The sequence below is a fragment of the Thermobia domestica genome, chromosome 13 (genome assembly GCF_964235325.1).
Source record: "Thermobia domestica chromosome 13, izTheDome1.hap1.1, whole genome shotgun sequence".
Classification (NCBI taxonomy): domain Eukaryota; kingdom Metazoa; phylum Arthropoda; class Insecta; order Zygentoma; family Lepismatidae; genus Thermobia; species Thermobia domestica.
In genome coordinates this window covers 133,816,417-133,883,647 of record NC_137466.1, presented here as the reverse complement: position 1 = coordinate 133,883,647, position 67,231 = coordinate 133,816,417, and the positions used below count along the sequence as shown (strand labels likewise).

The window sequence follows — 67,231 nt, the reverse complement described above, 5'->3', positions numbered from 1 at the left end:
TGCCTGATTACACTGGAAAGCGAACGCCATTAGAAATGCTAAGCAGTAATATGGAATACTTTTAGTGTTGTTCACAAGAGGGGACGCTGCTCGCGTCTCGTCTCGTCTCGATAGCAAGACTACAAGAGATTTTTTATAACAAGCTTAGCTCGGCTCGGCTTAACTGAGCCCATGGCTCGAGCCGGCTCGCTTAGGGTGAACCATCGGCTCGAGCTGGCTTGGTTGGGATGAGCCATCTGCTCGGTTCGACTGAACTGAGCGAATGGCTCTACCCGACTCGGTTGGGTGAGCTGTTAGCTCAGCTCACTTCTCGGTTTGGGTCGATAGTGAATGAGCTGTGAGCCGATCTGCTCGAGTCGTTGACAGTTCTAAACCCGGGCCAAGCAGTTTTGAAGATATCTGACCAGTGCCCTATAACTTTTAAAAATGTTTGGCTCGAGCCCGAATACTTATCCTAGACCCTCAACCCAAATTCAGAAGCTCGTGAACATGTCCTTGACTTCTAGACTTCACTGCTACCGAGGTTGGCAATCAACTAGTTTTTTAGTATTCATATATAAACCGCCTATCTTTCATGTTTATATACAGTGTTGTGGTTGTTATAATAATAATAATAATAAAAATAAGAAGAAGAAGAAGTTGTATTAGTAGTAGTAGCATTGATAATAATTATATTGTCTATGTAAGATACTTGAAGTGAGTACTCGAAACTATACACTAGATTTGGCTCGACTCGTCTCGAAACTCAATCTGAATTCGAGCCAAGTTGGAGGAAATTTTTCAATCCGAGTTCTCGGATCGAGCTCAAAGATGTCTCTGTTTCTAGTCGAATTGAGTCTCAAAGAAAACTTAACGCGTTACTTTCGAAGTAAAGTAACAGTTATTTCTACTTTTTTTGAGGCAAGTAACGCGTTACATTTTAGGAGAAAGTAAAGTAACTTGTAACGCGTTACATTTTTACAAGTAACTTACCCAACACTGCTCAGTTCCTAACTTGTCTGGCCACTATTCGTCTTAATTGCAGTACGAAGATTGTCATTTTGTACATATGTTGGTCTTCTGGCACGTGGTGCGTTTTCCAATGTTTCGTCACCGTCTTTAAACTTAAAACGCCGGTGCACTGTCCGCGTAGTGACGACACCCTGACCAAAGGCCTGTCAAAGTGACAGAATTTTCTTGGTTACCTTTATAATAATAAAGTTTCAAGAACTTCGCAGAATAACTTTCAAATAGATTGCTGAAAGTCGAATAAATATGACGCTTACTATATGCTGGCTTTTAGCGTCCATATACAAATATATATTTGAGGTTGATTTTGTTAGACATATCCCTATTAAAATCACTCGCATGTTATGACCTGGGGGACGAATCTTCACATTTTTGCTATCATGGCTTCTAAATGGTTAAACCATTTTCCATTCGAAAGTTTGTGTACTTATCGGTTATACCTATAGTTCCGGAAAGTCGGAAACATAATAAAAGGAAAGTTTACCATATTATTTTGGTTATTTATTTTTATGCTTTGATTACGGAAATCAAGCATCACACAAGAGATAGTCTATATCAGCCTTTCCCAACCGGTGTGCCGCGAATGGTCCGCTGGTGTGCCGCGGGGAAATCGAAACAAATTATTAATTCTATAGAAACCAAATTGTAAGACATAGGGGAAAGTGTATATTTGTATTTCACATTACTATGAACCTCTACTCTACTATAAATCTACAATTTTAAGTTTCATACTGTGTTACTTTTCTGTGCATTTTTTAATGTTGAAAAACGTATTTATCATTATCATAACCATTATTGCTTCTTTATTGTTGCAGACTATTTCGTAACTTGAAATTTTAACATATCATTCAATAAATTCAACAAAGCAAACATGCATACAAGTTACCTACATTTGTATTTTAAAGTTATAGGAGATTTGTTTATTTGTTCGTTATGTAGTGATCTTCCTTTTTAGTGAAAGGTTAGATACAGTTTTGGAAAGAGAAAGTAAATTTTAAAAAACTCCAGTCCTGTATTTCATTGCAATTGTTTTCTATTTTAAAATTAAAATGAAAAATAAGCATAATGATTTACCACGGGAGAAAACCAGTGATCGAGCTTTCTTCTCTGTAAGAAGGAGATCAGTAATCACAGAAAAATACCACGATATTTTATATTTACAAATAATAATAGTAATATTATATATATAGCACTACAAAGAGTATATGCGTTGTCGCCATTATTATTTAACTTCGTTCTGGAATACGCTATGAGGAAAATCAAAGATAGCAACCAGGGCCTAGAGTTGAACGGCATTCACCAGGTTATGGCATATGCTGATGACGTAAATTTAATAGGTGATGATAGGAGAACAATAGAAAGAAATGCAGAGATCTTATTAAACGCTTGCAGGGACATGGGTTTAGAAGTAAATGCAGAGAAAACTAAATACATGGAAGTGCGTCGGGACCGGAATACAGCAAATTATAAATGCGTTAAAATATTAAATAATACTTTTGATAAAGTGGATACTTTCAAATACCTAGGATCAATATTAACAGAGGAAAATCATATTCACGAAGAAATTAAATGTCGCCTAAAAGCAGGGAATTCGTGTTACTATTCGGTTCAAAATCTCTTGTCGTCGCGAATTCTGTCGAGAAATTTGAAGCTTAAAATATATAAAACGATAATCATGCCTGTTGTTTTGTATGGCTGCGAAACATGGTCACTTACTCTGAGGGAGGAACATAGACTGAAAGTATTTGAGAACAAGATCCTGAGACGAATATTCGGACCCAAGAGGAACGGGAATGGGGAATGGCGGAAACTTCATAACAAGGAACTACATAATTTATATGGTTTACCCAACATTGTTAGGGTCGTGAAGTCTAGGAGACTTAGGTGGGCGGGTCATGTAGCTAGAATGGAAGAAAGTAGAAACGCTTTCAAAGGCTTGAGAGGAAGACCAATCGGAAAACGACCATTAGGAAGACCTAGGCGCAGATGGGAGGACAATATTAAGATGGATCTCGCAGAGATTGGAATACAAAGTAGAAACTGGATGCAGTTAGCTAAGGATAGAAGTCAGTGGAGAGCTTTTGTGAACGCGGCATTGAACCTCCGGGTTCCATAGGCCATAGAGTTAGTTAGTTAATATTATATATATATATATATATATATATATATATATATATATATATATATATATATATATATATATATATATATATATATATAATATGGGTGTGCCGCGAGAATTCAAGTTACACATGTAGTGTGCCGCAAGTTGAAAAAGGTTAGGAAACGCTGGTCTATATCATTAGTAACTTTTTCTACTTGATATTTATCATAATGAAGACTGTGATACATGCGAAATGCACAAAGAGTAGTCTACCCTTATAATTACAAATGGAAGGGGTAGATTGGGACAGAGCAGTGGGGGCGCATTGGTCTGTACCAATCCACCTCACATGCATGTGTACTAATGTGCCCCAACCGAACTTCAGGATCATTAATTCTTACTGAAAAATTACTCCACGCAGAGCAATTAAACATAAATGAAATTATTTGTAAAGAATTACACTTTCATGCAACATACATAAGTTTTCAAAAATTCAGTGATTATTACAAATATAAGCTTACAAAGACATAAGTGAAAGCTTACTTTTGCTCTAAGAAATCAAGTTTTTTTTTTTTTTTTTTCTGCACAGAGGAAAGAACGCTGCGTCCATCCATCAACTGTGCCTCACAATGTTCGTTTGTCACCAATGTTGCCAACATCAAACTGTTGTCCATTTACCTCTTCACAGTGGAAAAATATCTACCCTGTACATATGTGCCCCGTGTACCAATGTCCCCCTCTCCCCTATAATTTAACATTTTTCACAAGAAGATCAGGACTCTGGAATGCCACAGGATCCCTATTTCAAGCTTCAATAAATATTTCTGTTTGCATGATAATACAAATTTAGATTTTATCGTCAAAATTACATCTTAAACGATAATGGCACTTCTAACTTACTTTAGAGTAAAATATTAAAATGTTTGGCCTATGAAGAACCATGAAATTAAAAACGAAAGAACACTGACTGGATTCGAATTGTGGTCCTCCAGATTCATAGTCGGTTATCTCAACCATTAGATAACGGTACCTTTAATACATTGTCATTGATGTCGAATGTTGTATCTTCTATCTTCTATGATATTTTTCTGTTTCATATACCGTATTCTTTCGTATTTCCGAAGCCTTTGTTGTCGTCACTTATCTACACTATGGGTTACTTGTATTTACAAGTTCTCCCACTTACCTAATGTATTCCATACTTTCATTTTAGCCTCTCTCTCCACAAAATATAGCTTTGACTAATTTAATTCTCATATTCACCTCACTCTACTAATTACTGTTTATTTTCTATGTTGAAACAGGAAATCGTTAATTTGAACCACTTCCGGTTCGAATTGAGGGTTAGAGAGTAGTAGGTAGCACTTATTCTTGGGACGCTCAATTGATTGCAAAAGCTTCTCAATATTTCTTACAGTTTTTTGTTCTATGGAAATCAGTATTGAAACCGGAAGTACCAGTAAATTTCAACCACTTCTGGTTTTTGGTAGAGAGTTGTAAGTTGTAATGATACGCTCTCTTGACGCCCTGAATCGATTGCAGAAAACAGCTTGTCGCTATCTACTTCCAGTTTTGTTCTATAATGATAAATATTGAAACTGGAAGTGATTATTTTAACCCTTCAAGTTTATATACAGGTTAACGAAGATGGTACTTGTTCTTGGGACACTGAATCCATTGCAAAAAATCAGCTTCTTGATATTTCTTACTGTTTTTTTCTCTTTGGAAATCAGTATTGAAATTGAATGTAATAGTAAATTTGAACTATTTCCGGTTTTTGTGGAGTTTTCAGATATCCATGGTATGTTGCCTTGATATGTTGAATCGATTGAAAAAAAAAAAAAAAAAGAGTTTGTCTCTATTTATCACCGTTTCTGTTCTATGGCGGTCAAGGATGAAACCGAAAATGGTTGATTTTTACCATTTCGTTTTTGAATAAATGGTTTGAAGCTATTCTTGAAACGTTGAATCGATTGAAAAGAAAGAAAAAAAAACACTTCTCTATATCTCTCACCGTTTTTGCTCTGATATCTGTCGACTGACAGACAGATAGACAAAGCCGTTCTCTAAGACTTCCGATATTTATGCATAGCACAGTTTTGGTCTAATAATTGGAAGAATGGGATAGGAGAACCCCGAGAAAATCCATGGACACCATGTTGTCCGCTACAAATTTGCATGACCTGGGACCCAACCAGGAACCCCACGCTCGAGAGTCATTGTTCCCTCTCTTATGAAAGAAAGAGTTCATAATACAAATTTATAAAATATTCCGGAGGCGGGTTAATATATGAGCTTGAAGTAGTGCAGACTTTAAAGAAGTTGTTCTTTTTAATTTACAGCTAAAATCCGTTGATTCACAAAGGAAGAACAATATCTAAAGAATTTATTTACTTGCAGGTCAAGTTTAAGCACATCACTCATACTAATTGTTTTGTATTATAATTTTTACACTAATTTTCCTGTTATTATCCCCGAAAAGATTTGCGCTGGGAGATATTACAACATCCCACTTACCGCAGATAAAGTTCAACGGAGCCACCAGAAGCACTTATTGAAAAATTAAAAATTCTTTCAAGATTCATGATTCCACGGCTTGTGTGCAAAAAACAGCATCCAGAAACATACCATAAAAACGACAGTACAAAAAACACAAACCAACCTGTTTTGGAGGACAGATGATGCACCTAGGTAAATCCGGGACGTTAAAAGCTTTAGTCAATAGCAAATATAAACAATAGTATTTTAAGTAAATACATATTATAAATACTCAGTTATTTGGTGCGTATAAAAGGTTCACATAGAACCTCCATAAATGTCCAACAAGGACTCAAAAAGACATTACACGAACGTAATTTGGATCCTTAAAGTGTTTTTAAAAGTTACGAGTAGACGTTCCTAGTGGATTCTAATGAACATTCACATCTGGAGCCCAATTACATTCCTTCTAGATTGAGGGTAGGAAAGTATTTTTGCAATATCTTCCAGGAGCGAAAGACGTTCTAAAATCAAACTGGAATAAATAATCGAATCAGCATCAGTGCTGGGAAGGAACACCCTAAGGTCACTGTTTTTACCTCTTGACTTTTTATATTATAACTTTATTCCCTTACAGTGCATACTAACATCAGGATTAATTAGATGTAGGCAAGTAATATAATAATAATAATAATAATAATAATAATAATAATAATAATAATAATAATAATAATAATAATAATAATAATAATAATAATACATTTCAACATTATACAAATTACTGCCCTTTTCCCCTTTGGTACCGAACTTTTCGAAAATGCTTTACTACAGATTAACTTATTTTTACTTAAGAGTTTATAGATAGAAATTTTACATCCCCAACATAAGCGAATTTTTACATTTACATCCTGAATAACTGATCGGAAATTTTAATATTACGAAAATTGATCCCTTTTTCTTCATAGAAGAGAATTTTCGAAGACGTTGAAATACGTGCATAGGTACTTTTTGTGAAGAGTGTGTATGTCGACTTCCATCTTCCTAACTTCAGAAATTCATGAAATATCCTATTCTTGAAAAAAAATCTTAGAATTACACATATCCGAATCCAGACATATCACACGAATCCAGAAACCCTTTCTTATGCCTTAATTTCCTGACAAAATGACCACGTTTTACCTATGGTAGTATGAATGGTCGTTGATGAGCTTACACTCGCGATATGTTAGGTTTAAGTTTATATAGTATTTGAGAAATAACAAAAAGTACTTCCAGAAATTTTTGATGTAAAAAATTTATTAAACCTTTTTAAAAAAAAAATCTTACAGGCGATAAAAATGTGTGGACCACAGAAAGTCTGTTATGTATTCTCTACGAATAGGAAATCATTAATAAGTGATTATACATACGCATTCTTAAAATACTAATACATTTATTAGTCTTGTGATATGTGTGTACAAAAAGCTCAGAATGAATGTTTTTTTATGATACAAATTAAATATACAATTTTTAAGAATTAGAATTTATTTTTTTATTATTTTTTTACTGTTGATGAGAAACGGCACATTAGTTAAATGCAGTTTGAGAGAGAAATCTTACGCTGCTTGGAAGTTTACCCAACGCCTCACTTGGAACGTCTTGCGAAGTGTTGACAGCAATATACGCAATCTTGTTACCGTTGGTAGCAGAACCAATGCTGGATATGTAGACATTGTGTTTGCACAGTTCAGCTGAAGAAAGAGAAAATTAATTAGATATCAATCAATCAATCAAAACTAATTAGATTAGATCAAATATTACATACATAAAAAAATTATGAAACTATTATTGTTATTTATTTAGATAGGAATACACAAATAGCAATGTAGTTTCTGATTTCATCTTTATTTTTGTATGAAATGTTCCTTATGTTTGTACTTAAATGTTTGTCTTATTTTGGAGAGTAACTATATAAAAGTAATAAAATGTCTGAAATACAAAAGCATCTTGTAAAGAACACAGGATTGCCATCGTCTTATGACATTCAACCTAAATATTTATTTATCAAATGTATCTCACCCTCAGACTCCGCTAAGGGTAACCAAATCGCAAATCAAAAAAGTTTTTCCTGAACTTCCTTCCCAATTTCACCGAATTTTGCACTTTCCAATCAAGCATAGGTTCCACTAGCTGCCACTTTCTATCTCTAATTTAGCATTACTTCAAACTTATTGTAGATTATTACTTTTAAAAAGAACTATGCCAAAGCATAAGAATCAAATAATGTAGTAGAATCATGTACAGTAAGGTTCTACAGTAACTTATAGGGAAGGATCAAACCAATAAAACAAATTTTCAAATAGAAACAGACACGTTACTCAAGGCTTCTTTACTTTCAAAGTCCATTTTGTGTTAGTCACATTTTACTTGTGATTTTTGATTTGAACTACAATTAAAGCACCGAGAACTACTGCATCTGCACAACATGCAAAATTCAGACTTTCCTCGCAGACGAACTTTTCATGTATATATACATACATGGGCATAAACTGCTATAATTTGGGTGTTAATCAACGAGATCTTTTTAGAACAAATATTTTGTTTACCATCAAATTTACACTCTAAAATATACATTTCAACCCAGGGCAAGATTAACTCATCTGGAGACCCGGGGCTAGAAAAAATATGTGTACCCTGCTGACTTCGCCTAATATATTTTAGTGGAGGTACAGTAGGCAAGTTGAGGGAATATGTTTCATATTTCATATCATTTCTTTTGATGATGATTGTATCTTGTATGATTATTATTTTTAGACAGAAAGTTGAGATTTTCAAAATCAGAGTGGAGGCCCTCATCCAGTGGAGCCCCCCCCCATCTAGAGGCCCGGGGCTGCATCCGCCCTAAGCCCCTCCCTTAATCCGCCCTGTTTCAACCTAAAGAATTCAAAATATCTGTAATTCAATATGGGATTCCTGTTTGAAGAATGTGAGTTTAGCTTCACATTTGTAACTTCTTCGTTTATTCTAACTACGTATGTCTATTGTACTTACCCACAACGGATGCAAGATCTCCTTGGATACTGGAACTTTCAAATAACAATACATTTCCATAGAGTGGAAGACCACTTTCGAATACCGTGTTGTTAAGGGCGATCAGGTACGGAACGGAACTTCTAACAGTTCCTACAAGATATGGAATTAGAGCAATCAGATAATGTATAATAGTTTAAAAACTGGAATCAGCGTTAATCTAGATATTGTTCTTAGTTTTATTTTCAAACAAATAAATTTCTGTAATGTGGTTATATAGGCTTTATTTAATATATATATATATATATATATATATATATATATATATATATATATATATATATATATATATATATTTAGTTATACCAGAAATCAAATTATCAACCATTTTGATATCAACATAAACTTGGTTCTTGAGTTATAGGACACAGAAAGTATCGCTAAATTACTCTTGTTGAACTAGTACAGAAAAGAAGCTCTTGTTGGATCATATTTTACTATTTATTTGGATCTAGAATAATAGTATGAATTTAAATTTATTAATGTCTTTGGTTTTAAGTTTTTCTGTTTATTTATAATTTAAGAAAAACACAGTTTGTATTGGTGCCATCATGTTTGTTAATTTCTAAGTTATTTTAACTAATTTTAATGCTTTCCAAATGTAATTATCGCACATTTTCCGAATTAACATATCTGTTCTCATTGGGGTATCCTATTGTACTGTACTTCAGCAAAATCAATGAAAACTCCTTCAAATATTTAGCTACCCCCTTCTTTCACTTCGTCTGTCCTATTCTTCAATATTTCCATCTTATTAGATTTTGCCATACTAGCAACATCAAACTACAATTTAACTAAGAAAACTTCTTCCTAAAAGATACTGCTGTTTCAGTATAAGTTACCAGCGTAATTTGTGTTATTATTCCATCTTTATTGTAGGTAACTCAACTATCTGTACCTAGCATTTCATAGCATTCTGAATTCTAATCTGGTCTCTTGATTAAAACCACCGATTACAAAGAAATTAAGTTACTTACCCAAAATTACATGAGATTCTGCATTTCTTGTAATAGTAACACGGACAGCTTTTGGCTCCTTCACCGCAGCGGGCACTTGTACTCCGTAATTTGAACTAATTTCGATGCCAGCTTCTCTCGCCAAGGCTGGGGCGTTAATCATGTTGATTCCATTCTGTTTTCCAGCTGCCAATTCACCCACTAACACTGCCGTACTGAGGAAACTCAAACTCTCCATTCCATCACCTACAGCAATAAAAATCAATCATCATTACTTGTGGACATCAATTTTTCCACATCATTATAGCTTTTAGAAAGAGAAAAGTTCGTCATATAGTGTGAGGATTACACATCAGTATGCTTGTGCAGCAGTTCTCTTGTGGTTGTGACTAAAGAAATCATTCCCAAAATTTATCTGTTTACGAAGTTTTTAATGTTAGAATTTTTCAACAGTGACCAACATGACAGGTTAGGTCAGTGGCGAATCTAGCCCGAGACTGGGGGCCCTAGGCCGTCAGTTTTTTGAGTGACAAAAATAATTTAAGCTATTATTTATATATTTTTGAAAGTTTATAGTAAACTCATAATATACCTATCATAGTCTGAGTTCTGGCTATCCCTAGCTTTTATCTTCTAGAACCGCCACTGGGCTAGGTCTAAACTAGAGAAACTAGATTTAGAAAATAATAGAAAAAAAAACGTGACATTCCAGGAACTGGCATAAATCCACCTAAGTATAGTGTAATGATTTATTTTTAAAAATGGAAGATGAAAATATTAGAATATTCAGTATTTGTAAGAGCTTTGGCCACTAGAGTTTGTAATTCTCTTATAGCGCCAGCGGTAGCAAAATTTGGAATTAAAGTTTTTGTAATCCGGTTTGAGTGATTCCTGCTTTAGTTGCTAACTAATATTGAACCGATCGAAATCCAAAATATAAATTTTGATTAAGCGTAAAATGGAGTATTGTATACCGCTATTGTGCGTATAGTTTGGGATGCCAATTTGTTATGGTCGTGATAGTTATTACAGTAAAAGCTCTTTATTCGCGGGGTATACTGTATGTTCCATAAATATGCCGCGAATACAGAAACCGTGAATACAAAATGATAAATTTATATGGGATTATAGGGGATACGTTCCTAGGTGACAAAATAAAAAAAAAACAAATACATATATATAAAAAATCAATTTACTGTAATTGAAGTTTTTGACCATATTGATTAATTATTATCTTCAGGGTTAGGCAATGGTTTGAAGAATTTTGTAATTTTTTCTTGCTTGGCAGTTTTTAAAAGCTCCTTCAATTCAGACTGATATTCAGCAGTGGCATTAGCAATTTGCCTCTTAAAAGTAAGACTTCGTTCCATAGACGGATCAATTTTCATAAAGAAATCACAAAGCTCATTTGCCATTCTTAAACCTTCACTAAGATTTTTCAAATTAAATGTCACGTTTCCAGTGCTTGTTGAAGCCTCTTCTTCAATGGGCTGTGAATTTAACATTTCTTCCAAGTCGGTTTTAGTCAAATCTTCATCTTGCGATTCAAGCAACTCCTGAATGTCACTTGATTCTATCTGTTCGAACCCATCTCGTCCTATTCCATTCGCAATTTCGGCTATGTTTGCAGTCAAAGTTTGAATTTGCACATATTCTTCGTCATTTTCCGCAGTCAGAGCAGGCCACAGTTTTTCCAGCATGACTTCAATGTTTGTGGCTTCAGTTCTTCCAATGATTCTTTTATGTTTACGATGCATTTTGCTATGTCAAATTTCTTCCAGCATTCCATAATATTTATATAAGGATTACATTCCATATTATCCAATACGATTTTGAAGGTTCGTCTAATGTCATAGAGCTTAAAGGCCTGGATTATTCCTTGGTCCATAGGTTGAAGCAAAGCCGTCGTGTTGGGAGGTAAAAATGTCACTTTTATATTTGGATGCATAGTTTCAAGTTCGCGAAGATGATCTGGTGCATTGTCCAAAACTAGAACAGCTTTAAAGTCTAAATTCTGTTTTTTAAAATAAGTTTCAATTTCAGAAACAAAACAATTCTGGAACCAGTCACAAAAAATAGCGCTTGTAACCCACGCTAATAGCACGCCAAAACACTGGCAGGTCGTCCTTATTTTGATTTTTTAAAGCCCGAGGATTTATCGATCTGTAAAGCATCAGTGGTTTAATGACACAATCTCCAGATGCATTAGAACATAGCAGCAGTGTAACGCTATCCTTTGCTGCCTTAAATCCAGGAGCAGACTTTTCGCTTTTAGAAATGAATGTTTTGTTTGGCATTCTCTTCCAAAACAGCGCAGTTTCGTCTGCATTAAATACTTGCTCAGCTTTGTATCCTTCATCAGCTACTAAGTTTGCAAATTTACATTTTATTAGTCCATTTGACGGCGTTTACAAAGGATATTGGGTTGGATACCTATTGGAATCCTTTTAATTATTATGTATGTACGTACTGATTAGATCCGCGAATAAAGACATCTTTAGCCGCGAATATAGGAAATGGGTCGCATTTTTTTAATCCGCGAATAGTGAAAACGCGAATAAGGAGCTTTTACTGTATCTGGCGAGTTGAATGCTATAAAAATTGTTATGAGTAGAATTATTACTTTTCTGTTTCAAGGAGAAAAAATATATTTGAACGATAGTTTTAGCTTGCTCAGTTGGTTATATGGAGAACATATTGAACGCAAAAATGTAATTTAATGTAAAGTTTAAATACTTATGATACCATTACAAGGAAAAGTTTAATTATAGTTTATACTGTAGTTTCTTTATGCTCTTGTTTGCTTGGTCCTATACTCAATGAATTTTGAAAGTTATAAGTATTCAACGAATAATTGTTAGCCTATTATTTGACTTTGAAATCTGTTATAAAGGGATTTTTCTTTGTAGTTAATATTTTCGTTTATCCTAATTTTGACTTAGTTGGTAATTTTATTATAATACTAGCTGAATATACCTATTCTTCGCATGGGGGCTGTATTTGGATGTCAACGCCTATAGGAGTATCATAATTAATTTCAGTGACAGCAAAAAAGCATGGATTTGACACTAATATCGGACATTTTGGACTATTTTTACATGTCTCGGTACCCACCCCCCTTCCGCTGATCCCGGTCCGCATACAATGGTGGCTGAATTTGAAAGTCATCGCTAATGGAAGTGTCATTATTGATCTCAGCACCGCGAAAACTATGGAGTTGACACTAATATCGGTTATTTTGGATTACTTTTATATGTGTCGGTATCCCCCACATCGGTGAATCCCGACCCGCAGCCGAATAACGTGAATTTGGAAGTTAATGCGATCAGAGTTTCACCATTAATCTCAGCGACCGCGAAAACTATGAATTCGAGACTAATATCAGGCATTTTCTACTACTTTTACCTGTCCAGGTAAACGTCCCCTGAGGACCCCCTGGATCGAATTTTGAAAAAAAAAAACGCTTCGCCTTAGTCTTGGGCCTGGACCAAGGTATCCGTGACCAAAATTTGGTAACTCTCGGTCAACTTGTATGGTCCCCAGGCCGGTTCCGGTAAACGCCCCCCGCCCGAGACCCCCCTGGTTCGAAATTTGATAAAAGCGCTTTGTCTTGATCTGGGGCATGGACCAAGGTACCCGTGACCAAATTTTGGTAACTCTCGGTCCACTCGTCTGGTCCCCAGGCCGCACACAGGCAGACAGACAAACACACAAAGAAACTCTTTTTTTATTATTTATATTAGATTTAATATATATAAGAAAACGAACTGCCGCTTTGATTCTGCGAGAGGAATTATACCATTTATATGAGTCATTACCAGTACTTACCCAAAGTTGAAACTTCAATCCGTACTCCTGGCAGTGATGGTGGTATAAAATTCGAGGCTACTGTTCCCAAACACTGTGCTAGTTTAATCCAAGGAATGTTTTCATTTTTCAGAGCGCTGCCTAAGATAGGAGCATTAACAACCCCAGGAACACTCTTTCCCTGCAAACATACATAAGAACATGAAAGCAAAATTATAACATGAACTCATTATGCCAGTAATTTATAAGATAAAAGGTATTTTTATTCGTGATAATACAACTATCTGGGCATGAGCATAAAATAAGCAGTGCCTAAAGCGAAAGAGCATTGTAGTTCAACACTGAACACACTCACCGAGCAGCTTGACAAAATGTAATATCTTGACAAAACACAATTAATCTGTGAAGTTTGTCATCAGTAATACATATAGGCTAATGTTACATAGTTTCAATATCAGATTTTCATTGATTCAGTATAAATTAGCTGCTTTTTTATGTATGCATTTCATGGTAAGGACAAGGGATAGTTGCACTCGAGTGAACAAATTCAACTCTGACGCGGGTATCGTGCTATTACTTCAATAACCCTCGGAGCACGCGACCAACGTATACATAAAAATTAGTTTTAAATATGAAATATATAGAAGTAAAACATGTAGTGTTGGAAACTTCTTTATACCTTTAGTTTATAGCTACCATAAAGATTTATTGTCTGTACATTCTAAAACTTATAGAGATGTTCTCGGGATATCAGCCAGGTGAAATCCGATGATAGAGCCGACGTTTCAAGAACTGACATTATGCTTGTCTTTAGAGTGATTATACTGAGACAAGTTCGTGGTACTATATATAGGAGAAGTAAGGGGGATGTGTTAAGAATCCGTGTCTCTGATTGGATGGTCTATAGCTTGACGCTGATTAAGCGTATTCATATACGCTTTCTTTATAACTAGTGTTCATGTCTGGCTGAGTTGAAATCCTGTATCCCTGTTGATATTGTTGTGTTTTTGTAGTATGGCAAGAGATTCTTTATCTTATTCCAGTGGTTTGAGCTTTTTAAGATAATTTTAGTGTCTGAAAATAAAATTCTATGTACTTCCATGGACGAGAACGATCAGTTCTTGAAACGTCGGCTCTATCGTCGGATTTCACCTGGCTGATATCCCGAGAACATCTCTATAATATTCGCCACCAGGAAAGCTTAAATTCTTATTCTAAGAGTTATTTCTTTCTGCCACAAAATGCCGCAAGCTTCTGTTTAAAGTACTGTATGATGTAACAGTACCATAATACGAATTCTAGTTTCTACTGAATTAATATTATTTTGATACGTTAATGCAGATATTTAATATTTAATTAAGTATGAACGAAATTAGAACAAAACAGAAACGATTACTACAATTTCTACAATTTCAAAGAGTACAAAATCTTACAACCTTAACAACTACTGGCACATGATTCAAATGCTGGCCACTCAGAGGAGAGCGAGCTGGTTTTCTGTTTCTGAAAGACTTTCATGGAACATGTGATATGTTGGTGATTGGAAATCAAGATTACTTAGAACAAATACTAGGAAGAAACAATTCATGAGATTTACCGTATATGGAGTATGTTGTTATTCCACAAGTTAGTCAGCTTAGAAAGGTTTTATTGTATTAAATAAAATATATTCAATTTTTCTAGATAAAGAGAAAACAGAGAAACATGAAATCAAAACATTACAATCTCCATTCATTTCAATTAAAAATTAAACTGCTTTCTCACGCAAGTATGTGGACAAAAATTCCACTGACACACATATACGAGAATCAAGTTAATAAATTTAGCTTTAATCAACCATACTTGTTACAAATATACCATTCTGTGTATATATACTTACCTGTGTTAAATCAATAAATTGTTCAGAGATTTCCACGGCTACTCTCTTTTGAGCTTCCTTGGTGCTGGCACCCAAGTGTGGTGTGCATACTACTGCTGGATGTTGCAGTAATTCTGTATAGTACTGACTTTTCGGTGGTTCTTCTACAAATACGTCCAATCCAGCACCGCCGCACTGTCCAGATTGCAAGGCTCTAAGCAAGGCTAATTCATCAATAATACCGCCACGTGCTACGTTAACAACCTTCACTCCCTTCTTGCATTTTGCGAAGACAGCATCGTTAATGAGATCTGAAAATTGATAGAAGAGGAAACATTTAGTGTATTTTCTGTTTATATTAAGGGTAAAGGGTGAATGTTACCAATTAGACTAATGTTTATCAATTGTATCTCACGATTTCAAAATTGAACAATATATTTTGGGTACGATTTCGGATAATTAATCTCTTGCGTTCCAGGTGTCATTTTTCTATGAGCGTACTGTAATACCAGGTTTTCATTTAGTGTTGAAAGACTGTCTTGACCGTTATATAAGACTGTGCATGCGCGAGGAGAGCATTCACATTACTGATTAAAATAAAAAGAAAAAAAAAAAATATTTGTATTGCGAAACATTTGGACTGAAAAAGGGAAATTTTGATGTTCTGAAGGGATTTATTCTGCTTCAGGTTTTCAATACTAACCGGAGATCAAAGAAAAACATTTTGATACCAAATAGTAACCGATGGCCACTGGCCAACTGGCCACCGTTCCCCAGATATTGGCCAAAAAAGTTCGAATTTCGGGAGATTTAAGGAGCCACATTTCGGGAACCGAAGTCATAGAGAGATGATATTTTGTGAATTTTTCAATTTTGAGCCCTCCATTTTGAGTATGTCTTCGTAAAACAACATATTGTAGAACGTTTTAACAGAACTCTTAAACAAAACATGTGGGAAAACTTTAGTACTCAAGGAAATTATAAGTGGATAGATATATTACAAGAATTGTTTAATCAGTATAATAATAAAGTATATAGAACAATTGGTGTAAAACCTGTAGAAGTTAATAAGAAAAATTAATACTTTTTAAGTTCGTTCTGGCAACACTCTTGGAGATTATCAACTGGTTATATTTGGATTTACGGACTAGTCGGAGCAAGTTATTTATTTTTATGTAAGACCATAATCATTGAAGTTATATGAGATACTTATTACCACGAGTCTTTCGCTAGATACTTTATCAAATTTTTTAAATAATCGAATTTCGTTGAGTTGTAAGAATCTATAATTGTTTTAATTGAATTAGCTTCCAGTTATTTGTTGCCAATAGGTTTTGAAGAGAGCAAGGTCCATATCCCAAATGTCTGTAAATTTTATCTAATATGTATTTTCTTCCTTTTTTCAGTTTTCTCACAGGCAAAAATTACACGATCTATTAAGCCAATGTCCTTTTTGCACTAACATAAACTTGTTTCAGTTTCATTTATTTGATATAGTTTATATGGTGTCAATGCAGTATTGAAAAGTAAGCGATAAAGCAAAATTGTTTTATATATAGTCCATGTATGTATGATGTTCCATGGTTTAGATTTGTTTATACCCATGATATTCCAGTATTATGCTCCTGGACCTAGTCTATTTGCTTATCTCTAATCATACATTAATTTTGACTGTTTTGACTTAACTACTATTTTAAAATTTTATGACTAGTCTTGATTAAAGCTGGTTGTCCATCATCACGTGCATTTTTCGCAGCAAAATCAGATTCGTCATGAAATTTTATAGGTGAATGCGATTTGGTACGTAAAAATTGTATGGTGTACTCTTTTTCACGTAATTGTTTGTATAGAATTTTCATATTAAGTAGGAGCTAGGTAGTTTTAATTGTCCAATTGGTCTTTTGTAAAGTATGAGTACTACAAGGGCATCAGAATATATACATGAATTGTACAAATGTGGATTTTTAATGAGTAATAGAGCTTGTCGGTTTGCAAAAGCTTCTCCTTTGAATATTGTAATAAAAATTAGAAAGTTTAATATTTTTTTGTAATATTTAGATTAGGAATTAGTATTGCTGCACCAACATATTTTGTGCATATTTAGATGCATCCGTGAATATTAATGTACAATTACTAGTAAGTTGATCTAAGTTTAAATTTCAAATATTTTTATTGATATTTTGTAATGTGTCTAGATGAAAAATATTTCGGAATAAAATATCCAGCGAATCCAATGTTTATCACTATAACAACGCTGTGCAATGTCTTCATTCTTAAACTGTTATATAACTAAAAAATAGTTGGACGTCGTATTACAAACTCTTATTCACTGTTGTTGCTGAAGTATATGCTTTTATTTCAATTTTCTTCAAAGAATTACTCACTCTAATTGGACTCTTCGTTATTAAGAACTTACATAAACAGCTAATTATTTGTGTCTATGTAATGTACCGTCTTATATTTTTTTATATTTACTGCTTATTCCCATTCCCCGTCTCCAACAACAAATTAGTACTTACTTCTAGTTTGAGGAATTAAAGGTGTGTGAACAGTCATGTAATCTGCTTGAGGCCATATTTCTTCCAACTCCAGCTTCTCAACATTGAATTCTCTAGCTGCTTCCGCGGATACAATGGGATCGAATCCAATTGTCTGAAAAGTAATGAAATGATTTAGCAAGGACATACAAATGAAAAGTAGAAGTGATTCTTAGAAAATTTAATAAAACTTGATTATATGTCTTCAAGCATTATAATCGAATCTCAACGAAAGCTAGTTTTTAATCGTGTATAGGTCTCATTTTAAATAAATTATTAAAGTTCTATCTTTAATTATAATTCATAAAAGTGCATTTCTTTTGCATGTTCAGCGAGCTAGAATGGCTGAAAAATAGTGTCAGCTAGAATGACAGTGTTTTTTTCAAATCTATTCTTAGCTGACCATAACAATGAGTTCAGTGTAACTATGCTCACAATATATTTGTCTGAAAAATAGTGTCAGCTAGAATGACAGTGTTTTTTTCAAATCTATTCTTTGCTGACCGTAACAATGAGTTCAGTGTAACTATATTCGCAATATATTCTTCCACCGATTTTGCCAGTGAAATTCAAGTGATTGATTGGCTGATTTGGAGTTTATCTCATTGTGCACTGAGACTATATAAGACGTGAACCTACAGTTTAACGTGATTCGACTGCTGAACTCTAGAGCTAACCTACATTGATATTCAGAACGTGGACATCCTTGTCCATTTTGGACCCAATTTGTAATCTCTATACACGCAGTAGGGAAACTGGGTTTCTGCCTTTAGTTGTTCAGTCCTTAACTGGGCTCGACAGCTTAAACGATTGCTAGTATCTGAACGTGGGGTGGGTTTCTCCAGATTGCTTGGTTTTTATACATCTTCAACCTTCTCTCACTAACGATATTAGTCATTGCTTCTTCATCTTTATTTGCGTTAATCTCAGTCTCCCTAAAGGACATGAGACGTTAAACTCAAAGATTTCATTTAATTTTCCTTCTAGAATAATCACGTGGGGACTTGGGAGCTAGATTGAGATCTGTACCTAAAACCAGGTACTGCGAGATTTGCAAGGCAATTCTCAAGCACATTTTTCTGTTTCTGTGTTTCTGTTTAACGTGAGTTCGGAACCATAATCTTTCTAATGCATGTACTCCAACCATATAGCCAAACAGACTTTGAAATTTTAAATGAATTAAATCAAATTTTTGTCACTTGGTTGGTTGGGTTGTCGGTTGCAGTACAAAAAGTAAAATAGAATGTAGTGCATAACAAAGACGCCTTGTGTAGTTCCTAATTTACAGTTCGTCTCGTATAATCTCTATGCTGAAAATGAACGTCAACCTTTAATCAATCAATAAAACAAATTAATTTTAAGATCCAAATATTCAGCATACTTTTTACAAAAAAATGATGTTTCTAATAATGAGGGAGCTAGTTTGGAAATGAAAAGAAACTATACTTTTATATTGTACACTGAAAATGCACTGCCATTGTCAACCAATTGAACAGAGAAGTCAATGTAGATTTATCTAGCGGGAGTTAATCTTCAAATTCGACTCGATTTGTACTTATGGAAGGGAAGAAAAAGATAGAGGTGAAAGAGACTACAAATAATGGTCGAATATTCAAACGGGATAATTATTACATCAAGAGGATAGCGAGGATCGTAGTAGAATATGAAAGCTTCTCTGCACCAATTAACCTGCCAGAACACTTACGATAAGACATTAGTAATGATGATATATTGTATGATAACTATTTGTAATTAGATATTAATAATGAATGTTTTACCCTCATTCCAAATGCTTGCATACGAATGGCTACTTCTCGTCCAATCCGTCCTAGACCAATAATAGCAAGAGTCTTCCCGTACAGCTCAGTTCCCATAAAGTTCTTTCGTTCCCAGGCACCAGTTTTCAATGAAGCAGCAGCTGCAGGGACATTTCTGGACAAAAGATGATAGAGCAACTGTATTAGAATTTTTCAAGAATGTTAAAGTTCTTAGGTTAATGTCAATAGGTTTATTTCAATGTTATTTACGTACTCATAGAAGAATAAAAAATGTTCAATGGACTTAGGATGCGCCAATGTATTCGTAAGAAAAAAACATAAGCTACTAGGTTAAGTAAATGACGTACTTCTTCAGAAAATAACAAAGAAATAAACACAATTGCATACAAATTTTGAAATTTGTACCAACAAATAATATAGACAACTTATTTGATTTGTTTCATTCTTAACATGAAATAACATTTCTTAAGAATAAATTAGAAATGAATTACTTTGTTTAAACAGTTATCATTAGTTACTTCTTTTAAATGGGAGAATTAATCAAATTACTGAGTGACTGTACTCCTACATCTCTTACCATTTAGTGGTTTTACTTCACTGTTATTACTGTGACAAGTTTGCACATTACCAGTCTTTTGTTCTTGAATTATATAAGTAGTGTATTATATAAGTGAAGCGAAGATATCGCTCCCTAAACTCAGTTATTTGCTATTTGAATATTATCCATAACTGACTATCCGAAAATTTTCTCCATACTCCTAGAACTAGCCTTGTTTTGGAGAGTTAATATTAGCTATTTATTAATACGATAATAAACATACTTTAACACAGGGCACAAAATTTCCTGTCCCCATTGGCGACTAGAAATTTAGAGCTGGCGACCAGTGTTTAGTAGGAATGGTTTCTATGTAAACTCACAGGGCTGCGCAGTTTCTGTTTCGGACGAAAATAATTGTCACTGAGTGAAAAAAAAAAAAAAAAACTGGAAAAGTTTTCACAACGGACATGGAAGTCTTCACTTGAGGACTTTGATCCGAAATCTGCAATTGACAACTGGTACTTCAGTGCAGAGAAAGAGCGTTACACAAACGTGAAGTCTTAAGGTGATATTTTTTGACATGTATATGAATTGTCCAATTCAAAATTTATTATTCTGAATCTAATTGTCTGGTTTTGAAATGTTATGCCCTGATGTAATCTCTCTTTGTCAAAACAAAGGCCGTGAGGGGGGGCTCTCATATTTTTTACGTGAGAGATATTAGCGACCATCATTTTTGGATTGATGACTGCGTCTGATTTTGAAATTTTACGCCCTCTTTTAACACAAGACAACATTCGGCCGAATTTGACTCAGTCCTTGGTAACATTTTTGTTTTACATTACTTTCAAACAATACTTGGTGAATTTGTCATAGGCTGCCTTTAAAGTCAGCATATTCATATTGTAACAGTACGTCTAATGATAACAGTTCTTTCCCATTTTCGATTTTTCTTCTCAGTATCACACTCATAACTTCTTTATAATAGGTACCTTACATTTTATTAACATTAATACACTCTTCTATTTGCAATGAATACATGCATTTTATTTTTTTACATTTGATATCTTGTTATATATTAATTTGATAAGAAAACAATGAAAGATCAAAGTAATGACCTTAGGTGGGTGGCATTTTAGGTCTCAATCTTTCGGATGACTGTCCGAGGCTTGAAATAAATTAAGCAATCAATGGTTGAATGGTTATAAGCATTTATATAGTTATATGTAGTAAGTTTTTTTTCACAACTTAACGTCCTCTCAAAGAGGAGGATAAATGCTGAATGTGAAAGATTATGAAAGAAATAATGGAATGAGAATGTCGGATGAAATTGGATAATCCCGAGGAAACCCAAGCTTATATGGCCTGAAATCGAACCAAGGTTTCCTCGCACCATAAGTGAGCGTTCTACTATTGAGCCACCTTCCTCCATTGTATGGTAGTTACAATATGAAAAATAGAACATATTTTTAATATGAGAAAATAAACGAAACCTTAAAAACGAAAACAATAGAGAGTAAAGTATGGACCAACATTGATTAAAGTAATCTAAACGTTGGTAATTATTGATCTGATTGTAACAGTAGTTAAATTCATTCATTCACATGTGAATCTTATACATACCTAGCCAGATTTGCAATGAGACTGCAAGTCAGTTCACAAGCACTGACTGAGTTGCCTCCGGGTGCGCTGAAAGAATAAACAATAATGTTTTTATATGATTGCAAACACTTATATTTCAGCTATAGTAAATTAATAATTTTACAACTTTGCTTTTATTAAATGAAACTATACTTTAAAAAGATTTCTACGCTTGGTTTACATAATTGCACGATCATTACTGCATTAATGAGTGATTTATTTTATTTCCAGGTATAGATTGGATTGAAGATGATACAGTGAAAGAACTAGATTATAAATAAACTGAGAAAGTTAACCTAATAATGAAAAAAATTAAATCTCAAGTTTTACGTCGGTACGTCCCACGTTATGTCGGCTAGGCTAAAGAGGACGGTGATAATAGGAAATGAATGAAATGGTGGAATGAAGAAAGTGAGAGGAAACGGAGGAACCCAGAGAAAATCCACGTGCACGGTGTTCATCCACTACAAAACTCACTTGGCGTGAGCTGGGATCGAACCAAGGACCCTATGCACCACGAACACTCTACCACAACCACAACGGTCCCGAATAACGAGAAAAATCAATACAAGACATGTACTTGTGCAAATATGTTTTGAACCAATTCTTATTATTTGTATATTTTTTATAGAGATTGAAAGAAAAACAAATTTTATAGTTTCTAATGATGCATTTTGGTAAATATATAGTTCTCTCTCTTTTTGGTTTGTAAAATGCGGTTGTTGCAAATTCTGACCAATTCCAATTTCACTCTCCATTTATGAACAGTAAGATACTGTTTATTATTTATGATCAACTATTACTGTGAAATATTTCTTATTTAAATAAACAAGAACTAATATTTTAAGAGCCCTCATTCTGAATTCTTAGTATCATTAATCTACACATTTATCTTTTCACATCATAAACTAATACATGGCAACGTTAACTTCCTGTATCTGTGTTGTCATGCCGTACTTCTCGTGGCGCACCAAGGCAAACAGCATTGGCTAGTTTTATTTTTACTCTGAAACCTAAAAGGAATCTTACAGTGACGTAAACGATATAAGTTTCTTTTATTAATTTGGTGGAGACTATAAGACAATCGTTCTAGTAGTATTGAAACTTTTTTCCCCTTAAATACAGTTTGCAGAACTTAAGGCAGTTTATACTTACTTTTAAATTATAAGCGACAAAATGCAACGAAATTTAAGTCAAATTTTTTATCACATCACTTTAAGAATACAAAGAAATCACTACAATTTACAGCAGTAATAAAAATTAAGGAAAGCTTAATATCATGAAGCATAAATTCAAATAAGATGCGTAGAGTAGTTATAAAGTCTTGGTTCAACAAAGAACTCATGAAAGCACATTACCCTAATACAACATGTTCCACCACATGCCTGCCCTCATTCTGAACACCTGTCTCAAACGTTTCTTTGAACTTATTGGACATGAAAGGATCCAGGTCAGTCATTTTAGAGCTGGTTAACCCCCCCCCTCCAGAGATTTTTGGTTTCAGTACATACTATTTACATATTGAGGATAAGTTGGACCAAAAATTATAGTTACTTAATAGAAATTTTAGCTTGAATAAATTGTAACATATCTGATGTATAAGAACCTTCTATATAAGTTTGACTTAATTATAGTAATTTTTTAAATAACTTACAATTTAAGACCTTAGTCCATCATTTACAAGTCGAAGTACGTGAAGAAAATGTGAAGGTTAACACATAGAAATAAGTCAAGAATTTAAATCTGAGAGACAATAGTCGTGATTTTATATTTCAAATGAAAGTCAAACGTTCTAATAAGAACGAATCAGAAATGTCTCCTTTCATAATTACATTTTCCCCTTTCCCCATAAAGTTCTTTGAAGCGTTATAGTTTGAAACTTTTATGACCTAACCTAACGGTTCGAGCTATTATACAGAAACCACCATAGTACAGGTTCTATCAACGCATTTGTATTTAAGAACCGTGCCGTGAATACGTCACGTATTTTTAAGATAATGTTTTAATTAATTACTCAATTTACACTTCAAAAATCCGTTGTATACACATGGTAAGCTTCTTAAACTTAGACAGCTTGAAGTCGTACTAGTTTAGATCCTATGTTTTTCAAATTAGAACGATTCAAATGATGAATTTTCGAACTTAATTCATAAGTCTGGAAGAAGTTAATTTTGTCCATCCCTATAGGTATATTATCGTTGTTAACCTCGAACACCAACTTACGGATTTCATCCCTTGATTTTATTTGATAACGTTTTTATTTCCTTCTAAAGTAATGTAAACTGATGAGATTTTAATTATATTTGATCTAGGAATTAATTCGTGCGGTTTTACAAAAGATGGCGTAACTAGCTTATTGTCCCATAGTTTCGTTGATCCAAACATGCGTTGAAAACTACTGTCATTGAGCATCTTGTTTAGTATATGTCAGTTGCTTGAAGCGGAAACAACAACATTTTTTCTTCAACTGAAAATGGCGCATTTTGTGCCTGATAAAGTGTTTTTGCGGGGAGTTATTCTTCATTGCTTTAACATGAAGAAAAGTGCTACCGCAAGTCATCATATTTTAGTGGAAGTGTTTGGTGACCATGCTCTAGCTGAGCGAACGTGTCAGAAGTGGTTTGCACGGTTTAAAGGTGGTGATTTCAGCTTGGAAGACCAAAAGCAATTTGGACAGCCAAAAGAATTTGAAGATGAAGAATTGAGAGCATTGCTTGATCAGGATTCGTGTCAAACGCAAGACGAACTTGCAGAAGCATTTGGAGTTGAGCAAACAACAGTTTCCAAACGTCTGAAAGCCATAGGAATGATTCAAAAGATGTCTTATTGGGTTTCACATGAATTGAAAAGAAAGACGTTGAAAGAAGAAAAACCGTTTGCGAATTGCTGCTTCACAGACAGAAAAGGAAGGGATTTTTGCATCGAATTGTAACTGGTGATGAGAAGTGGATTCATTACGAGAATCCTAAACGAAAAAAGGCCTGAGTGAAGCAAGGTGAACCAGGTCCTTCACAACAGAAACGAGATATTCATTGTGCAAAGGTTATGCTGTATATATGGTGGGATTTGAAACGTGTGGTGTATTATGAACTTCTGAAACTTGGTGAAACTATTAATGGACACCGCTATCGACAACAATTAATGCGTCTGAGGCAAGCTCTGGCCTGAAAACGACCAGAATGGAATAACAGGCATAATAAACTTATTTATCAAGATGATAACGCCCGACCACATGTCGCAAAACCGGTCAAAACCTATTTGGAAAATGTCGGATGGAAAGTGTTACTCCACCCGCGATATTCACCAGACACTGCTCCCTCTGACTACTAATTGATCGATTGCATGAATAACGATTTGATTGGACAGCGGTTCACTTCTTCAGAAAATATCGAAAAATGGATCTTTGATTAGATTGCGTCAAAAGATGAGGAATTCTTTCGACACGGAATCCGTAAATTGCCTGAAAGATGGGAGAAAGTAGTGGCTAGCGATGGACAATATTCTTGTTAACGTATTCATTTACTTTGTTTTTGAAATAAAGCTTCAATTTTTATTAAAAACCGCACGAATTAATTCCTAGACCAAATACTTGTATATTAATCCTTCTAATAATATTTTGTATAGTTCTTCAAACAAAATTTTAGAAATAATTTCCAAAAATCTGTAGCAAGTCCCGTGTTAACTTCTCGTGAATTTTTAGCAACGTTGCTTCCAGCGCCGACTCTACTCAGACATGTTATAAGCACATAGTTATTATAATCAAAATACAAGTAAGAATTAAAGACTTACTTGAGAACAATGATTCCTCGTTTCGTAGCAGCATCGAGATCAATGTTATCCACCCCTGTTCCAGCTCGACCTATTACTCTTAGATTGGTTGCTGCGGCCAAAACTTCTGCAGTGACTTTGGTGTCTGAACGAACAATAAGACCATCATGGTTCTGAAATAAGCAAATATATCGAGATTTATATTTCGCAAAGATCATTTCCTCACTAGTTGTATTACATTTGATGATGTCTTTAATAAATTATAATTTCTTATTAGTTTGTTTTAATTAATACTTTTAATATGTTGACGATATTACACTGTTACTTAACTCTACCACCAATACAGTTCCAAATGAATAAGAGGCATCTATTAAAATTTTCTTATAAAACGATTTTTTATGTATGTATATGTGAAAAAACTGTCGAGGAATTTGAAGCTTACTGAAAGTATTTGAGAATAAAATCCTGAGGCAACTACTCGGACTCAAGAGGAACTGGGATGGAGAATGGCAGAAATTTCATAATGAGGAACTACATAATTTATACTGTTTACCAAACATTTTTAGGGTCATCAAATCTAGGAGGCTCAGGTGCGCAGGTCATATAGCCAGAATGGAAGAAAGTAGGAACGCTTTCAAAGGTTTTACTTTTTTGTGTGTATAATTTCAGCATATAAAATTTCAATAATTCCTAGATGACGCCGTATATTTATGATTCTTTGATACATATGTGGTAGTATGTTTCTAAATTATTCTCTACACTTGTTCTTCTTTTGGTTCAAATAATAATAATAATAATAATAATAATAATAATAATAATAATAATAATAATAATAATAATAATAATAATAATAATAATAATAATAATAATGTAGGATCTATGTGAACATTTCCCATTTGAGTAGAACATTGAAATATTAGAGTAGAAGCAGTAAAGTTCATAAAGAATATTCTTTGCATGTGAAGCGGATGCATTTTGTTAGCAAATATATTGTGTGTCCTTCACAATAAAGCAGCCAGTTAATACTCTTTAAAATTTTGTATTAAGAATATCACAATCAGTTCCGTCATTTCAGATTTTGTGAAGTTGGCAGGACTGTCCACCGAATTAAAAATTTTACGTTTTTGTTAGTATAGTCTTAATATGCAATTTCTTAAAACAAGCATGTATTCCTCAAACTCAAGTGATAGACGATTGGCCCATGCTCCCCAAATAACATTCTTTATCACAATATATATTTTAAGATTAATAACATGCGATTGATTGGTGAGGACGTCAGCTGCAATAATATACAGTTGTTCTCAGGAAATTCGCCTAATATTTGTACGTACAAGAAGATAATATAAAATTAGGTCAAAGTTGAAAATTAGAAAAAAAAATAATAATATGGGCGGTTTTCGACCCAATAAAATGTTATATTCGCAAAGAAAATTAGAGACAGATAAAGACAGTTATCTAGAAGTACTTCTGGTTTGTCTCTACACGGCTTACGTATACTGAGATCGATCTTTAAATAGGTAAATCATAGATCTATCTTTAACGTTCTGAGTAACTTGCATTTTAAAGAGGAAAAGATCAGGTCATGAAGGTACAAGTGCTGTGAGTGGAGGTAAAGGTTGCACCTTTCCTTGATCTTGGTCATGGAGATGATGTAGACAACACTAGCTTCGGCCTTCTTTGCTTCTCCCGGTTGCCTCAGATATCTATTTTAAAGAGACCGGGAGAAACTCAGAGTCGTATTGGAGCGAGAAAAATTTCCCGCTCTGACTTTAGATAGAACTCAGGCCGCCTAGTTAGTGGGTACCTACTGACCGCGGTACCGTAGAAATAAATTCATAGCTCGTTAAATTTATTTAAACATTGAATAAATATATTAAGCGTTGAAGTCCAGAATAAGACATTTCGTAATAAAAAGAAAAAGAAGAAAGTGAATTCGAGCAAACCTACTGAAATGAATCTCTTTTATTGATATTATTTAACACACTAATACAGATTAATTTGATATGAATGACATAAAAATGCATTGTTTGTGCATGAAAAAAAAAAGTCATCTCGAATTGTAAATGTCAATATGCATGGATAGTAAAGAGCTGAAATTTCAACGCTTTTATGTTCAGTGTTTCTCTTGCGTCATTTTTCGAAAAAAAAAAAACAAACATAAACGAGTATTGAACATACAATAAAACAGAAATATTCTTTTGTTTTGAAACTGACTATGACTCTTCCTTGTGTCACTAAACTTACTGCTGGTATGCATAACGTAAACAAACACATATTGTTGAAAGCATTGACATATTACACGTCCTTGTCATACGAATAGGAAGAGAAGAAAAGTGCTACCGGTATTTAAATAAAAGTGAAAGGTAAGTACGCGCTTCATACTGAAGTAGATCTTGATAAAACTGGATATAACTGGATATCAAGTCTATATTTGTATTCCGCACAGAGATCGTGTCGCAATATAATTACTGTATAAACGACTCAATGTCTACGTGTTTCAATTGCAAAACATATCTTACTATTTGGATGATAAGGAAACCAACTTTGTTTACTTTCAACAAAAGTTTTTTTTTGCTATAATAAAGACGAAATTTTTAATGCTTACAAATGAAATAAAATCTTTAATATAATGTCGCTTATAATGTTCTATAGGCAAGGCTGGCTCTAGGCAATTTACTGCCCCGTGCAATAGTATCATTTGCCGTCCCCCTTTCTGCAGAAAAAAATATTAAAATCACGCTTTTAAGTATGGCACCCCATCATGAACAACGATGGGGAGGAAAAGAGCACTCGCACTCAAAAATACATAAACACTACAAATACAAAGTCATTGTATCTGTTTTTATTTAAATAATTTATGTTAGTGAAAGATAAAGCAAACACACCTACAGAGAAAAGATGAAAATCCCGTTTAGAGATTTCAATATCGAGATTCAATCTCAATATATCAGTTAGCAATACTGGCTCTTTTATCTTTATTTCTTGATTTCCCTTCTATATTTGCTATTTTTTTTAAAATTCCGTCTTCAATGATAAGGAACTTGTTTGTAACAAAGACAAGACTAGTTTCCATATCAAAACTCTGATAACTAACTAATGGAACAGATGTTCGCTGCTGTTCGAGAATCGAGTTCTTGTATTTGACAACAGTCAAGAAATTTATGTTGGGATTTGTTTGACCATTTGCTTCAGCACTGTTCATGTGACCTTAAACTATTGCGACCTAAACACCTGAAGGTCAGTTTCGTATTATCATCATTAAGTCTGTTTCCAACAAGAAGTATTAACTTTAAGTAATAGTTATGACAGATTTTTCTCGCCCCCTAAATTTTTTTGCCCCGTGCAAATGCACGTGTTGTATATAGGTAGAGCCGTCCCTGTCTATAGGCTAAAGGAAATGGATGATTACGAAAGTAAATAAATGTGAAAAATAGTGGAATGAATGTTGGAGGAAACTGGAGAGCCCCGAGTAAACAAATAAACATGATTACGTCCATCATAAACTCACACAATCTGAGATCAAATCATGAATACGTTGTGCCAGAGGTGAGCACTCTATCACTAAGCCTCCATGTCCCTCCAGTATAATGTTGCTAGTTTACATTAAAGTTATGCTGAGCAGTAGTGTCATTTCAGGTTTTGCTGGGGGAGAAGTCAGGGAGGACAAGACTCTCCATTAACATAAGAGTTCATGTTCGTTATTAGTATATTCATATTAGCATGGTCAATCCATGCTAAGTGATCGGAAAAAAACAGAAAATTGCAGCTCGACCATCTCAAAAAAATCTAATTTTTTCATGAATGTTTATTCTATATAAGAGTACTTCAAAACCACAATTAATTTTTTTTCAACATCGCATGGCGACGCAGAGGCTGCCGCCATTTTGCGTTTTATCGATTTTAAGCGTTTACGTTGTTTTGAATATCTCAGCATGTAATTGTCCTACCAAATTGAAAATTGCTGGACTTCTCCAACTTGTGCAGAGCTAAAAGTTTGATCTCTTAACATTTTTGCCTAAAACCACTTAAAAGGGGTGAAATCAGGGCCTATAGTAGCAACATTTTTGGACATTGAAGACATGTTTGGGAAGAGGAAGCAAATGACGTAGAGGTCTGAATTTGTGTGTGCATGTAGTCCGGGGTCATTAGTTTATACTAAAAAATTTGCAGATCTGTAGCTGCTCCCAAAGGTCTAAAAAAATAGTAGAATTGGGGAATTATGCCAATTTGGCACATTTCACTGTCCAATATCTCCAATGGGCCTGGATTAAAAAATTGAAATTTTGGGAATAGTTACTCTTTTAGTATACCATAACACACAACAAAGTGCGTTTTGTGTTTTTGAGCGGAAGGGGGTCAAAATATTAATGAATGATGTCATATTCTAGGAGATGTTTTGTTCACAAATTCAACTGGAAATTCGTTGTTGTGACGTAAAATAAAGTAGAAAGAATGGTTAGTCCAGTCAAGGTTCTCAAGCTCGTTTCTTTCCTCTAGTTGTGACTCACTGTCTTATCACATCAACAGCAGCACTAGTGAAGAATACCGCTATCAGCAGAAGGCGAAAAAGTCAAAATGTATATTGACAAGAAGTCCGTAAGTACTCATTGCTCTTGCTGCTTGCTATATCAATGATATTTAATCATGTTTATTTTTGTTTTAACTGTCAAGTCATGCAGGAGACTGTTGTCTTTTCGTTTGATCTACAGTGTTTACCGTGAATGAGTATTCACTGACTGTGGAATGTAGATCAAACGAAAGAACAACAGACTCTTGCATGACTTGACAGTTAAAACAAAAATAAACATGATTAAATATCATTGATATAGCAAGCAGCAAGAGCAATGAGTACTTACGGACTTCTTGTCAATATACATTTTGACTTTTTCGCCTTCTGCTGATAGCGGTATTCTTCACTAGTGCTGCTGTTGATGTGATAAGACAGTGAGTCACAACTAGAGGAAAGAAACGAGCTTGAGAACCTTGACTGGACTAACCATTCTTTCTACTTTATTTTACGTCACAACAACGAATTTCCAGTTGAATTTGTGAACAAAACACCTCCTAGAATATGACATCATTCATTAATATTTTGACCCCCTTCCGCTCAAAAACACAAAACGCACTTTGTTGTGTGTTATGGTATACTAAAAGAGTAACTATTCTCAAAATTTCAATTTTTTAATCCAGGCCCATTGGAGATATTGGACAGTGAAATGTGCCAAATTGGCATAATTCCCCAATTCTACTATTTTTTCAGACCTTTGGGAGCAGCTACAGATCTGCAAATTTTTTAGTATAAACTTATGACCTCGGACTACATGCACACACAAATTCAGACCTCTACGTCAGTTGCTTCCTCCTCCCAAACATGTCTTCAATGTCCAAAAATGTTGCCCTGATTTCACCCCTTTTAAGTGGTTTTAGGCAAAAATGTTAAGAGATAAAAATTTTAGATCTACACAAGTTGGAGACTTCCAACAATTTTCAATTTGGTAGTATAAACATTCATGAAAAAAAAATAGATTTTTTGGAGATGGTAGAGCCGCACATGCTTAATCACTTAAAATGGATTGACCCACTATTATTTAAAATATAAATGTATCTAACTTAGGGGATGACAATTGCTACCCATGACCCCTATAAATGGCGTCCCTGTTTTGAAGTGTTCCTTTAACATTCTTTTTCCACGCTAAATCGATGTCAGAATTGTACGCCATAACTAAAAGAGGATCATCATTGTCTATAAACAGTAGTCTCTTATTGAAACTGGAATTTTGCTTGATGACTATTATTACTACCAAAATTTATATTATTATTATAAATATTATTATTATTATTATTATTATTATTATTATTATTATTATTATTATTATTATTATTATTATTATTATTATTATTATTATTATTATTAAAAGTCAAGAGTTGACATACACAGAACACAAAATGGTTCGAATAATAATGATTCGAAGCACTGACATTCATCACATTCAGTTTAGTTTCAATTCGAGCAAAGACATGTTCATGTCAGCAGGTAGCATCTTTTACTGAAATGAAATGAATATTTTTAATTTAACCTCCCATAAACATCTACTATTGAGAAGAAACTTCCCCATCAACGAAGCAACGTGTCTAAACAGAGACTACTTGAATTTAAAACCATATGAGAATTCTTTCCCTACGTTATTTTTTTATATGTTTGATCAGTATAAATCAAATCAGTATAAATCAGTTTGAATAGTATAAATCAAATCTCTCAGCTATCTGGACAGCCTAGTTTTTCATGGATAGATGGATAACTAAAGTATTTGAGTGTTTCATGTTTATTTGTTTAATTATCATTTTGCGTGTTAGGTTTACAAGTAAGGTAGGACCTTCAGTGAACATATAATTATAATACCTACGTATAAAGTTTTAATATTACCATTATACAATCTCTATGATCATATTTGTTATTGGGTCTTTGATAATAGTTTAATTCTTATTTAAATAACATGTATGGGCGGAAGGCAAACGCTTTTGAAAACTGCTTATAATTTATTAAATATATATAATTGATTACAGTGACAGAGCTGTTTGTGGGAACAGGGTGATACAATTTGTGTGCAAAATTAAAATTCCAAAATTAAAGTGCCAGCACTATCCTTTAGCTGCTAGTTATGTTTGGGAATAGTCGTTACTGCCTTTGACAAGAAGTCCGTTTGTGTGTTACTGAACATGTAGTTCGATACAATAAACCTTGCACACACAGAAACACTTGTTACCACAGCTCCACAGAAACAACTTGGAAGAAGTAAAGTCAGGACTTTGTGCTGGCCATTTTACATAGACCATGACAACTCAACCAACATTCTGGATAATGTTCGTCAAGCCGTTCAGAGACGTGAATAGAAAAAGGACCAGAGCACAATCTTGCACAAATAATATATTTATGGAAAGTTATTTGATGTGAACACAACGTTATACCTAATTTTCTAGTATTGTAAGGTGACGTTCTGCTTTCATCATGCCCTTTAGAAGAAACGACCCCATAACATGCCAATGGTTGCATGTCATTGTACACCTCACTGCAGCTTTCAAGTGGTTATGTGCTTTATCAACAGTGGCCTTCAGATCCTATTGTATCCAGTAATAATGACTGTGATGATTTACAACCCACTCTTTACTTGGATCAATATTATATAAATAATATATAACATAAACACTTATCTGTACATTAATAAAACTCAGAATTTTGCATTAAAAATATTACTAGCTGAATAATTACATTTATTAGATAATCATTTGAAAAGCAGCCAGCTTCTGAACATTTTGAATGAACCAGGTAGGTTTTTATATAGTCTAAAAGAGTTCAAGAAATTTGTTTACTAAAAAAAAGTAAAGTTTTAGGTAAAATATACACGATATTCGATTTTTGGATAATTTTGAATATTATTTTCCTGGAGCTCATATTCATTTACAACGGTAAATATAGTACTCTTATATGTATATCTTATGTACAGAGACAAGGAGGAGACAATGGCAGTTGATTTTAAAGACAGGCTTGAGAAACCTCTTATTGGGCGTCGAAGATACGTCCTTAAAATCCCATTTTTGTGCTCCAATAGTAAACTACTTGTGATTATACTTGAAGATCATAAAATATTAAATAATGATTGAATTTACTAAACAAAATAAATCCACTGTATGTGTACAATCATATTTTATAGATTTTATGCAGGATAATGTTTATCACGTGAGTGAAAAATGTATCCTTGAACAGTGCAGTAAGCTTTATTGTGCTACTTTTTTTAAAAATATCAAATTTATCAAAATGTAAACAAAGGTTTAAGTTCAGACCTATTAACCTAGAATTTGGAAACATAATATAATAACGTTATCAGTATAAATTGTCAAGTACATATAAAAGAGATTCATATACATATAAAAGAGATAACGAAATTTAGGTGAAGGTGTACAAAAATAAACATAGTAGTTGGTAGTGGTTATGAATATCATATCATATAAAATAAGAAAACAATTATCAGATGCTCTATTTTTAAAAAAGTAATTACAGACTACCTGGTGCCACTGTGAGATTTCAGCATACATATGAGAAACTAAATAGATAATTATGAACTTTGTATTCTGAAATGAAGGTAATGGGTTCATGTTATCTACTTAGAGAATGATAAGGATGAGAACAAAGTCTCTAATTTCTCTATTTGAATTATCATTTTGCAATTACATTTAAATAGCTTTATTAGTTTAATAGTTTGAAATTAGCTTTGGTAATATAGTAAGATTTTTGTAATACATAAATAACATAAAATGATAACAATGATTTGATTCACCAATATGCATAATTAATAGACTCCGTTGTAAATTATGCTCCACACGATATGGAATAACAACTAGAAAAAGCATAAAATATACAGAAATGAAATACTGTACTATGATTTGAGATCTTTTGCTTCTTATGCAAGACATAGTTTACAGATATGAAGGGTGATACATACAATTACAGTAGAAACTGACATTCCAGTTGGGCAACTATAATTCATTCGAGATAAGCTGATAGGTAATCAAAACAAACTCCCCTTCTACTCACCTCTTTGCCATTGTAGAAAGGAAAACAAGCTAATTTTGACAGGGAGATTAAAAAAAAAAAAAAAAAAAAGCAGCGTCGTGTAAAATCTAAATCTTCACTTCAATTACCTAATACTTGATGTCGGTGAGAAGACATCGCTGTTCCTTTTAGCGACTATTATCTCCTGATACGAACAATTACCATTAGTTTTTGTCTTTAAAAGATGTTTTGACATTTATTTATGCACTTCAGTCGTATTTTAAAAATTAATTTTCTAGAAATAAGATCTCATTTGTTATGAAGTTAATTTTCCTGATTTAAGACTCAGGAGAGATTGTGAGTCAAGCCAAAGCTGTTGAAGTCGTTTTTCCTTTTCTTTTGAATGTAAAATCATCTACTTATAAAAGGACGGAATCAGATATCTACTTATTCAAGTACATCGTTATTACATTAACGCTCAGATAATTTTCCCTACATAGATTGGATATGCTCTCAGATTGCATATTAATGTGAATTTTTATACGAATACAGTAAATACCTACTTGATTCCTAACCTGGTCCTCACTTGGAATTACAACATAATTTTACAACCTCGAACACGAAGTAAACTGTTCACTTAAATTTACTGGTATACTAAAAGATGTATTACTTATCTCACTACTACAGATAAATGCAAAAAGGTGTTCTAAAATATGCAGAGCTATTATGAAAGTTGTAATTAATTCTTTAGACATTAAATACGTACCTCCGCGCGCGGGGGGTTGATGAGAAAAAAGGAACATCAAAATCCACGTTTATAAGACCATATCCGTGACTGTGTTTGGGGTTTTGACCTCCTATTAGCTTACCTAGAATTAATCATAGTAGTTAGGGCTGTGCAATATTTCGATATATTGATCGATTGATCAATAGTTTCCAATATTGAAGTGTCGATATAAAAATGTTACTGATGGATTTTCGATATTTTGAGTATACTTCGATATTTTGATGTTCAACATTTAGATATTCTGGAATTTGATTTTTTTAAATGTTTCGATATATCGACTAAGTTTTGATATTATGTCGATATAGATTTTCGATAATTTAAACCGGATGTTGCATAGTTGAATACGGAGAATTGTACTTTTTGAGGTTTTTTCTCCTTACAGAGAATGCTATTCTTCGAACTCCAGATAAAATATTATGTATCCCCAAAAGTAAGACTGGGTTTTAATGTTTTGTCCAAGAGATGGATTAGAATTTATTTTCAGGAGATGCGGTGCCTGTCAACTCAACTCAAAGCGTAATCGTTACTAACGTGCTCTCTGATTGTTACGAGAAACGCGCAAAATAAGTTTTGTTGAAAGGTTGGGGGTAGGGCTTACTCTTGAAGTGAAGTAATCTCTGAAAAAATGTTAAGGCTTATTTTCTGGATAACGCGATATCTAGAGGAAATGAAATCTTAAATATTTGGGAGAGGCAAACATTTTGTTATTGTGCAAGTACCACCATCACTACTTTTTACTTTAACGACCCACCGTTATGTTATTTAGGCTAAAGGAATCATATCATCACAAGTACAGTACTCTGAAATCAATGGCTTAGCACTTGCCACAATTTACAAGATTTTAAGCACTACTGACTTGAACTCATCAAGATCCGTATATGTTTAATTATATATATACATATATATATATATATATATTACTACTAGTACAATCTACGCACAAACCTGTCTTAGATACACTTGTCTGAGAATTTCCTTTCTTTTATCAAAATTAAGATTCTCGTTTCTTTTTTCCCTCTTGCAAACTGTAATATCGTGCCTGTCATCAAGTTTTCCTGCAATGCATTTAATGCAATGACCTGTAGTAGATTATATTTCATAAATAGAGAAATGGTAAATAAATCTACAGCAATATGTTTGGTAAAGACTGATTTCACATGTGTAATTGAAACAAGCAGTAAAGAAAACCGTTAGTCTCACCGCATGCAGCAAAAACATTGAACAGAAGATGGAAAAGCAAATGAAGAAGCTGAGGAGGAACAGTTTGGGTTTGAAAGAGGTAAGAACACAAGATATGCAATTAGCTTATTGGAACGAAACGAGCGATGGAGGGAAGTCTATTAATATATAAGTAGGAGGGCATAAAATAGAACAGAGGACATAGTTTTCGATATCTGTGTAATATTGTAAGTGATGATATATTTAAAGTCGAAAAAAGCCTTTACGAGGAAGAAAAAATTGTTTTCTGGTCCCTTGAATAAAGAGTTAAGGAAAAGACTCATGCAATATTTTGTGTATTGTATTGTATTCTATCGGATAGAAACATGGGCATTACGCAAAACCTAAGAGAAATGGCTGTAAGTTTCTGAAATATCGGTGTGGAGAAGAATGGAGAGAATTAGCTCCGTTAAACGGGAAATGAATAAGGAAATATGGAGAAGAAAAGAACAATTTTAAATGTAATTGAAAAGTGGAAGATGAAATAGTTGAAACATTGGTTGAGAAGAAACTGTATCATGAGGGAAGTGCTAGAGGGTATGGTGGCAAGAAAAAGAGGGAATGGCGAAAGAGGCTACAGTTGATGGACGGTATTAAAGTAGAAAAATCGTACGTGAAGACGAAGCAGTGATGCCAACCTGTGGGGAAAATCCCATATTGTCGGAGTTTTTTTTTAACCTTATTTTCTTGAAAAGGGATTAAAAAAAGCAGCACATATGGAATTTTTTGAGGAGATCGAAATTTACGGCTTATTTATTGTAAAAAATGACTAACAGAGAGGAGTTTATTTTTTAAAATAATATAATATACTTTTAATTAGTATAACGTGGGAAATTCATACGTAAAATTGGATTTTTTGCCTCTCGACCTGGAATTTCATAATGTTTCAGGTTGACATCACTGAGGCGAAGAAGTTAGCTGAAGACCATGATGTATGGAAGCTTTTCAGTTGCGTCAAGGGACCTTCTATTAATACAGAATGCCTATGATTATGATGAATAAAGAATAAATGAAGGAAATAATAAATGAACAAGTGTACCCTTCGGCATTATTTCAATGTAGTAGTGCTTAGCTTACATTTTTACATGATTTTTGGCATTTTAATTTACTGCTGGTATGCAATAACCCCTCATACCGGCCCAATTTGACCACTAGATTAGTCCCATTTATATTCAAGGAGATAACGATGAATGCTAATCAATCATGATGAAATAATTATAAAAATAGTGGGAACTGAGAGTGTTTGTGGAACATTCAATATCGCCGTGTTTGTCCACAATTAGATACACATACTGCTTACCAGTGTTCGAAGGCAGGACATTTAGGTACAGATATGATTGCTCTAGAACTTATATGAGTCACAGTTACCTTTTAGTGGAAATATCCAAAAACACCAATAGATAATTACGTCCAGTGGCGTACACAGAATTTCATTAAGGTGAGTTCAATATTTTCATTCACATTATTTCAGACTTTTCATATACTTAATATGGTAAATATTTTTTCACAATATCTTGTTAACCGGAGGGTGTTAAAACACAGACCATCTTTTGCCTATGCCATTGATTACATCTATCACTGTAGTTTCTCTGCATTTCTCGTTTGTTTCTAGTTTTATAGAGTTGAAGTATGGTAATCATTCTTCCTTCTTATTCTTGGTTGAAGTATGGTAATTATTCTTACCTTCTTTTCTGGGCATAGATAAGATGGTAGTAGCACTGGCTGAATCTCTCTCTCTCTATATATATACATATATATATATAATTACATATATACACAGGGGTGCCCACAGAGGGGGGCTATGACGCAAACTGCGTCATTGGAATATTGGGGGGGGGTAAAAATCTATATAAATATGTTTGAGGGGGTGTAAAAATTAATCGAAAAGATTTTTTTTTCATGGAAGAACACCTATGGATAGACAATTGGGGGGGGGGGGTGCGTCATGCACATAAGGGGTAGTGGGCACCACTGATATATATATAACACTTTAATTTCAAATTTTATCGAAGATTTTTTTTTAAATGAAGGTAATAATTTAGAAATGTGTGTTACATGAAAAAATATCAAGAGTCAATCAATCATATGTGCACCTTGGTATTACAGCATACATTTCATTGAGTAATTATCATCCTGAGTACGACATATGTATAATGTCTGTCATCTAATATTTGGCTTAATTCCAAATTGTAAAACATGTACTGTATGTCCTTGCAAGGAAAGTTATTGGCTTCAGGCCGCTCCAGAAAGAAGAGAAAAGAAAACGTGTACATGCCACTTAAAATCTGGATATAACCAGTTTCACTGTCGGGAAGTAAAACGGCTGTTAACATAATTGCAGTGTGGTAGGGCTATTTAAGGTCAATGCAGCGGAATATTCCGTCCTGTACGATGTTCCAAGCATTTATTACACAAGGTATTGAGCAAACAGCTTTATACGCTTGTACGTAACATTTAATCGAAGTAGCTTTTGTATTCTTCTTATCGCGTCAAGATTTGCATTAACAATTCCTATTGTTGACTTTAACGTGTTAATTTGTTGATTATGAAACAAGGAAACATTTTATTATTTGTACAGAGATAGTGGTCGAAAATGTCAAATGAAGTTAAAGTATCGTTTCTCGCCTTAAATTGTTGGTGCTGAGATGAACATTGACAGTAAACACGTTAAATTAAAAGTTACGGAAGATCAAAATTCATATACAAGGATATATCAAAATGTTTTTTTTTTTATCTTCACATAGCTACAGAGTATCAGTCACGTATCTAGTAGAGCAGAGAAGGGTCAGTTCCCCTGCGATCTCTTTCAGCACAATGATGCCAACCTAGAACACAATAAAATCCCATCTAGAGGCAGAAATTCCCATTTTCCTCTTGAATTTCCAACGTATATTAATTACAAAATAAAAACAAGAGAAGAAAAATGAAACTATTGTATGTCGCACATTTTATTCAACACATGAGTAAGCTACCCGTAAATTTCGATCTTGCACGTTTATCAAGTGATTATGAATAACTATTTTTCTTAATTGATAGTCGAAAATGTTGGCAAAAACAAGTACATTTTGTCATCAGGATTTAGCATTTGCATAATTCCTTTATGTCATCTTATTGTGATAAACGTAAGGATATTAGAACTTTATTTGACAGTCATTTTGTGTACGTTTTCGAAGTTTTTTTTTCATTTTTCATTTTACTTTTTACTGTTAATTATATAATTCGTCGTCTTGAAAATAGCAGAGCACAATTTACACTTCTTGGAGTTTTTTTTTTTTTTTTTGAGAATCGTAAGTTACTTTTGTACTAGCATGCATTTTGCGGTAAGAAAACTTGACAATTAATACTGATTTCAATACTATTGAGGATTAATTTGGTCTACTTTCCACCCATAAAACATTTTTTTACTATCGATTAGAAATCCCATGTTTACAGCAATTGCGACGAAAATTCCCTTTATCCCTTTTCGAGAAATTAATATCAAAAATTCTACAAAATGGGATTTTCCCACGGATTGACATCACTATCCCAGCAAGAAGAAAGTTGTTTGTTGGTATATATGTAAGGAGAATTCACGTTAACCTTTAACCAGTGGTGCTATTCAGCCGGTTCGGGCGAACCAGTTGTTAAAATATTCCGAGTAGGGCCGGATTTAGCATTTTGGCGCCCCTAGGCCCAATAATTTTTTCCGCCCCCTAGTCTGGTTAAAGTTACTTTCCTAAAAACCTTTATTAAAAAATTATATCAGGCCTATATGTTAATTGCTTAAACACCACTCCACGATGCAATTTTATCATTGCAAGTTTTTTGAGGAATTTACTTGGTTCTGGGCTTAACAAAATACCGTTAATGTATTAACAAAAGATTGGTGAACTTTACCAACAATTATTTGTTCCAATGAACTTCAAAATCAGAATACTTTATTAGCCTGATTTTTAAAAATCAATTCAAAAAAAATGTTAAGTTATGGCTATTTATTTTTATTTCTAAATATTTTTTTAAATTTTTTCTCTCGGCCGTGCGCCCCCTGGGAGCTTGCGCCCATAGGCCAGGGCCTGCCGGGCCTATTGGGAAATCTGGCCCTGATTCCGAGTTCGCAGAACCGTTTGTTATACCGAAATAAACCTCCATACAGACATACACACACACACACACACACACACACATCTCCAAGCCAAGCGTGAAAGAAAGAAGCCATACAAAGTATGAGTTTAAACCTGGCAGAACCCATTTTCAGAATTTGAAAATTAAACCATGCAGATCGTTTGTTTGCGATTGTTTTCATAAAATTTTCGTTTGTTCAGGATTTATAAACAACTTACATCAAAAACAAAATGAACGTTGGCAACTTCACGTAGCAGAACCCATTTTCGGCAATCGAAAATAACCCATGCAGATAAGATTTCTATATCTTTTGTATTTCTATTAGCATAGCAAGTGTATGCAGTGCAAATTTCAGCTGGAAGGGAGAGCTTGTAGAATACAAATTTTTCACAGCCAAAAACAATTGACCTATTTGAAGAACATTACTTTGCTCTGTACATACGAAAAGATTAATGGAGAACGGAAGGAACGGTAAATTTTATTTTAAGTGTCTTTGTTCTTAGAAATCCTTACAGCTACAGGGTTAAGTACGATCTCTCAGAAGAAGGTATAGACCAGCGTTTCCCAACCGGTGTGCCGCGGCACACTGGTGTGCCGCGAATGGGCCGCTGGTGTGCCGCGAGGAAATCGAAACAAATTATTAATTCTGTAGGAACCAAATTGCAAGACATAGAGGAAAATGTATATTTGTATTTCACATTACTTTGAACCTCTACTATAAATCTACAATTTTAAGTTTCATAATGTGTTACTTTTCTGTACATTTTTAATGTTGAAAAACGTATTTATCATTGTCATGACCATTATTGCTTCTTTATTGTTGCAGACTATTTCGTAACTTGAAATTTTAACATATCATTCCATAAATTCAACAAAGGAAACATGCATACAAATTGCCTACATTTGTGTTTTAAAAGTATAGGAGATTTGTTTATTTGTTCGTTATTTAGTGATCTTCCCTTTTAGTTAAAGGTTAGATACAGTTTTCGAAAGAGAAAGTGGATTTTTAAAAACCCGAGTCCTATATTTCATTGCAATTGTTTTTTATTTTAAAATTAGAATGAAAAATAAGCATAATGATTTACCACGGGGGAAAACCAGTGATCGAGCTTTCTTCTCTGTAAGAAGGAGACAAATAATAATAGTTATATATATATATATATATATATATATATATATATATATATATATATATATATATATATATATATATATATATATATATATATATATATATAAAATGGGTGTGCCGCGAGAATTCAAGTTACACAGGTAGTGTGCCGCAAGTTGAAAAAGGTTAGGAAACGCTGGTATAGACGTTTATTCGTTAATCTCAAATGCTCAGATATCAAGAATGAGAACTGGGATTATATGAGTGAAGCAGTGAGGGTTATTTATATTTGAAACTCATACATACCATTATTAACAATTGTCGATCCATTGCTGGATGAAGGTCTTTTAAATACTTTCTGACAACCATCTATCTTGGATAATTCATTTCCAAGATACTCGAAGTACAACATAATTTCGTCACACCATTTGTATGCTGTGTAGGTCACTACATGTCACAAGGGAATTATACCTATCTATTTATCCATGCGTATACTATATCTCTCACATATATATTCTAAAAATTATCTGTGCCCACTTCTTGTTTTGACCACGGACTTCAGCTACATCAACGAAATGTGTTGAATTTATTGTCTTCTAAGCGACGAGTTTACGCGTGAAATAATTTAGTTCAACTACGGTTAATTATTAATTTTGTTTACCGCATTACAAATCAGGAGAACAGAACAAGTTAAACTGCTCTAGAATATTTAAAGAAGTTGTCCGAGCGCATTAACCTCTTAATAATAAAAAGGCAGTACAATATTTCGAAATACCGATTATGGACTCTTGTTTATAGTGTAGAAGGGTCTATATAGATAAAAATCAGTGGCGGATCCACGATTTAAGAGACACTCGTCACATGTTGAATACGGAAGTGTTGTATTCCATGAGACGGAAATATGACACATAGAATACCAATAAAAAACTATGGATTTTCAAAATATGGATGTAGATAAACACGAAGAGTATTAGCTGGTGCAGAGGGAAAACTAACGAGGAAGTGATAGGGATAGTAGGATAGAAAAGAATGATATTGCAAGTAATTTAAAAGAGGAAAAGAATCTTGCTTGAACATTTGGGAGGAAATTTGTAGTCTTGAGAAAAATGATATAAAATGTTGAAGGAATATAATTGATGGTACAAAAATGCATAGTTACTATGTCATCTAATTATTAGTTAAGAATATGTTCAGTTAGGACAACCACTAATATAGAGTGAATTAGAGCTGTAAAATAAAACTGAATCTAGAAACTAGCTAGATATAATAATTCCCTCTTCATTGTTTTCGTCCCATGAATTCACTCGTTTGTCCCTGATGAATCTGTTATAGGCCTATTATGTAAAAGTTAACGAAAATGCAAATTATTTATATGGTGATCAGATCATCAACTTCAAAGGGTTTCTAAACCAGAGCTCGGTACTTCTTAATTAAGGTAGCTCCGCAATTCCCTAGCAGCCCTCGTGACTGGTCTAGTTGTTGGAGTGCGCACCTTTGGTGCACATGGTTCTAGGTTTCATTCCCGATAGGATGACATTGAATGGTACGCTGGTTCGGATTCCATCTTAAATTATAGGTTCATGTCTCACATTATTTCTGTGCTGAAAAGGGACGCTAAAGTTCAACAAACATACAAAATCATTTGGCTCCCCATTAGTAATCTCTCCAGCAGGCTTTCTTCCAGAAAATGTCCGTAGGCAGGCAAAATTAAAATGTGAGAAGACTGCACTGGGAGACATTTTGTTAAAAGACGTACCCTGCGCAAGAGTGATACGTAATCACAATTCAATATACTACTATCTTAGCTCTGAAGGGGGTGTTGGCCAACTTAGGGAGGCAAAACTTCACCCCCTCCGGAATTGTCGGCTAAAACACTGCACCCGGTACTCTATCCTAGGACTACTCACAACAAAAACACATTATCTGACCACTTGGCCATGTGTTTGCTAATTACATGCTTACAAGTAGCCTACAATAAGTGCAATGTTCATAATTATTTTCCTTGTTTATGTGTTTGGTGATTATCTATTTCTGTTTCAAAAATTATGGATAGCAGAACATTCACTTTTACTTGTATTATGTAACTGACAATTGCTTTTGCTTTTTAAAGGTTATACTTATATTTTAATATCTGAAATATCGAATATCTTTTTTCTTTATGCAGCTTGATAATATAGTGTTAATTCATTGTAGTATGATTAATCTTTTTCTTTAAATAATAGTGGCGCTATTGGTCCAAAGTTTGAAGTAACTTTTCCCCTTACCTGCCCTCAAGCTTCGGTGATGTTGTACCAGTATATTTTAATTACTTGTATGCTCTATCAAAATTATATAATTTAACAATACGTAATTTACGTAATTTAAGTAGGTATAGGAAATTATATTTCAAGCTTCATTTTATGAGTTTCTACTATGTTGAAAGAAATTTGAAACTGATTTTCAGTGGTTCTGTACAAAAGCTCATGTTTATATTTATTTATTTATTACTTAATTAAAAACTAATTCTTATTACATGATGTACTGTATTTGTCATTTCACTTTTAAACGGAGTAAGACAACCATCATAAATATCTATTTGACTGTCAGCAGCCCTGTAGACAAATTTTGATGATCTTCCCCCCCCCAAAAAAAACATTATTGCTTGGTAGTCTTGGTCCCTCCCGAAATAAAATCCTGGTTGCGCCACTGCAATTTCAACCATTAATTTTTACAAAGACTAAAGCCAGTTTGCAAGCATTAATGTATAGTTGTATTCAGAGAACTTAGTTACCCTACTCTTGTTTTAGAAAGCCAAACTTTTGCAACCATATGCATTAAATTCTAATACTATTATACTTTAAACAAAAATCTCAAATGGTCATAGAAAATCTAAAACTGTTTCTAAGATTTGACTTTGGGTAAAAAAATAGGGGTTTTGATAGAGAGAGGGTGGTCAGCTTTTTTCAAAACAAGATTGTACATAAAAGGCTAGTATTTTTTCCTATATGAATAATAATATGATATAATCTCACACTCCTTTAGTACCTGCACCAATAACCTTGACCATTCTCTTTCTTCATAATTTGAAGGAAAGATGCTTAAATTATAGGCTTTTCTTCCAGACCAGTTTCTCGATTCCTCGTTATTAATACGAAGAAAGAAAATAAAGCATGATTTGACCTTGATCTTGAGCAAGGTGATAAAGAAAGAGAAAATCTAACCTTGACAAATTAAATTGTTTTGAATTCTCGGAAATTGTTTCAAATTCAATTATATCTTAAATATATGCCAGTGCATTGTATTGTCACTGATTGTTATCTTTAGAACATCTCAAGACGATGTAAATTAATCGGAACTTGAGAAAGGACTGCTTTAACATTCATATTTTATTGCTGTGAGGCGTTGCATTATTTAGCTTATAAACGTTTAACGATGAAAATAGTCTGTATACAGCTTGAAGGACAAACAAAACTCATAAAAGTTGCCAGACATTTTTTTAAAGAAAGATAATTATATATTACATTACTTATTCTACTGCAGGAGACGTGAACAATTTTGCAATTCAAGTTTTAGTAACGAATTTCTGTGCTGGAGGATGATAATTGAAGACATTAAAATTTAACGTCCCTCTGCTGCTCTGTTTCTCATATATGACGTCCATTTCATAAGTTATCGTTAAACTTTAAATACAGTGATACGCTATTGAATTTCTCGTTGGAAGAAATGATCATTTTTACGAATGTCTTTGCCTCTTTCACCATTGTAAAGAAACTCGCTCAGATTAACAATCATTAATGTTTTAATTTACTGTCAGCTAAACACTTAATAAACGCATTTAAGTTAACGATAGTGGATGATTAGACTTAACGGACATTTCAACGTGTGACACAGGGGCGTCATTTAGGGAGGGGGCAGGGAGGAGCAATTGCCTCCCCCTCAGTTTGAGATTTATAGAGATTTTATCTCAAAAGAATAATGATAAATCAGTTAAAAATGAGAAATTTTACTTAAATCAAGGGGTCTTGCCCCCCCCCCCAAAGCAAAATCTGAAATGACGCTCCTGGTGTGACACAAACACAAGCTATTGTTAAGAATGCCTCTGCCTTAGTATGATCGTGTAAAATACTGTAGGTTGTATGATAATATATTTGTATATGTAGTAACGGAACATTTTCTCAGTAATACACAAGAAATATAAAATAGTACATTATCAAACTGAAATTTAAATTTCGATACTAGCCAAATATATATATTTGATATTAAACTACAAATCAGTATTCTATCAAGTGAATTGTCATATAGTAAACAGAACAACTCGCCAATGGCTTCATGTGGATATTTCACAGTACGGAACAAGAAAGTGAGTAGTACGAGAAAGTAATTAAGAAAACAACCAAAAGTGTTTGGTTGATTGATAAAAATATAAAGTTCATTTATGAGAACAGACTACTGATAAAGGGAAATTTTAATCAGTACTCAAATTTTTATAAAAGGTAACACCCCGACTTGCAAAACCCGTTGCCACACACACAGAAAATATTGCGTTGGTCAATAGGCCACAAAGGGCCACAGAAAGCGTTCTAAATATGAATATAAAAGAAGAATATTGGATAACATTTAGTTGAGTAAGATGAAAAAAAAAAAAAGCAATGAAAAATATCCTCTAAAGTTGGAAAGAAAAGATAAGAAAAACACACTGTAGATAGTTAAGAAGAGGAAAGAAGTTAGTTAGAACATTACTTAAAAAGTAATTGTTCTTTTGTGGATGTACTATAGCAGTGGTTCTCAACCTTTTTTGTCTGACGACACACTTTACGGAACGCCTAGGACATCGCCACACACTTGTTTGATATTTTTATTATTATTAATTTTTATAATGACTCTAAATAGCACTGAGTATCATTCTACAGCCGTAGGTGTTAACTGGTATAGTTTGCCTCGCTTTAATTAATTATTATAAAATCCTTCATGATTTTTAAATTCTAAAATTTCGCGATACATCTTAGAGGACTGCGTGACACACCAATGTGTCGCAGCCAGCCCCAAAATTTAGGGGAGCCCGGTAGAAGTTAGGGGGCCGATCCAACCCTATTATAGTTCATCACCATATTGTAGTTCATTTACAAGCCTACTGTGAAAAGTTTAGAGGGGGCAGCAAAAGTTTAGGGGGCCGGCCCCCCTAGACCTCCCGTGGATACGGGTCTGTTGAGAACCACTGTACTATAAAATATGGTAGAAGGTAAAAATGGAGGGGAAGAAAAACAAAAGTGCAATTGATTGACGTTATTAAAGGGGAGCAACACGTCTTATATCAAAACAGAGATTGAAGGAGGGCTGAATGCATGGAAGCTTCTCTTCTGCAGGAAGCGAGCTACAAGGATATATTTTGTTCTATTTATTTCTGAATCTCAAAAGACTGAAATAAACACGTCGAAAATATGGTGCTGCGGATACTCGAAAATTACTTCCTTCTGGGTTTCAAAAATTCTGAATAAATGGAATTAAATGTATTGGGTAAGTATAATATTTTTCAAGGTGGGGCATGGTCCCTTCTGAAAATTAAAAAAAAAGGGGGCTTCCAGTCTCTACTAGTTTTAAAGCAGCGTTTCCCAACCTTTTTCAACTTGCGGCACACTACGGGTGTAACTTGAATTCTCGCGGCACACTTATAGATATTATTGTTATTATTATTTGCAAATATAAAAAACCATGGTATTTTTTTTTCTGTAATTACTGGTCTCCTTCTCACAGAGATAAAAGCTTCATCACTGTTTTCCCCCTATGCTAATTCATTATACTTATTATTTATTCTAATTTTAAAATAGTAAACAATTGCAATGAATTATAGGACTCAGATTATTAAGAATACGCTTTCTTTTTCGAAAACTGTATCCAACCTTTCACTAAGAACGAAGATCACTAAATAACGAACGAACAAACAAATGCCTTATAATTTTAACTTTGCTGTTTTAACCAAAACCGGTGCATATTATTGCAATCACACAGCTTGCGATGCGTCGAGTCAAAACTCAGCTGTTAAACAAAGTGTTATTCTATCATTCACGTGCAAATGAGTTTTCTACGAACGTTCACTTGACGCGTACCTTACAAGTGCTTCCATTTCAGGTGTTAGTATGAGTCTCAATTGAAGCGTAACATAGCAGCTAACCGTGGAAATGTGTACGAGCCGAAATACTATCTGCTACACAGTAATAGATATAGAATAATATATTACAATTACAGTAATTTTTTACATGGTAGAAATTCATAGTAATGTGAAATACAAAAATACATTTTTCCCCTATGTCTTGCAATTTGGCTCCTATAGAATTAATAATTTTGTTTCGATTTCCTCACGGCACACCAGTGGTCCATTCGCGGCACACCAATGTGCCGCGGCACACCGGTTGAGAAACACTGTTTTAAAGGTTACAAGGGCGTATCAAGATAAATGGTGCAACCCTGGATAAATATATCTTGATCAGGATCAGAAATCGAACCTGGCTTTCTCACACCAAAGACTATGTGAGACCACACGGGAGCTCGGAATTTGGTCAGGTACTTGGTGGAATGCCAAAGCGTGTAGGTGTATGCAGAGATAACTTAGAGATAAGACATTTCAGTATTAAAAACATATAGAATAGAACAGGAGCGCACCCAGATTTTTTTGTTGGTAGGGGTCTAAGCTTTGGGGTGGGGGTCCAATACTACAAACAAACCATTACGTCTATGTAGTATTAAACGGATATTATTCTGTACTAGAAAAGATGATAAGCAAGTATAAAACACTTCCATTTATATTTATAGAAAAAATAAGAACTTGAATTTTATATATATATATAAGATTACTGATGAAGTGTAAGATCAATTTTTCATGCCACACTAATAATTTCCTTGTTAAACATATAGTTTTATTGAGAAAGTGTAGAGACATTAGTTGAGCTAGGAAGTTTTGGAGGATCTGGACCCGGTAGACCCCCGTGGGTGCGCCAGACCCGTAGCTAGCCCAAAAATGTAGAGAGGGCCGTTAGAAGTTAGGGGGAATTAATACAACCATATTATAGTTTATTTGCAAGCCTACCGTGAAAATTTTAAGGAGGCAGTAAAAATTTAGGAGGCCCGGCCTGCTGGCCCCCTGTGGATATGGGCCTGGGGTGCGTCCCTGGCCTAGAATTGAATTAGCATTACTGCCTACTTACAATTGCTATTCGTCAATTCACTGTACATTGTAATTGTAGCTAGACAAATCTATCTACCGAAAGGAGAGCCCTTTTACAGCCGTATCATATAATATTGGATTGATAAATGCGTTAATACTTGGATATCATTAATCCCTTTTTTGTTGTTGTTGTTGATTTACTGTGTTGCATAAATGCAATTTGCAAAGTATTCTAAATCTTTTTTTCAAACTTCCAGACAGTAGACAATACCTACCTTGATTTCCTCTAATAGTTCATTCTTTGGTAGCTTAGTCCTGTTGACAACGTTTATTCCGTGATCTTGTAGAATTTTCACACAAGCAGGATCAACGGCATCACTAATAAAAACACTTCTTAAACGTAAAGCCATGATGCGCTCAGTTTGTGCGGCAAGAGTCGTGTGCGAAGCGAACTGCTCTATCCCACTACCAATAAACGAGTGGAGAGTCTCCAAGCGGACACCAATTGAAGTACTTCCTCAACTGAACTCAAGGGCATGATTGTTCTTGCACGCTTTATAATATCTTTGATGAAAAGATAAGCGGCGTGCAATCATTCCTCTTTACTCTTAATTTACCAATCTCTGACCAATGTGTTAGTTGGAGATTAGCCAAAGGATTGATATTGGAGGGCAAACTAAAAGTTTAATTATAATAAGGCGGGAGGGGGTCAAAGTAAAATGCCCTCACCAGATGTTGGATAAAGCTATTTTTAGAACATGTATATGAATCCCAGAGGGCACTATAAGAATCATATGCTGTTTCTTTTTTTTATATTGTTCATGAAATCATCAAAAATTATTACATCATTTGTATGACAAATGAATATCCCTTTCTATACAAGAGCATGAGAGGGAAATGCTTCTTTTAAACATATTTCACACACAAAGACACTTATGTGCTGGATGAGGAGGATTGCGTGCTACAGTCAAATTTAGACCTATGTCGGTGCTAGGGGTGACACTACCAGAAGGGCCATCCCTACCGAATTGGTCTAAATGAAGCAACCAGATAAAGAAGTTCTGGGAAAAGGCAGCAGTTCGCCAGTAATCAAGTTGCTGGAAATCATAATGATTGGTACGGCAACTTGGACATTAGTCCCAGGTGTGGTGCGGGGTGGAAGGCAACGGGAAACCATCACCCTATTTTTCCCTGTTTGCTGACAGCAAGTAGAGAACTTATGTGCAATTGTCTTTCGCAGGTCAAAATATAGTTTCGGAGGTAAAATATCCCCCATTCGGATCTCCGGAAGGGGAATGTCTTGGGAATGACTATTGGAAGAGAAGGTAACAATGTGGGGAAGATAGAGAAAGAAATACAAGCAATAGCAAAAGGTTTAGGATAGGAGCATGGGACGTACGTACTATGTTACAGAGGAAAGGAGGAAATCAGAAAATCTTAAAGAAGAAATTAAACAAAATAATCTAGATTTGGTAGGAGTTCGTGAAGTTAGATTGGAAGGTAATGGAATGTTAACAGATAAGGATATAAAATGTTTTACTCACAAGGAACGGACATGAACGTGTCATCCGGACATCCGAATCAGACCTAGTTCATTCGATAAACATAACAAAGATATGTTCATGCACATAAAATTAGGTGTCATGGACAATAGAGTAAGTCTCTGGGGGCCATTAACTGCGAAAGGAAAGACTATGTTGCAGTAATTTGAAGAAAGAGTCAGGCCGGTAGCCAGCCCAAAAATGTAGGGGAGACCCGGCTGAAGTTAGGGGGTGGGTGATCCAACCATATTATAGTTCATCACCTTGTTATAGTTCATTTGCAATACTACCGTGAAAATTTTAAAGGGACCAGCAAAAATTTAGGGAAGCCCGGCCCCCTAGAGCCCCCTTGGATACGAGCCTGGAAAGAGTCATAAAATGTTTCATGTGGAATATTGTACTGTATGATTCAGAAACATGGACATTACGCAAAAGTGATGAAAAGAGACTGGAAGCTTTCGAGATGTAGGTGTGGAAGAAGAATGTAGAGAATGAACTGGGCCGAGCGGAAACGAATGAGAAGGTTTAGAAATGGTGAAAAAGAACAATTTTAAATATTATTATTAAGAAGAGGAGAAACTGTTGGGATATTGGCTAAGAAAGAACTGTATCATGAGGGACGTGCTAGAGAGTATATCTAGTAGCAGGAAAGAGAGGGAGGGAGAGAAGGAGACTACAATTGATGGACGATATCAAAACAGAAAAATTGTACGTGAAGGCGAAGAGATTAGCTGAAGACCGTGAAGCATGGAAGCTTCTTAGTTGCGGCAGGTGACCTTCAATAACGGTAGAATACTTACGATGATGATGATGCTCACACCTTATTTCGAATTGACCAACAATAAGAGTTTTGGGACACTGCTTCTATTGCTTACATTCAAACCATGAGAGAAATTCGTGTTCACTGTCTCACTCCGACCAATTGGCTACGCGGTCTTTAGAATCAAAACTAAATGTCACAAATTAATTATAGTATTTCTTGACTAGTTATATATGTCCATACTAGACAGTGTGACGGTGTGGTGATAACTTACTAGCTATAACTTACTAGCTACTAATTAATCCATGAAAGTTATGTAAATAGTAATTTACAAGGCCGTAGCATGTAATCCGACCTCGGAAGTAGTCGATAGAAGATGACAAAATTATGATACTGGTACGTATTTGAACCGCCATAGCAATTAAGCATTGCACTGAGAAAAATCCATTATCCGGACAGCGGTATATTGTACAAATACAAGGATTCGTTATGTTTACTAAGGAAATCTGTACGGAGCGTACTTTATCCATATACTACATAGGTACTGCCTTTTACCCGCTTAGATATTACATCATGTCTCTGCAGGATGTCTGATATCTAACAATCTTCTGTATTTTACATACGTATACGTATGTTAAATACTTCAGCTATACGTTATATACGTCCATCTGTGTGTAAGATCCAGACCGCCTATAGACACTCTTTCTTTCGCCATGGCTGACGTCATTGAACTACCGTCTTTTGCTTGCGAAACGAGGTTGTTTACAAACGGAACAGAAGAGAGGAAGGAAACCTGGGAAGCCTGGGTAAGTACAATAGTTAACTATTACTTTAGTTAAATATTCCCATTAATTATATATTCTTTTAGTGGGTTATAGTTAAGGAGCCGTACTTCCCATTTAGGGAAGGACGAGAAACGCCATACTTTCAGGAATTATTCATTGACTATCTAGGATGTTAAAAAGTAGGTAATAGACTGAGTTCTTGCCCTTGTACTTAGGGTGTTTAGGTAGTGCAACAGTAAGATGTATCCTCGTGCACGGGAGATGAGAAGTAGCTGTTCTTAACTATTACCCTCGTAAATGATTGAGGAGAATGGAATGGGTGAATCTGAATTTTGAAAAAACTTTGAATATTAATGTTTTGAAACATATTATGTTTCAAGGTAGCAAAATGAATGTTATGTGTTTATTCATCCCATTTTATATGTGACGATTTATTACTTGGTGCAGATTTACTACAGGACTGCTTAACATAATTGCTAATAAACCGTTTTCAGCGCGGAAATTTCCTTGTGTAGTGAAGATTTAGGATTTAGATTTCTGGGCTTTCGGCATCAATGGCCTTGTTACCCCATATGAGGGATGACTTTCCTCGGCGAGTACACTATCCGGGGAAAGGAAGGGAAGAAAGGATTGGGGAAGGAAGAAAACGGCCTGGGACCTATATGTTAGGTACCACTCCGGCATTTGCCTGCTGTGAATGAGGAAAACCCAAGGAAACCTCATTCAGGATGGCTGGACTTACAATCTTTTGATACTTTTTCGACCGAGTTCTCCCCCGGGATCGAACCCGGAACCGTTCGCACCGAAGGCGAGAGCGCTAGCGACTACCCTACGCGGGGCCACTTGTGTAGTCTAGAAAACTCATTTTTACTAGAATATTTGCAAATTTTTTTTTTTTTTTTTTTTTGCTTTTAGTTTAACGCCCCATGATTGTACATCAATGTAAGAGAGAAGGTGACAATGAGATACATGATAATGGTGGAATCAAGAAAATGTAAGGAAACTGGAAAGTCTTAAGAATAACCACACCTACAGTGTTCACCAAAAGGCTATTTGTCGGGAGCAGGAATCGAACCAGGGACCTAACGCGTCAGAGGTAAGCGCTCTACTACAAAGCTTTCTGTTGTTTAAAGAACTTGTTTACATTGAAATATATATATTTTACGAAGATACTAACATATTTTACAGCCTCACTAAAATTAAAAAAAAAAAAAGTAGTCAGGGTGAGTTTACTTGTCAGATTTTTATTTTTTAATTTAATTTATTTTTATTTTTATTTATTTTTGCTTTGTTATGTTCCCTAGTTAATTAATGTTTGGGTTACTGAAAATTAAAACCTTTTTAGTATTATTGTTATGTCATCACTTTGGAACCAAAAAAGTTAGATTTTTTTCTTGTGTTTTCATATAGGAAGTTGGTAAGTTTGTGCCTTAGCATTGGTTTGGTTTCTAGAACGTAATTGAAGGTCATGTTGAGTTGAGTCTTGGCGGGTTTAGAGTTCGTGAAGTGTCAGGCACTGCTTGTGCCCCTGTCTTCTGTCTGTGATGTTTCCTGGCTTTGGGCTGTGAGGTATTTATGTTGAGGAGTACCAACGCAGGCCGCGTGATATACAGGTAGCTTCAACAGCTACGAGTGCCAGATGTTCATCTTTCGTTACGGCGTGACTAATGCAGTATAGTACTAGGTTCAAATTCTATGGGTGGTAAAAATGGTCGTGGTGTGGTAAGAAATACAACGTAATTGTTATTAGTTTATTAGTGTTTCTTCATAGTATAGTTTCACTATTTCTAGAAGGAATTAAGTATTAACGAAGTAATAAATAAGCAAAAGCACACTTTGATTGGCGTTAACTATTTCTCATACTCCATTGAGAATGTTTTGATCCTCAGTTGCGCAAACATCCAGTGTGCGTTTTTTTGTTTGCTTACACTGCCTTATAGATGAGCTCCCTCGTGGCTAAGTGGTTAGTGAACACGCCTTTGGCGTGGGACACCCGGGTTCGATTCCCGGCCGGGGGCCGCGGTGGCTCAGTGGTAGAAGGTTCACCTCTGGTGCTTGGGGTTCCGGGTTCGATCCCAGCCCCGCCAAGTGAACCTTGTGGTGGACAAACACCGTGTGCGTGGGTTTTCTCGGGGTTCTCCCGTTTCCTCCCACTTTCTTCATTCCACTATTTAATTCATTACTCATCACCGTCTCCATTAGCCTAACCATCATAACCGTAGGACATAAAACTCAAAGATTTCATTTCATTTTTTCGATTCCCGGCCGGAGCTTATGTGGTTCGGATTCCACGTTAATCTGTAGGTCCACGTCTCATACAGCCTTGCTGCTGAAAGGAACGTTAAAATCAAATCAGCACTGTTTTACAGATGCAATTGTTCGATTCCGAGTTCGAATGAAGCTTTTTACGGGCAGGGGGCGACTTTTATATATACAATCCAAGGATTTTAGTTATTAGTCAGTGATGCAATATATAGACCTATATATATTACAAAATTGAAAGTGACTATGTTTGTGACTCTTAATCTCTTAAGAGCTGCGGTGGCTCAGTGGTAGAGCGTTCACCTCCGGTACTTGGGGTCCCGGGTTCGATCCCAGCCCCCGTCAAATGAACTTTGTGATGGACAAACACCTTGTGCGTGGGTTTCCTCGGGGTTCTCCCGTTTCCTTCCACTTTCTTCATTCCACCTTTCATTCATTGCTTATCATCAGCGTCTCCTTTAGCCTAACCGGCATAACTGTGGGACGTAAAACTCAAAGGTTTCATTTCATTTTTTCTTAATCTCTTTGGAATCTTGTACTTAGGTTCACAGCGGAAGCGACGAAATAACTCGACTCATCCATTGTAGCTCTCTTCGCAACCAGTTTCCAAAATGTTGGCAATAAGTTTGCGAAACGGGATATGACGACTCCAATTTTGGGTGAAAAGTCGCTATAAAAAATAATAGAGAAATTCATTGTCTATAAGCATTGTTTTAAAGTTGTAGATGTAAACTAAACAATATGTTCTACTCACTGGCGCAAATCCGTGGGGGGGGGGGGGGATGACGGATACATGTCCCCTCCAATCTTGGAACTGAGGGGGACTTCTCCCCAATAATCCGATTTAAAATGTGTTTTTTGGGAGAAATTTGATTATTTTTGTCCGATTGCTACAAAGGAACGTGAGATAAAATAGATGTCCCCCAGAATAAGCCTCAAATCTGCAGCCTCCCAACGCTGAAAACAACTCTGATCCTCCACAACATTGTTTTTCAACTTCATAAGTATTTTGGACATCGTCAAAAAAAAGTGTGGTAACGGTCTTACCCCCCCCCCTCCCAATGTTGAAGACAGATTTGCGCCGCTGGTTCTACTCACATCTTTGTAAATAGGGCGCAACCAATCCTTTAATTCAGGGATCATTTTTTTGTAAAAGAAAAAGTGCAGAATAATTAAAAGACCCCAAAGGACAAATATAACAAACATCTTCTTCGCCTTTATTCACGCAATCTATAGCTAATCTTGTTGCTATCGGTAATGATGTATTACGTGTGTTTCTCAACGGAAACTCTGCGAACTAAAGGACATCAAGTTTGTAGTTGTTCTTCGTTAGAGGGCAAGGGTAACATAACAATGCAGGATTGTGGGGCAGTGAGTATGCTGTATTTCCAAACTCTTCATCAGTTGCGCTGATTAAAACAAACAAACAGAAAAAAAGAACGTAAAAACTGTTTTGAACTAATAATGCTTCTCTACAGATGAACATTTTGTTTGGAGCAGAAAGTCGCTAAATGTGTAAGTAGGTAAATCGTCATTTAAAAATCACCCAAAAAAGTCTCCAATCGGAAAAAAATATTTTTTGTCGCTATCGTAGGGCGACCATACGTCCCGTTTTGACCGGGACAGTCCCGTTTTAGTGGCGTGTCCCGGCCGTCCCGTCAGTAGATGGAAAAAGTAGTATTCGTCCCGTTCTATGTAAATGAAAGAAGTAAATAACAAACCCAGTATCTTTACTCCTTTTAAAAGTATTAATAATTAATAATAACAAAGAGGCAAAAATTGAACTGAAATTCCCTATATTAAACATACTCTATAGTTCGCAGTACTGCTCGAAAGGCAGCAGAGGTTTTAGCAGTTGGTTGTGTGTTGAACAAATTTCAACGTGTCTTTCCTTTTTCATAAGTACCCGTTCTGTAACAAAGAGAGAGAGGAGGAAATCTGATATCAAGGCACTGATAAGAACAAAGGTAGATCTAAAAGTCTAGGGTTGCAAGAACCTGTCCCGTTTTTAACTGAAAATTTTATGGTCAACCTACGCTATCGTTGAGGTCGAATTCCCCTTATTTAGCGACTTTACCCAAAATTGGCAACATTGACCCCCACCGAACAACCAGGGTTGAATTCAGGGGGTAGCCCGGGGGGAATCTCCCCCCCGAAGAAAATTCATTCCCCCCCGGAGAAACTCCCAAAATTTCAGTCACAAAATGTAGAAATTACTTCACCCAATTATTTGCTTTTCTGTCCGTGTACGTGCAGACGAAATCCGATCTCTCAATATACATATAAATGACGCAGACCCATTCTATATAAATGTTAACATGTAACATCTAAGATAGAATACCAAATAGTGAATAAAACTTGTATTTCTTAACGCTATGACTGAGTTTGGCAGAACATGAAATTGTTAACTGTTGAAGAAAGGTTTGTATTTTAGTAGGTACTATACTCTCGCCCTATATTATATATTAGTAGGTAGCACTAGCACAGGTTGAGATACGAAAGGAAAGATAGGGAAGATCTTTCGATCATTCCATATAATCTCTCATGTCAGCAGACTTCAGTTCTTGAAAATATACAGTTCCTACATTATTTGAAATAGGGCGCCTAAATCCCATTTCTCGCATCGGAAGTAACAGACGTAAATGTGTTTTACGATTGTTAAAGTAAACACATCTTTCTTTAATTAAAAATAATTCAGTTAAAGGGTGAGATTCAGTGGGCGTCATTTAGAGGGATCAGGGAGGAACAGTTATCCCTCCTTGATTAGAGACTTATATAGAATTTATCAATATGATAATAGTATATAAGTGAAAGATTGCTATTGAGGGTGGCCAAGATCCTGCTCAGTGCCGTTCCATGGGGGAGGGGCAAGCGGGGCGACGGCCCCGGGCGCCGAAGTAAGGGGTGAAAAATTCGGGAGGGAAAAAGAAAAAAGAAGGAAAGAAAAACAGAGGAATGAAATACATGTGGACATATATAAAATGAAAGGAAAAAAGTAATGAAAAGTGCTCAAAATCAAGGAAAAGCAGGGTTTACTTTTTAAAATTTTCCCACCTTTGGCGGCTGGTCTGTCGACCTCACTCATATATACGGGGATGCCGTCGTATACTCTCGCGCCAAGCGATGATTTTCCACGACACGGCACTAATCCTACTGAAGATTTCGTCAACTAAACTATTGATTTATATGCAGTGAAGAAACCAAGGCTAATATGTTTGATTTAGAATCAGAAGTGTGAGAAAGAATGATAACTTTTTATTAAGATATTCCTAAGTATGTTTGTTTTAGGAGAAAAAATATTTCAGTTAATTTAAATCTTTTTAAAAATTTTTACATTAGTAACAAACAGTAATTACTGAATATAGGAAATAATAAAAATAGTTACTGTAAATAGCAGTTAAAGTTTAGTCTAAACTATTTTTGCCAGTCTTTATTTAATGTTTTAGATGAAATCAAACGATTGTTTTCTCAAAATTATAATCTCATTGAATATTTATCAGCAATTAGTCTCAATATTAGGTAAGATGTGTATGTGAATGGAATTGTTAAATATGCTGCTTTCTTGAAAAAAATACAGAAAAATAACCCTCCCCCGAGCAGTTGACATTCCCCCCCGGGTGTAAATGTCTGAATTCAACACTGCGAACAACACCCCGTTATCTTTAGCCTAGCCAGCATAATAGTGGGACGTAAAACTTAAAGATTTCATTTCGAACAACACTCCCAGAAACCTATTGTTATACCATTCCCAAAACACCCTTTTGTACAGTTCTCCCTATTCGAAAAAAAAAATTGTAAATAGCAGTGTTCATATATAAATATGGAACTCAATTTCCCTGAATTTTCCAGGTTTTCCAGGTATTAATTTTTCAATTTCCAGGTCTAGTGGAAGAAACTAATAGTACGAGAACACATAAATTTTAAGAATACTATATTTATATATTTGAGAATGGCCACCCTTCTCCCCAATGAACGATTGCAATTAAATATTGAGTCACAAGAAAATAAATAATTAAAATAAATAAAATTTAAGTTGAAAAATATGAAGTTGAGAAACCTACTAAGGGAATTATATAATACTTTTGTTCCATACTTGAATACATTCAAAATATACAAAAATATTGGCTTGGGGAAGAAAAAAGGGCCCGCGAGATTTTAACTGATTCTTATAGTACTCGACAACAGAAATAAATTACTGAAAGAATTTTCAAAATCGGCGCAGGTAAACATGCAGAAAATCGCATTTTCATGTACCGGTTCAAAATGGGGAAGAAAAGACGACCGCGAGATTTTAATTGATTCTTGTAGTACTCGTCGAGAGAAATCGATTAGTGAAGGAATTTTCAAAATCGGCGCAGGCAAACATAGAGAAAATCTCATTTTCATTTTCCGGTTCAAAGTGGGGAAGAAAAAAGGGCCGCAAGATTTTAACTGATTCTTGTAATACTCGACGAGAGAAATCGACTAGTGAAGGAATTGTCAAAATCGGCGCAGGCAAGCATGAAGAAAATGGCATTTTCATGTATCAGTTCAAAATGGGGAAGAAAAAAGGGCCCGCGAGATTTTAACTGTTTCTTGTAGTACTCGACGAGAGAAATCGATTAGTGAAGGAATTTTCAAAATCGGCGCAGGCAAACATGGAGAAAATGGCATTTTCATGTACCGGTTCAAAATGGGGAAGGAAAAAGGTTCCGCGAGTTTGAACCGCTACGATGTATGTTCACGAATGTCCCCGTCTTCTCAAATTTAGTTAATTACTGTGACACTGAAACATGTGACACAGAGTCACATTGTGGATGACTGCAATCGGCAACCACTGCACATATACTCCTCCCGCCCCACAGTTTGATTATTTCGATCCATTCCTCACGTGCTAACGGCATGGTTCAACATCTGCAAGAAAGAGGTAAATGTAACGTTCAATTGGCAATAGCTTTTCACCAAATTAAGCTGCATGAAATCTGATTGCATATTTGACATACTGAGAAAATTCTAGTCCGTGGCCATATGTATCACATATCCCATCAATTCATAAAAATTTTGAACACAAAATTACGGTCGTCCGTGTGACGTACTCCCAAAAGGCCTAATGTGTATCACCCACCTCACATTCAATGAAACCACATCCGTGTAGAATTTAGAAAGGAACTTCTTATGATGTATACAGGATGTCTCAAACGTTCCCTGACATAGGATAACTCTGTTATTATCAGAGTTACAACAAAATGTAAGAGGAAAAACATCTCGAAATATGACGTTTTCAATCTAAAGTGAACACTTTTTAAAAAAAATCGGACGAGATGTTTGTGCTGTATACTCTTTATGCACCCAATTTTAAATGAAAATGCAACGTTGTCATTTACCTGGACCCACAACATAAGTGAATGAAGTTACTGTTTGAAACGGGGGCTGGCCATCGACATGTTAGCGTAAAAGACAGTAACTTCACTCACTTACGTTGTGGGTCCAGGTAAATGGCAATGTTGCATTTTCATTTCACATTGGACGCATAGCGAGTGTACAGCGCAAACGGGTCATCCGATTTTAAAAATTCCTTCACTTTAGAATGAAAACATTATATTTGGAGACGCTTTCCAAAGTAGTATAATTTAGTTTGTTTAAATTTACAATTTAATACAAGTAGATTCGGATTTATATGCGTAGGATTTTGTATGCATCTAACTAATGAATTCTTTATTTTCATGCTTAACTTAGTGACTTGGCTTTGGACTGCAACTGATTATTGTAACCCATTATTGCTTGAGAAGAAACAAGATATCCGAATCTTCATTTGGAGAAATCAAACGTCTATTGGAAAGCTGGGGATTACAATCATTAATTTCTACATTTCAAGGTGCGTAAATTATATATTCTGTGTTTGTTGTTAAATTACTATTACTATTATTGGGTTTAGAATCAATCAAGCACTTCATGATATTTTATGGGGATCAAGATGGGTGCCGGATAGATAAGTATTTGAGCGTCAGGCTCTTATTTCTTTTCAATTTAATATTTAATCAATGATTATTTTTCTCCCTCATTATTCCACCAAATCGTATTCCAAGATCATATATCCATTTTTGATCGATATATCCATATTTTTGATCTCTTTCATATTTCTATATTTTCGATTTTTGATATTGTTTATATTTCGATATTGCTGTATTTTTCGATATTTCGAACAAGTTTCGATAGTTTGTCAATATCGATTATCTATATCTAAATTCGGATATCCCAAAGCCCTATCGAACCCCCTCCGAAATGAAGTTTTTGGCTATGGACCTGATTAGGGATGCGCACGAGACAAGACGAGACAGAATTTTTGTTACGAAATTCGAGACGAGATAGAGCTCTTCCAATAGAAACGGATCCAGTTTTCGAGACGAGACATAACTTTCGCGGCACCTTTTCGAGAGGAGACAATCTCAAATCTTTTCTCTTGCGCATCCCTACACTTGATCATGAGGTATCAAAAAAAAAAAAAAAAAAAAAGTTAATGAGAAATACCGGTAACATGTAAATACAACATAGGTAGCTAAAACATTTTTGTTTTCATTCTTCAGTAATGCATTATTATTAATCTCAGGGGGGCGCGGTGGCTCAGTGGTAGAGTGTTAACCTCCGGTGTTTGGGGTCCCTGGTTCGATCCCAACTCGCGCCGTGTGGACTTTGTAGTGGACAAACACCGTGCTCGTGGGTTTTCTCGGGGTTCTCCCGTTTCCTCCCACATTCTTCATTCCACCATTTCACTAATTTCTCATTATCTCCGTCTCCTGTAGCCTAACCGGCATAATCGTGGGACGTTAAACTTAAAGATTTCATTTTTTATTAATCTCTGTATTTTAGTGTATTCTCAAGCTTAAGGTGATGTATAATTAAATTTTGAATTCAGTTAACTTATTTTGTTTCTCAGATTGTTTTTAAAATGTATGTACAAACGTTTATTTTCATTCTTGAGAGTTTAAAGTGACGTATAGTTATTAAACATAGTATTTAATATTGTACTCTTAACGTGGAAGTGATATACAGTTAACTTTTGAATTCAGTTAACATTTTTCTCTCTGAAATTGCTTTAAAAAGTATGTAAAAACGTTTTTATTTTATTTCTTGAGTGCTAAAAGTGATGAAAAGTTATTAAGCTTACTACTTTATATTGTATTCTTAACCCTAAACTGATACACAGTGCGTTTTTGAATAAATTATGTCAAGTTATTTGAGTGACGAACACTGGTAGAAAATCCTGACTACTACTGGAAAATTTTGATTTTAAGGTGACGACTACTGGTGCAAGGATTTTAAAATATTGTTTTTCCTCCAACGGCTACTCCTTTTTTAATTCTAACTACATGGTCATTATAGGAAGGATCAGTGAGTCTTTCCAACTATGGTACAGCTCCGACAGATTCACGATGCTCAGAGAAGAGACAAAATAGTATGTTTTCAACCTTAAAGTGAGAACCACTGGCGTTTTTACCCTGCTATGCAAAAGTAAGTGAGTACTCCAATGGAGTTCCAATGCGGTACTTAATTTCTGCGTTTTAGATATATGGAAATACATGTCTCTAAAATGTAAAGAACTGATTTTTTTTTTTTTTTACTGAAAACTGCAACTCGGTAAGCCTTATGGATACCGAGGTATGGGAAAATAAACTATAGGTATGTGGGGCTTGCATACTTGACGCTACAATTCGGAAATTGAATTAAAATATGACTAACGGCTATCAAGATGTTGTCAAATAAAGGGAGGACCAACACAGTTAAGGGGTTTTCGTGTTAGATGCTAAAATTTCCGAAATCGGTCATGGAAAGTTAATAAACACCAGTAGCAATTTCATCTTAAAGTAATTAGATATCTTCATGGGGTGTTAGAACATCATGGAGTCTACCAAAATTAAATTTTAAAAGCTTTTGAAAATATAATCTGACATTTGTAAACAGTATTTGAAATATGTATTTACCCAAAACTTCCAGCTAGTACATCTAACATCTGGAGAAACACTGTGAAATAAAAGCTTGAAATTTCGGAAACAATTATTGGTCGCAACAAAATTAAATAAGATGGTACTTCTATGGGTTAAATCAGTACCTCAGTACAATTTCGATCGAAAGATTAGTTCAGTCCTAGGTTTTCTTCAGGCAATTCCAAGGGTTCATCGAGCTGTGCAAAAGAATGAAAATTCGCTGTCAATATCTAAGATAGTAAATAAGATATAAGGAATTATATATTTTATGACGTGAAAATAGAGATCTTTATGGATTTGTACTTTTGGGTCTTTCCTAAAAGAAAAAAATTCAGAAAACTACTGTATATACCTTAATAGACAATTCAGTGGGCGGGGACACAGTAGCTTAGTGGTAGGGTATTTAACTAATCTTTTTTTTTTTTTTTTTTGCAGAAACTATTGGAGTATTCACTTAACCCATAGAAATACGATCATACTTAACTCCCTATTTAATTTTAAAATTAAATAAAAGGAAATATTTCAGTGTAGCGACCCACGATTATGCATTTTAGTCTCAGGGAGATTATGATTAAAGCAAGTGAATGTTGTTGACAGAATTGATGGAATGCAAAGGTGGGAGGAGAGTACCCCGAGAAAACCCACGAATACGATGTCCACTACAAACTGACTTGGCCGTGGATCGAACCAAGAACCCAATACACCAGAGGTAAGCACTCTACCACTAAGCCACTGTGCCCCCGCCCATTTAATTGTGTATTAAGGTATATACGGTTGTTTTCTGAAATTTCTTCTTCTTACAGCAAATACTCAAAAGTACAAATCCATGTGGGTCTCTATTTTTACGACGTCATAAAATACATAATTCCTTATATCTCGCTTGCTATATTAGATATTGACAAAAAATGTTCACTTTATTTCAGAGCCCGATGAACGCTTGGAATTGTCCAAAGAAAATTTAGAGCTGAATTAATCTTTCGATCGAAATTGTACTGACGAGTCTGAGGTTCTCACTTAACCCATATAAGTACCATCTTATTTAACTTTTGTTAGGATCAATAATTGTTTTCTGAAATTTCAAGATCTAATACGCTTTTATTGTATGGTGTCTCTCTAGCTGCTAGATGTACTAGCTGGAACTTTTAGGTAAATACATATTTCTAATACTCTTTACAAATGTCAAAATATATTTTACAAAACTTTTAAAATTTAATCTTGGTAGACCCCATGATGTTCTTAAACTCCATGGAAATACCTAATTATTTTAAGATGAAATTGCTACTGATGCTTATTAACTTTACATGACCGGTTTCGGAAATTTTACCACCTAACACGAAAACCCCATAACTATATGGATCCTCCCTTTATTTGACAATATCTTGATAGTCATATTTTAATTAATTTTCTAAATTGTGCTGTCTAATATGCAAGCTCCACGTACCTATGGTGTCGCTTTTTATTTCACCATATTTCGGTAACTGTTAGGCGTACCGACTTGCGGTTTCGGTAAACACACACCTCTAACGTTCTTTAAAACGTTATTAAGACATATTTTAGAATATTTAGAAATGAGAGTTCTGGGAATATCATGGTACCCGAAAACCCCCATCAGGGCGTGTGTGTAGTGTATTTAATTGAAACTACTTTTGAGGTGGTTGTAAGCCCTCGTAATTACGTTTCCGAAACTGCACCATCTAGTACGCAAACTCCACAGTTCTGTAGTGTCGCTCTTTATTTTCCCATATCTCGATATCCATAAGGCTTACCGAGTTGAGGTTTTCGGTAAACAGATGTCAGTTCCTTACATTTTAGAGACATATATTTTCATATATCTAAAAAATACAGACATTAGGTACCCCATGGTAGCCCGAACACCATTGAGGTACCCACTTACTTTTGAATGGTAATACATTTTGAGTTGTTGTTCAGCATCAATAAACACTTCATAGTTTTTCTACGTGCAACCCAAAAGTCCATACCTGACCTAACAGATTTTGTCCATTTAATCTAAAAAATGTTAAGATACTTTGTATTGTTAAGTACAACCAAATTAAGCACACTGAATATAACATTTTAAATATTTTCTGATTTTTGTTGCAGGTATTTCGTGCATCAAACCAGGATTCTGCTTGAAAGACAGTCAAAAGAAGCAGTGTAGGTTGTGGCTAAAAGTACGCCCTTTCTGAAGACAGACTCAGTTGTACTTACATTATTTTGTACGAATATATAACCCTAATAAAGATACTGTACTACAAATTATTTCTTTCTTCCATAAATTATAATAAAATATTATCTCTGTTTAAAGAAAATGATTGTTAATGTTAAGTCATTTTAATTCTTTTTCTCTGTAATAAGAACATTATCCCTAGCAATATTTTTTTATCTTTGTGCTATTGCGATTGGATGAAGTAAAATTCTATACGAAGCACTATTATTTCAGACATGCGTTAATAACTAATGTATTGTTCTGTATGTAAGACAATGTGTATACTGAACATGTCTAGCGAAGGTGTTGTTTTAATACAGAATCTATAACTCAGCTTTTCAGTAGTCAACTTTAGTGGGAATCCGAAGAAAGAAGTTAAAAAAAAAAAAAAAAATGTTGGACTTACCAGCGTGTGTGTGTTCGAATTCTGGACTAATCCAAATTATCCAGAGAAATCATTATATATTTCTTTGTTGCTATTTCAGATGTATCCTTTATCCAAGTCGTATGAAACGGAGACTTCATACATCGCTATACTTTGTATGAACTATGTTCCGTATTTACTTAATCACTTTGTAACTTTCTCTAGTGTTGACAAGGCCGCAGGTGTCAATCGAATAGTTTAGTGTTTCACTCATGTCACCTTGTGACTAAGGTACGTCCTGTCGGTATATATATGGTACTGGGTTCAATTAGCGGTAAAATACATTTTTAGCGTTAAACAAATGCAAAAATCTATACGAAATGAGATACCGTGATCTCTGACTTACGGATAACACCAAGCAACTAATGGTACTGAGTGTGATTGAGTTTACTAATTACTATTTGGCTAAAATCAGTGTTCCTTTATCTATAGTTCTTTTCGTGCTTTGAATTGCAAAGTTTGAAATAACCGTTTTAAATTATTGTGTATATATATCTTCCGAGTAATTCTGAGAATCATTGCTCTTTCTTTAAGCAATGTATGAGACTGTTAAATTGCTCTTTCCTTAAAATGTTGCACTAAGAAGGATGCATCCAGGAAAGTCCAAATTTGCAGAATGTCTATAGTAGGGAAGAATAAATATGTTTAGTCGATGGCTGCACAACGCCTCCGCTGTCACCACGTTGTCACACAGCGAATACAGCGAACGTTTAAGAGTATTCTGCACTTACTATTAGGTATCGGCCTGGGAACTTTGGCGCATCTACCCAGTCTCCTTCTTGGTGTTGCATTTTTAATAGCGAGTACTGAGTAGGAATCATCTTGTAAGCGAATACGTTTTCGGCTGACACTACACTTTTAATTATTGCGACATTAAAAAAAAAAAAAAAAAAAAAAAAAAACCTGTTAATTAAAATGTACAGAGAAGTTATTTCTGGAAAATTCTATTCAGGCCTCTTGTGGTAACAACTGCACTTTAGTAGAAGATACTATTAAGGAAAAGAATGAGGTAAAATAATCTTTATATCGTACAAGCAATGGATGATAACAGCTTAATAAATGATTGTACGTAAATCTTGTTTGAGTTTGAATATAGGATTGTATAAGGCTGTGCATTTTGCATTATTATTGAGGTGCTGCAACTAACTAACTGCAAACCATATGATAAATTCTTACAGTAATATATCACATATTGATTTACTCTGTATGGAAACGAAAATAGTTTAATATATGGTTAACCTCCTTTGTGCCAGGGGCGGATCCAGAGGGGGCGATCGGGGCGATCGCCCCCCCCCCACAAGAGGAAACTTTCTTATTTTATATATAAATAAACCCATCCATAACAAGTTTGGAGCTCTTAAAAGTAGCAGTATTACCGCCGACCGCCCCCCCCCCAGAAGTCCGTCCTGGATCCGCCCCTGCTTTGTGCCCATAATTTTAAAATTAACGCTTGTGTCACTTTTCAACACTTGACTTTGCAGTAGCTTTCCAACGAATTAGCAGGAAGCCCAAACTTATAGGACACCCTGCAGGTAAATACATTTCTTTGGACAGTTTCACTGCTCCAAACTAAGATTTGAAAAGTGTAGTATTGTTAATTTTATTATTATTGGCACAAAGGAGATCAACCATATTTTAAGCTATTTTTGTTTTCATACAGAGTAAAACAATATTTGACAACATTACAGTAAGAATGTATCATGCACTTTGCAGTATGTTGCAGCACTTTAATAATGGTGCACTATACGTACACTCTGGATCCTGCATATGTCCGATCCATACATTACAAGAAGGCAATACGTATTCGATACAGGTAAAATCTGTATATTTCATATGGACAACCTATTAGCTATATACATCCAATCTATACATTACATATGGCCAACCTGTACGCGACATACGTATAATCTATATGCTGCATGCAGACAGTCTGTAAGCTACATATATGCACTCTGTATGGTGCATACGGATATTCTGTATGCTGTATCTGGACAAGCTGTGTGCGACATAAGGAAAATCTGTATAATACATACGTACAATACGTATACTGTATCTAGTCGTACGTATGGGGCACAAGTACAATATAGATGCTGTCTCGGGGTTGAACGCAAGAAACATACGTACAGAACGTATATTGCATACTTCTTGAAATCATGCTCCGTCCTGATAGTCAGTGTATGTCGTCATTATTAACCCACATGCTACATACGACCCTGACGTCACAAAGCTAGATATTACCTCCGTATATACTTGTTACTGCAGATAACGTCACACGAATGACGTCATTGCACTTGTGCAGACAGTACGTATAATACATACTTTTTCAGCTATACGTTTGCTGCAGGATGTTATATACGGTTGTACGTTAAGTCCAGAAACTACAGGAATTACGAATGTAACCTACGTTTTTAAGTATGCCACCTACATTTTTTTTTCTCAGTGCATGATTAGTAAATAAATTACACGTTGACAATACCGTATAATTAGAATTAACTAAGCAAGGGCCGTCAGTAGCTTCGCACAGACACATTGTAGGGTGTCTTTAAAGAATACAGAACGAGAGAATTCCCTCCAGCAGGTTATTTTTCTATATAATCTAGGTGGTACTTACACAACAATGTAATAACTACGGCAGTGCCAATGTTGAGAAAGGGAGTTCTGTAAAAACTTACAATTTACCCACAAAAGAGAGTTAAGTATAGTGCTACTCAAAATTGAGAAGCACAATATACTACATGCTATATAAACAGAAGGGTCTGTGGTTGAGCAGTGTGTTGATCGTGACGAGAACAAATAGCCCCGATGCTGACGTCTCCATTAAAACTCAATCAATCAATCAATGTAAAC

At 34.8% G+C, this 67,231-nt stretch overlaps 1 protein-coding gene across 1 annotated transcript; it reads right to left on the bottom strand.

Moving 5' to 3' along the window:
• Positions 1-6,868: 6,868 nt before the first annotated feature.
• On the bottom strand, positions 6,869-48,987 carry LOC145668527 (D-3-phosphoglycerate dehydrogenase). The gene is made up of 10 exons (XM_081736506.1): positions 48,721-48,987; positions 25,564-25,715; positions 21,757-21,822; positions 19,596-19,749; positions 17,800-17,932; positions 15,302-15,591; positions 13,444-13,603; positions 9,637-9,861; positions 8,621-8,752; positions 6,869-7,320 (listed from the first exon to the last, which is right to left on the bottom strand). Exons 1-10 carry the CDS (start codon positions 48,853-48,855, stop codon positions 7,157-7,159), a joined length of 1,611 nt encoding a protein of 536 aa, XP_081592632.1. The 5' UTR covers positions 48,856-48,987; the 3' UTR covers positions 6,869-7,156.
• Positions 48,988-67,231: the final 18,244 nt, after the last annotated feature.

Bases quoted from the DNA above. Each gene is read 5' to 3' on its own strand.
- LOC145668527 (XM_081736506.1), bottom strand. From the start codon at position 48,855: ATGGCTTTACGTTTAAGAAGTGTTTTTATTAGTGATGCCGTTGATCCT. The intron at 17,933-19,595 runs GTAAAACATTCA...ATTACTTTTCAG, and splicing joins TGCAAGCATTTGGAATGAGG to ACAATTGGATTCGATCCCAT. The intron at 15,592-17,799 runs GTAAGTACTAAT...ATCAATTTTCAG, and splicing joins TTTAATTCCTCAAACTAGAA to ATCTCATTAACGATGCTGTC.